At 41.2% G+C, this 72,089-nt stretch overlaps 2 protein-coding genes across 2 annotated transcripts; both read right to left on the reverse strand.

Moving 5' to 3' along the window:
- Positions 1 to 18,561: 18,561 nt before the first annotated feature.
- LOC147617388 (uncharacterized) lies at positions 18,562 to 19,341 on the reverse strand. Its single transcript, XM_086775383.1, has one exon. It carries the CDS (start codon positions 19,339 to 19,341, stop codon positions 18,562 to 18,564), a length of 780 nt encoding a protein of 259 aa, XP_086631509.1.
- A 1,079-nt stretch (positions 19,342 to 20,420) lies between these two features.
- On the reverse strand, positions 20,421 to 43,338 carry LOC147617389 (hypersensitive-induced response protein 4-like). Its single transcript, XM_086775644.1, has 5 exons — positions 43,077 to 43,338; positions 21,371 to 21,491; positions 21,195 to 21,286; positions 21,016 to 21,112; positions 20,421 to 20,939 (listed from the first exon to the last, which is right to left on the reverse strand). Exons 1-5 carry the CDS (start codon positions 43,263 to 43,265, stop codon positions 20,578 to 20,580), a joined length of 861 nt encoding a protein of 286 aa, XP_086631770.1. The 5' UTR covers positions 43,266 to 43,338; the 3' UTR covers positions 20,421 to 20,577.
- Between the last annotated feature and the right edge of the window lie 28,751 nt (positions 43,339 to 72,089).

The following is a 72,089-nucleotide window of genomic DNA, read 5'->3' on the forward strand; positions in this document are numbered from 1 at the left end:
ATAACTGAAATTCCCGTGGAGGAATGTTCAGATGGAATTTTTGGTCTGATGGACCATTATTTTAAGGTGTAAAGCTGTAAGAACCTTCCCTTATGTAAGGTGTAAAGCTGTAAGAACCTCCCCTTATGTTCTTGTAATTTTTCCCCTCTCTGAAATAAAAGAACGATCTTGTTTTACCTTGTTTTCGCTTAGAGAGAGGTAATCTAAAATTGAGATATCTTTGGATATAAAAATTCTCCTAGTGTCTGAAATGGTTTTTCCTTAAACAAAAGTTTAAAATAAATTCTCCAAAGTGCATTTGGAATCAATTAAAAATGATTTAAAAGACCTTAGCCTAAGGGTCAAGATTTTTTGAAAATTTTGGATTATGGTCCAATTAAGGTTCCTATGGGCCAATAAGATTAATCCAAGTGTTTGGATGAGATAAATCCAAAGAATAAAAGAAAATATCCAAAAATGAGTAAATTCTCATATAAGATGACGAGTTGACTGAGTACAAGGTTTATTAGTTAAAAACTATGAGATATTACTAAAAAAATGAGATATTTTGGAATAATGTACATTTTTAACACCTTGGTAAGGAGGGGGGAGACTTTAAGGTAGGCACCTATTTCACACATGTGGATGAGTTTTTAAATAAAAAAAATATGATATTTTTATCTCTCCTCTTCCTAGATCAAACTGGATCAAAATGGGAGCTAAACTAGTCCAAATCTTCTCCAAATCCAGCCAAACTAAAGCTAGAAAATTCTAGAACTTAGTTAGACTCAGTTCGTGGCCTCCCTCACCTATAAATAGACCCTCATTCTTTCGTATTCTCATCTTTGAGCTATACCATGCCAATATTACATTAAAATAATGATATTTTCTATTATCCCTTTAAAATCCTCTACATTTTGGAGAGATTGGAGCTTCTCTCTCTCTTCAACCATCCTTGGAGCTTTCCTCTCAACACACTAACCAATTGATTGGTTGGGAGCTTCCTTCTAAGACAAAGAAGCAAGCAAGCAAAATCAAGAGGTAAGACATAATTTCATGGTTTTTCTTTAATATTCTCAATGTTTTCACTTCTCAACCCCTCTGAAGCTTGAGAAGTTTCAAATGGATTGTTTTTCAATGCAAATTAAGATTTCTAAAGAATTCTAATGATTAATCACAAAAAGTTTATATTTATGCTTAATTAGGATGTTTTTTAGGTATATCTCTCTCTCCCCAAAAGAATGGTTATTCCTATGACCAATTCTCTATTCAAATGATGCTTCTCATTGATTAATTCTCAATTCAAAAATCAAACTCTATGCTAGTCAAGCTAGAGGTTAAAGAAATGGCTTTTTAATGCTTATATGCTAATAGAATAAATTGATATTCAAAATAAAAACTCATAAATTGGTAATTGGGTCTTTAGATGAAAGTACCGCAATTGTATGGAATTCCTCACTTGCTTGAGGCCTAGATATGATGGTATTTATCTTATAACTCCAAGGACCGTGACTACCTGTACATACCATGGGTATAATTGTAGCTCTTTACTGATAATATATATGAGTTGATCTAAGACCTTGAAATTATAAGCAAAAATGCTATCAAATTTTTATGCATAATGAGAAAAGAGGGCTTCCTATCATATTCCTGGAATAGTCATCCTATGCTAAAAGAATAATTTTCATTACATTCATGGAATACTAATTTTGAGTGTTTATGCATAAATAAGTAATTAAGAAAAGAGGTAATTTTTTAATTTTATTTTTATGCAAAAAGAGGAATTTCCATGATAATGGAGATCCATGTAATTAAATGGAAAAAGAGAAAATTTGATATATTAAAATAATAAATATTTTTAGAAGAATTTAGATAAATTTATTTTATGCATAAAAAAATTTAGATAATAAAAGAGGAATTTCCATGACATTTGGAATTCAATCATTTAAATACTAAAAGTGGAATTCTTGGCATATTTGAATTAATGGATTTTTTTAATTTTAAGAGAAATTTTAGATAAATTTAATTTATGCATGAGAAAATTTCAAATGATAAAAGAGGAATTCCCATGACATTTAGAATTCAATCATTTAAAAGATAAAAGTGGAATTTGTGGTAAAATTAAAATAATGGATATCTTATTAAAGAAAATAAGAATTTTAGATAAATTTATTTTATGATAAAAGAGAAATTTCCATGACATTTGGAATTCAATCATTTAAATGTAAAAAGAGGAATTCCCATGATAATTGAGATCCAAGAAATTAAATGAAAAAAAGATAAATTTTTAGCAAAATTCAAATTATGAGTAGTTATCAAAAGTGAAATTTTGAGCATTATTGGAAAATATGGGTAGAATTAATTTTTGTAAATCTCATGAATCTTTTACTCAAAAAGAAGAATATTGAATATATTTCACTTGAGAAAATTGAGAAAGAATATGAAAAATATCCGTTGAGAAAAAGAACATTTACCTAGGCCAAGCAATTGACAGAAATTTAGAAAAGTCCCATCGGTATCAAAAATAGAAAATGTTACTAAATGTGAATAAGATATGAATGCGATGTGATAAGATGTGAGTGGATGTGATAAAGATGCGGTATGATGTAAATGAATGTGGATGGGATGTGAGGTGATGTAAATGGAGGTGGATGGGATGTGAGGTGATGTAAATGGATGTGGATGTGAATGAAGAGATGACAATGAGATGTGAGGATATGTGAAAGAATGTGATGTGATGTGATGTGAATCGGGATAGATGTGAATGAATGAGATGTGATGCGAATCGAGATAGATGTGAATGAATGAGATGTGATGTGATGTGAATCAGGATAGATGTGAATGTGATGCAATGTGATGTGAATCAGGATAGATGTGAATGAATGAGATGTGAATGTGATGCGATGTGATGTGAATCAGGATAGATGTGAATGAATGAGATGTGATGTGAATCGAGATAGATGTGAATGAATGAGATGCGAATGTGATGTGATGTGATGTGAATATATGTGGATGTGAATGTGAATGAATGGATGGATGTGGATGAATGAGATGGAATGTGTATGGATGTGATGAGATATGGATGGATGTGGATGTGATGTAATGTGGATAGAATGTATATAATGGGATGGGGATACAATGAATGTGATGTATGTGAATGAATGAGAAGATGTGATGCGAATGGATGAGATGTGATGTGAATCGAGATAGATGTAATGTGAATGGATGTGATGTGATGTGATGTGATGTGATGTGAATCGAGATAGATGTAATGTGAATGGATAGATTGATGTGAATGAATGAGATGGAATGTGTATGGATGTGATGAGATATGGATGGATGTGGATGTGATGTAATGTGGATAGAATGTATATAATGGGATGGGGATACAATGAATGTGATGTATGTGAATGAATGAGATGTGATGCGAATGGATGAGATGTGATGTGAATCGAGATAGATGTAATGTGAATGGATGTGATGTGATGTGAATCGAGATAGATGTAATGTGAATGGATGTGATGTGATGTGATGTGGATCAGGGTAGTTGTGAATGGATGAGATGTGATGTGAATGGATGTGATGTGAATGGATGTGATGTGAATGGATGTGATGTGATGTGATGTGGATATGGGTAGATGAGAATGGATGAGATGTGATAGATGTGATGGGATGTAATATAATGTGATTGGATGAGAATGGATGAAGGACGATGGGAATACATATGATTAGATGTGGACTAAGCAATGTGAATTGATGTAGAAGAAAGTGGAGTAACGAGAAATTGTGGAATAATGTGGAAAGATGAGAGTTCATTAGAAACTATATTTATAACATATTTTTAAATGACTGTTTTATGTCAAGAATGCTAGGGAAGCATTTTGACCATCTTATGAATGAGGTCGTGGTGGAGACTTTAGTGATAAAGTTGTAACAACTGACGGAGAGTCAACAGAGGACGTCTCGCGTAGCAAGGTCAGCCGAGGTCTTGACCAGCCTCGGTTCGATTTAAATGGTGAGCTTCCAGTACGGTGGATGAGGGACCAAGGAAGCGGCCTATGAGTGAAGTGCTAGGTGACCTGTGATGAGAAGGATCCTAGAGGGTGCTGACCATATGGTGCTCGGGCTCTGGGTCGCCGAAGATACCCACACGTGCGTCAAGGAAGAAAATGGAACAAGGTGTTAGAGTTATTTTCTGAACTTGGGCATGGATCTGGTTGATTGACCTTGCTGGTCCTCAACGGATGAGTCCATGGCTCTTTTATATGGATCTGTTGGTTGATCTTGCTGATCTTCAACAGAGAGTCCATCTGGATTTTTATAAGTGAATATATTTCCGGGTACTATGAGCTAGGAACTATTAAAAAGGCCCTTGAGTGGACAGGTGGTGAGCGTTCTGGTTGCCAATGATGCCATAGGTACACCAATGAAGGAATGATTGGAAATTAGAATTCAACCGGATATTTTGGAAGATTATGATCAGTGATATTATGGTTTCATTAAAAGATTGTTTTTAAAGACAGCCGAATCTGTGAAAAAGGCAATTTCATATTGGGTGTGTAAGTGGTGTGACTATCTTGAAGTTTGCATAAAGCGCCAGCTAGGGGGCTTGGAAACGCTTTTCTGTAGTACCCAAGACAAAACATAACCAAATTCCTAAATGGATCCTATCACTACAGTGGTTGGGCAGTTGGCTAACCCATGGGATTGGAATGGGTTAGGCTGGACTGATGGATCCCTAAAACGAGACTCAATTCTGTTATGGTACAATAGATGAAGTAAATCCCGGATAGTCTTTATTCTATGGAAAAGAATCAATGGCTGTGCCTCTCGATGAGGAAAAAAGCGTTGATCTCTATGATCCAAGGGAAAGTCTTTTCCTTGATCTGACCATGTGACTTACTAGTTCGGTCGAATCAGTTTGTTTAGTTAAGGCTCTTGACTATGTTAGAATAAAAATATCCTAGAGAATTCGCCCGTTCTTTTTGGGCGAGGGAAGTTTTTCGGGTTCGATTTTGGAAGAACTGACGGATTAGTCTCTTGTCCGGATATCCGTGTGGGCAAGGCCTCGAGTGAGAGGCTCTGCCCTATGCAAGAAGTGCTACTTCCGCTGCTAGTACCCCCAAATTCGTTGCGCGAAGGGGGCAGGGATCTTTCAAAAATGAACTACAACTAAGATATAAAAGTATAAACTGAAATGTAATACTATGGCTATTTCCTAAGCTAGCATGTGGCACACGTGATGGGATACAGACAGGACCCACATAATCGTGCGATACACTGTCATTGGTGATTGTTGATACACCTGGAGGGGTAATAGTATTTTGTTTGAACAACCCAGTCTAGTTATGGATCTGCACAATAATGACATGCATCTGAATGGGCATTAGCATACATTTGAAATTTTCGATGAAGATAAATGGAGAATGAATTCTCCCATTTGATTGATTTTTGCTATTCTCCCATGAATTGTGTTAGTTAATCAGGATCCCTCTAGCCATGTAGTCATTTGATCTGACTACAACAACTTTTTGCAAGATAAGTGCATATGTTCCTCATTCTTGATTCATTGTAGCTTAATATTAGTTAAACTTTTCCACCACCACGTTTGATTCCTTAGAAGATTTATATATGTTCTTAATAGCAGCCAATTCTTCCTTTAGTGTCCCAAGCCTTTGTTCATCCATAGTTCTGAATGTCTGAAAGAGTATGATCTATATGCACAATTTCTTCTTTTTTATCTATCTTTTCAAATAAGAGTTTTTCCCTAATATTCTTGTGATGTATCTGTCTCAATAATTTTAGGACCATTACGAGGGATTCATAAAGGAGGTAATTTTTTTCTTTCCACTTAAGAATTTTTAATTCTCCTCAAAGGATGAGAAATAGGAGGAACTACAGTATTAACATAGCTATATGGCACAAAATTGGGATACCTTACCATAGGTTCCAAAGATAAAGTCAAGCATTATGTAGTCATGTGAGGAGGCAAAGGTACAATTGTTGGTGGTGCACCACTGAGTTACCTTACCATAGTTCCAAAGATAAAGTCAAGCATTATGTAGTCATGTGAGGAGGCAAAGGTATAGTTGTTGGTGGTGCACCACTGAGTTACTTTAGAAAGTAAATTCTACATCGTCACGAGGAGGTAAAGGTGCAATTGGAGGTGCACCACTGGGTTATTGTAGAAAGTAAGTTCAAGAAACCCTCTTGAGGCTTCTATTTCCCAGGTTCCTCTAGAAATTTCTTCATCATCCCCTATCTTCGCATTTGCATTTACAGAGGTTGAGCCAAAGCTAGATGAATATTGTTTTGGGTAGGGAAATAGAGGTGATTCTATCTTCCTTGCCTAATCTCTTTCATCATGAGTTGATCTACTTTGGAATCATCACATAGAACATGTCTACTATCATATACACCCTGTAGAAATAGAACCTAATTTGGGTCTATCTACTTGTTTCTCAGTATGGACTCGAACCTGTTTCTTGGTTGGGAATCACAATGATGACTCTATTTTTTGATTTCATGCTGCCAATGGTCTATAGGTTGTGTGACACTTTGGTTTATTAGAGTTAAGGCATAGTTATAGCGTGATCTCATGTAGTTGGGTTCACATTGTGGACTGACCTTTATATGTTCTAGAAGCAGAGTACTTTCCCTTATGATATGTATTCTTATATTTATGTTAAGGTTGTAGAGAAGAGAAGAGAATAGAAAAAATTTCACCCATCTCTCTCTTATGTGTCTACTCTCTCTCATGTGTCTACTCTTATGTGTGTATGTTTCCTTGTTTGCAATGAGCTCAAAATCATCCTTTCCTCCACATTCTTCTCACTAGCTTATTCATGGGCGCTCCTTTGGTTTTGGGTATGGAGGGAGAATACTCAATGTGGCATGGTTCATCCTCCTCCTCTATAGGGTTGAGTTGTGTGTCAGATAAGTCTCTCTAAAGAATTTCCTTACAAAAGAGAACTTATTAAGGCTCAAACTTCCAAAGAAAAATGTGACGCCTACTACTATGTTGAGCAAGGTATATTTTCACTCACTTGGTTCTCAATCACTCAGAGGTGGTGGCAACAAGTAAGGAATGTACAGTGAATCTTCCCTAGGAGGTGGTGCCTCAAAAGGGGATGATTTACAAAAGAGAACTTATTGAGACTCAAACTTTTGAAAGAAAGATGTAAGGCCTACTATTATGTTCCGTGGGCAAGATGATATGAAATCATTGCCAATCACTTATCTCACCAACCATGCCAATGGTACTGTGGAGCTGTCATCTTAGCATGCCACCCATATCCACACCAGTTGAGCTTGATGTCTTAGCACTTCCCATCTAGCTCACCTCCATACCGTGCACTCTAAGTAGGCTTCTAAACTTGTAGAGCTTCTCTGTACCCAATATCTTTATAAAGATGTGAGCTGTTTAATCCTATGTGCTGGCATTCACTAAATTACTTGCTGTCTAGAACCTTCTTCCTATGATAAGACACCTCAATATGCTTTGTCCTAGCATGATATGTTGGGTTACTCATAGCCAATTGTATGATGCTCACGTAGCCCTATCCACGGGCTCTCCCATATCTGTAAAGTAACTTCTATAACCAAGCTACCTCACATGCTGCGTAGCAGCCCCCCAATACTCAACCTCTCTACTTAACAAAGCAACTGATGGGGTTGCTTCTTGCTAATCTAGTTAACAATAATACTTCCAAAAGAAAACATAAAGCCACTAAGAGATCTCATGTCCAAGACACTAGTCCAATGAGAGTCCAATATCCATTTATATATCCATGTATATGTATCTGAGCCTCATAGAAAATTCCATAGTAAACTATGGAATTTATGTATCTAAGTGTCCTCCTAGCTGCATCCAAGTGTGGCTTCCTTGAGGCCTACATGAATCGACTCACCAATCCAAGAGTATAGCTCAAATCTAGCCTGATGCGATAGTCATGTAAATCAAATTCCTTACAATGTACTTGTACATAGTAAGGTCCTCTAAACATATATGTATATGCTTAGATAAATATACATATCCATTTATATGTATATAAGCCTCATAGAAAGTTCCAAAGTAAAATTTGGACTTTATGTATCTAAGTATCCTCCTAGCCACATCCAAGTGTGGCTTCGTTGGCCTACATGAACTGACTCACCAATCCAAGAGGATAGCTCAAATCTAGCCTGGTGTGATAATCATGTAAATTAAATGCCTTACAATGTACTTGTACATAGTCAAGTCCTCTAAACATGTATCTTATAACCAACTTTGTGTTCTTTATGAATGGCATTGAGATTGGCTTACAACCTATCAACCCCCAATAGCTGAATCTCATCAAGTGATCTAATCACCTCTATACCTAGGAAGTATTGCAGTTCACCCAAATCTTTTATCTAAAACTTCTTCTTGAGGCTCATGAATGTCAATAACACTATCCCTTGTGACAATTAAGTCATCAACATAGATAACTACTAGAACAATGCCTCAGTCAGTCTTTTTCACATAAAGTGAAAAAATTGTTAAGATATATAAAATCTAATAGTGATAAGAATATACTCTCCTATCTTATTTGACCATGCTATAGGTTCCCATTTCAAGCTATACAAGCCTTTACGCAACTCTTGTAAATCACCATGTAAAAAATGCATTCTTTACATCCAACTATTTGTAAAGACTATTTCTTAACTTGCAACCATATCAATGGCTGTTCTCATAGTTGCTATCCTATTAAGCAGACCAATTCACCTAAATACATGGACTTATCCCTACCTTATAAGCTTATGCCTCATTTCAAAAAACCCCCTCTTGTACACTCACGTGATATCATAAGTTTTTTAAGAGTGAATCCCCTAGGAAGCTTCCATTTTGCTCCTTTGCCACTCTTTGTGGTAGAAGGTGGGGTACCTTGTTTTGCAAATACATCTTTAGAGCTACTAGAGTGTCTTTCTTCTTCCTTCCCTTATTTCTAGCCATTTCAAACAAAGTGCAATCCTCATCAATATCATTAGTTTCTGTTATGTGATTCACCAATAACTTCACCAACGTTTTTCTCATTGCTACCCCCTATAAAAATCAGTAATACAGCATTCAACATTAATAGCAAAAAGAAATAACTTCAAATTTTATGGCAATTCACAAAGTATTAGTACTTATACTAGTACTAGTAATATCAGTAGCACTAGTACTGGTAGTACCACTAGTAATAGTACTAGTACCACAAGTAGTACTAGTAGTACTAGTACTAGTGCTGGTAGTACTATAACCACTAGTACTAGCACTAGTGGTACTAGTACTAGTGGTACTAGTACTAGTGGTACTAGTGCTTGTGCTAGTGGTACTTAGTGCTGTGCTAGTAGTACTAGAACCACTAGTACTAATACTAGTGGTTCTAATACTAATACTAGAACCAATACTAGTACTACCAGTAATACTACTACTACTACTGGTAGTACTAGCAGTACTAGTACTAATACCAGTGGAATACTAGTATACTACTACTAGTATTAGCACTACTAATACTAGTGATTCTAATACTAATACTAGAACCAATACTAGTAGTACCAGTAATACTACTACTACTGGTAGTACTAGTATTATCAGTAATACTACTACTACTGGTAGTACTAGTACTAGTAGTACTAGTACTAATACCAGTGGAATACTTCTACTAGTATTAGCACTACTGGCAGTAGTACTACCACTAGTGATAGTAGTTGTTACTACTACTACTATCACTAGTCCCTACTACATCACTAGTCCCTACTACATCACTAGTACTACTATCACTAGTCCCTACTACATCACTAGTACTACTATCACTAGTCCCTACTACATCACTAGTCCCTACTACATCACTAGTACTACTATCACTAGTCCCTACTACATCACTAGTACTACTATCACTAGGACTAGTAGTACTACTACAAGTAGTACAACTACTATCACTAGTACTAGTAAAACTACTACTGGTTCTATTATTGGTAGTAGTACGGCTAGTACTAGTGGTACTACTACTAGTACTACCATGGTACTAGTAGTAGGTCTACTACCACTGTACTAGTAATAGTACTCCCAATAGCAGTACCAGTACTGGCACTTGTAGTACTAGTACTACCAATATCAGTATAGGTAGTACTAATACTAGTATTAATACTGCCATTATTAGTACTGATAGTAGTAGTAGTACCACTTACTAGTAGTAGTACTAGTATTAGTAGTAGTAGTAGTACTACTACTACTACTACTACTACTACTACTACTACTACTACTACTACTAAGTGATAGTAGTAGTAGTACCACTACCACTAGTAATAGAAGTACTACTACCACTTACTAGTAGTAGACTCTAGTACTATCACTACTAGTAAGTGATAGTAGTAGTACTACTACTACCACTTAATAGTAGTAGTACTACTACTACCACTTAATAGTATTAGACTACTACTACCAGTACTAGTACTACTAGTAGTAGTACTAGTACTACTAGTAGTAGTAGTAAGTGGTAATAGTACTACTACTACTTACTGTAGTAACTACTACTATCAGTACTAGTGCTACTACTACTAGTAAGTGTTAACAGTACTAATAATACTACTAGTACTACTACTACTACCAATACTAGTACTACTACTATTGTAGTAACTACTACTATCAGTACTAGTGCTACTACTATTACCTATACTAGTGCTACTATTACTACTATCAATACTAGTCACTAGCACCAGTTGTACTAGTATTACTAGTATCACTAAGACTAGTATTGTACTACTACTACTACTACTACTACCACCAGTAGTAATACTACTACTGGTAGTAGTATTACTGGTACTACCACTACTACTAGTAGCAGTACTACTGGTAGTAGTATTACTGGTACTACCACTACTACTAGTAGCAGTACTAGTAGTAGTACTAATAGTAGTACTATTAGTACTACTATTGGTAGTATAGTACTAATCATTATCAAGGGAGCTCACTTGATATATTAACTTTGTTTTCTTGACACCCTCACATGATGCAAACATCTTTGAAAAGGCACTAAATGGTATAAACCAACTCAGATGGATGTTCTTAGAACCTGTTTTGATGGTTTCATTGCTGTATGCACATATGTTCTTATCTTATTCTTATATGCTGTAATGATGTTTGTACAAGAACAAACCCATTCTTGGCTAATGGATATAAAGCTACAAGAACAAATCCATTCTTGGCTAATGGATATAAAGCTGCAAATTTTAATGCTTAGCTGTAGAACACAAAATAATTAGGTATTGAATGCACTAGCACCAATACAATTGTTAGTGGTACTATAATAGTATTACTAGTACTAGAACTAGCACTAATACTACTAACAGTGCTAGTACTAGCACTACCAGTAGTAGCACTAGTACTACTATTAGTGATACTATAATAGCATTATTAGTACTAACACTAGTACAACTATTAGTGGCACCGTTGTGGTGCTGTACTAGCACTAGTACTGGTAGTGGGTACTAGCACTAGTACAACTATTAGTGGCACCATTGTGGTGCTGTACTAGCACTAGTACTAGTAGTGGGTACTAGCACTAGCACTAGTAGTGCTAGTGCTAGTGCTAGTGCTAGTACTACTACAGTACCACTCCTAGTAGTACTAGTGCTAGGATTACTAGCACTAGTTCTAACACGAGCACAAGTACTAGTACTACTACTACTCTAGTAGTACTAGTACTAGTGCTACTACTAGTACTGCAAGAGTAGTGCTAATACTGAAATAGTAGTGCTAATCCTTTGTTAGTACTCTAGTAGTACTAGTACTAGTGCTACTATTAGTAGTACTAGCTAGTGCTAGTACTAGTACTAGTATTAGTAGTACTAGCACTAACTAGTTAGTGCTAGTACTAGTAGTACTACTATGAATGGTACTATACTAGTACTAGTACTGGTACTACTAGTACTATAGTAGTACTAGTAGAGTGCTCATACTACTAGTACTACCACTACTAACATTAGCACTACTAGTAGTGGTACTGTACTAGTAGGCTACTAGTGGTGGTACTAGTAGTATTAACTAGTACCACTAATGTTACTAATGTTAGGACTAGCACTAAACTACTAGTACTCCTCCTCCTAGTAGTAGTGGTACTAGTACTAGTACTCCTACTAGAAGTAGTGGTACTAGTACTACTAGTATCACTACTACTAGTAGTAGTGGTACGAGTGTAGTGCTAGCACTAAACTACTAGTAATGCTAGTACTAGCACTAAACTACTAGTAGTGCTAGTACTAGCACTACACTCGTACCACTACTACTAGTAGTAGTGATACTAGTAGTACTAGTACCACTACTTCTAGTAGGAGTACTAGTACTAGTACCACTACTACTAGGAGGAGGAGTACTAGTACCACTACTAGTGTTAGTAGTAGTGCTAGTAGTTCTAAACTACTAGTACTAGTAGTGCTAGTAGTGCTTCTACTAACACTAGTAGTGCTAGTACTACTAGTAGTGCTACTAGTACTAGCACTACTAGTACTAGTAGTGCTTCTACTAACACTAGTAGTGCTAGTATTACTAGCACTAGTAGTGCTAGTACTACCACTACTAAAACTAGCACTACTAGTACTAGTAGTGGTACTAATATAGTAACTAGTACCACTAATGCTAGTACTAGTAGTGCTAGCACTACTAGTGTTAGTAGTGCTAACACTCTAGTGTTAGTAGTGCTAGCACACTAAACTAAACTACTAGTAGTACGAGTACTAAACTACTAGTAGTGCTAATACTAGCACTACACTACTACTAGTACCACTACTAGTAGTACTAGCACCACTAATGCTAGTATAGTAGTGCGAGTACTAAACTACTAGTAGTGCTAATACTAGCACTACACTACTACTAGTACCACTACTAGTAGTACTAGCACTACTAGTGCTAGTACTACACTACTAGTAGTGCTAATACTAGCACTACACTACTACTAGTACCACTACTAGTAGTACTAGCACTACTAGTGCTAGTAGTGCTATTATAGTAGTACTATAGTACTAGTGCTAGTAGTGCTATTATAGTAGTACTATAGTACTAGTGCTAGTGCTAGTACTACTAGTACTATTGCTAGCACTAGTTGTACTAGTAGTGGTACTAGCACTAGTACTAGTAGTATTGGTGCTAGCACAGTACCACTAATAGTAGTACTAGTAGTATAGTACCAGTAATAGCAGTACTAGTACTTCTAAACTACTACTAGTATAGTAGTACTAGTAGTAGTATAGTACCAGTAATAGCAGTACTAGCAATAGCATTAGCACTAGTGCTAGTGGTACCATTAGGAATACTACTAGTGGTGCCACTAACAGTACCTTGTACTAGTGCTCCTGGAATTGAAGCCATTTTATTCTTATTACACATATTGAAACTTCATTTTCCAGCTTTGCACCCTATCTGGATTGATGGCAGTCTCCCTTTTGTAGCTTTCAACTCAGATTCTAATGTTGCCTACTTTTCCTCGAGGTTGTTCATCACTGCACCCACAATTCCAAGTTTTTGTGTAGTGACTTCCTTGAGGTTGTTCATTGCACCCACAACTCCAAGTTTTTCATGTAGTGACTTCTTTGCTTGCATTTTTCAAGTTGCTTGTTGTGGTTTCCATATGTACAACATCTAGGCTTAGCTTCTCTTGTGTAAATTTCAGCACACTCTTTAGCATATCAGTATACTCAATGGGCAATACATGATGCATAGAGGCAAGATCATGTAAATTTATGCCCAAATCTATAATATTGTAATCTTCTCTCATAGGACTGGGGGTAGCCACATTGGTAGATGGCCTACACACTTCTTTTCGGCCCTTGGAAGCAATCTGCATTTGTCTCCACCTCTCCATCTTCTTTTCCAACTTGCCCAATGCTCAAACATGTTGAATCACACTCACAACCCATGCAATTGTGTACTTTTATTTATTTTGGGCCTTGAATTGCTAATTTGGAATTTTCAAGGAAGATAACAGTAGGCCCAAAAGGTAGTAGCGGTACAAATATGATGAATCACATACACATGGGGCCTTGCCTTTGACATCAACCTCGGGCCCCCACTAACAAATTTGTGGGATGTTCGTACACATCCAATTTTAGGAAGCTTTCAAGATGCGAGCCTTTAAAGAGATATTTTCATCCGAGTTCATTCTTTCAAGTTACAGGTTTGTGATTGCAAAATGGTAACCTTTAATGTAGACATCCCATGGAACCTCTATGTCCTGGGTTATTTCAATCCAATCCGCACAAATTGGAATATGTGGATGGAAATCATTACATCTATGAGATTGTGTGACCTAAAGGGGTAGATCCAAAAAAGGTGATTGAGACTGAGATGGTTTTAGGATGTACACTGACACATTGAAAAATATTTACCACCCAAAAATCCTCATGGGGAAGACAGCAATAGTTGCACTTAGACGTATGTCTGTAAAGCTACGAATGTACGCTTATAGACATTGTCAAGTATCTTAACTGTGCCGAAACAGCATATCTTCTGACATCTACCTTCAAATATTTCCCTGACAGTTCATTTGTACTTCTTTTATACCCTTTTTAATGCACTTTATGCTCTCTTTAATACACATTACTCACATTGATGAGGTAGATGTAGAAATATTCTTCTAGAGGAAGTGAACGGGCGTGGCTTAAGAGCATACGGTCTTACCTCTGTGAAGTGAACGGCTGTTCACTTCTCTAAGAAGTAAACTTAGACTGAACTTCGCCCAAATTCTTCTCTGGTTTTTCATTGATTTCAGTCCCGCAATGATGATTTTTTATTTTTTTCTTGTTGTGGATGGCTTAGGCTGGTCCGAAGCTATCCAATGATGCATAGAATGCCTAGTTTAACCTAATTTTCTAGGATTAATTATGAGATTAAGCTAGTATTCAAGAGCATGATTGGGGCACTTATTTGTAGCTCCGGCTTTTGGAGTAGCTTCCCAACCTCTTCATGCTTCATTGAGCTCCGTTGTATGAGGGAAAACAAAATCGAACAAATCAAACATGCATCTCATAACCTACTCCTACCGGTGGATTTGCATTCCATCCGTGCGAATCAAGACTCTAGCTAAGGAATAGAATGTGAGAAGGACCTTGCAATCCCCGCCGGTTGTGGTGCCAAAGATGTTCACCACCAAAATGAGCATACTTTCTCGCATGAGAGAGAGAAAGAGAAGAGAAAAGAGACAATGCAAGGGTCGGTTTAGGGACTAGCACTTAGCCAACCATAATGAGGTTAACTCCTCGATGTGAAGTCGTTAGGGCTCACTCCACCACCACTTGTGTCACCCAAGTAGAGCTTTCCTCAAGCTAGGTGTGGGGAGCAATGAGAGAAGGAGTTATGGTGAGCTCAACTCCTAGTCAATGCGTTCATGTGTGCAAGAGTGAAGGAGAGAGAGAGAGAGAGAGCAGGAAGAAGAAGAGGCAAGCAAAGACAACATCACTTACATGCACACACACACAACCAAGCAACCATGCATGCATACACACAAGCCTACTAGCATACCTATGAGAGAGAGAGAGAGAGAGAGAGAGAGAGAGAGAGAGGAACTCAATTGTGATATGGGATTGTCCCTTTTTATATTTCATAAGTCACTTATATACATGAGCTCTCTTTTTATGATGGCCGACAGCCCATTTAGGAATAAGGGAGGCCAAAATTGGTTCTTCTAGCTCTATGTACACTCTCATGGCCGGCATTACACAAGTCGTAAGCTCGGTCATCCCATATATCTTTTATATGAAGCGCTTAGCTTAGTTTACACAAAAATGAGTTACATGAAACGTAACCATGCTTTAAAATAATGTTAACCAATGTGGTTAACATAGCTCAAGGCTACTATGAAGGAGGCAATTCAATTTGGCTACACCACCAACCCAAGCAACACTCACAACAATGCTCACAATGCAAACAAAAGCTTGAACGATTAAAAAAGAACCTAATCATAGGCTCCTCTCTTGGGCAAAAAAGAACTAGAATCTTTAATTTCGTTAGATTTGTGTGTTAATTTGGTGCATTAATGCATTAACATACACTCTATACACTCCTAATCTATTTTTCTAAGCTCAAATTAACTCAATAACCACTAAAACCTCTAATTTTTTGGATTTTTCAATATTTATCTTCACTAAGCACTTTCCTAATGTTAAAAAAAACAATTAGTGAAATTAGTGAAAAAGATAAAAGCTTTTTTGGATTTTTTAAACCCCCTAGTTTTCACGCTTGAATATTTAAGAGAGTCACGACCATCAAAAACTCCAATTTTCACTTTCCTATGTTGTCTTTAACAAAGCATTGTAATGAAGGTATGCAAAGGCAACGTGAGGAGAGTGGTGATGAATGTGTAAAAAGCAACCCCATTATAACACTTCACCTTGAAGAAAGCATTGTAGTGCAGATATGCAAAGGCAACATTAGTAGAGCAGCGATGGATGTCTAAAAAGCATTATAACACTTCACCTTATGCCAACTAATGTTTTATCATGTATGGTGCCCTCAACCTAGATACTCATGCAGATCTTGAGGTGTTGAGATAGTGTCAATAGACTTTCTTAGTGATGTTATCATAGGACAAGACCATTGAAATGATACAAAGGTCATTTTTACATTCCATGATTACTAAGACACACCTCACAAAAGAATGTTGCCTCACCCTACCCCTCCCCCAACACACTTTTTTTTTTAGTAATGACCCCAACACACACATAAGAAGCTCTCAAGACCAAGAAGAGATTGCATGATAGAGAACCCAAAAGATCATAGAGGAAAAAGCTCTTGGAGTTTGGCTACAGCTTGAGAAGGGGAAAGGTGCTCGAGACCAGAGGAGAAAGTCCCTTAGACCACTTAGACCACAAGGTAAAGGCCAAGACTTCACAAATAAGGTGGTATCACTATAATGGGTGTCAGTACCTATTACCTATTCAATCATGGATCCTTACTAGTTGTGTGGGTGATAGGAACATGTAAATCAATGACCAGAAGTTGCCTTAGCAAGGTTTTCCATTCTTGGCCGTGGAAGCATTAAACTCTCTTTTTCCGCATTAAATACGCATGATGTGGAGGCCAAGATTTGAAAGCAACAGTGGATATCCTAACTGAACTTCCTTCCACACTAATCCATAGTTGCCAAACGTTTCATGAAACGCATTTCATAAACATTTCATTCATTTTCCAGAAGTTTCAAAAATGTTTCATACAAAAAGGGGAGGTTCAGGCCTCAAAATTTATATATAGGTTTATAATATGTTAAAAATATGTTGCCTTCCCTGCAAAACAATATTAAACATGCATCATTTACACATTAAAACATGTTTACAAGCTAAAAGTAAAGAACCTGGGTGACCCAGTTACAGTGGGCACCCAATTGAGTCACTGACCAATTGGCATAAATAAATCGACGACATCAAGAATCAAGATCTCGATTTCATCATCAATAATGGCAACTACTCAATAATGGCACTCAAAGTGATCACAAAAAGTTTGAATCCTGAGCTGATACAAAAAAAGTAAACTGAAGTCTGAAATACACAAAGTAAAGCACGCTGAAGCCTGAAAGATGCAATCATGCATGAATGATGACAAATAGTAAACTAGAGGAGCTTGATAGTCCCAAAGACTAGAGTCCTCAATATGGAGTGTGGGCACTGCCAACTGGGCACTCAATCCTCAACATCCTCGATGTCCTCATCAATACTCTCCTTGGTAGGCTCAATGTCACCCTCAGAAGAGGATGATGCTGGCTCAATTGCCGCACTCGTCTCAGCTGCTACACTAGTACTAGCACCTCCTAATAATGCTACTGTAGATGCTCGTGTGCCATGAGCAGGTGCCATCAACTCCTCATACAACATAGCATATATGTCGCGCTTCTCGTGAGGAATCTCTGGGACATATTTCATCTTCTCAATGTCGTAAAATCGACATTGACCTGACGAGGCTCTATCGGATCGCCCGACTGCTCAATTAGGTGGAGATTGAAATGGCAATACACCAACCGCTCCAACTGTGCAATAGACAACCTGTTTCTCTTCTTTGTATGGAAGAGGGCCCATGTGCTCCAGTTCCTCTCAGCAGAACCCAAACTGTAATCCTGTGAGAGGACTCGAATGGGGAGGCGTTTCTGCCATTAAAGTACAAGCCCCAGGGTACTAAAGTCTAAGTATAATCATCATTGATCAATGTATTATGTAAATAACAGACTTGTCTTTTAGAGTTGTACTCACCAAGTAAAAGGGCTACTGATCCCATACTTCTCCCACCATGAGACTGGCTAAAGCTATGTCTCTCGCATGCATGCAGTCTGTCTAACAAATGCGTGGCTAGCATTCCGATACACTAGCCGCTCATCCTCCAAGCGTCTCATGAGCTCCACGTCTCCTCCTGTCCCCTTTCTGAATGTAATCTTGCCATTCAGCTCCCAACTCTTCATTAATATACTGAGCCTCACTACGCTAGAGAGGGTGCAATATGTGGACAACCGCATGGATTGGTCTATGCCATCAGTCATTCCAAACCCGTCGAGAAGGCAACTAGTTGGAAGTTCAGTCCCTCTCATCTGTCAAGAGAGTGCATCAGCTAAGAGCCTCTCCAATCCGGTCCATGAACTCGTACAAGAGTCCAAGAGTGCTGCCCTCCATGTCAGTGATGCGAAGAACACTATAGAATGGTTGAAGAGCTCTCAATAAAGCCTCGGCCTCCTTCAACCATTCTTCTTGCATCACTCTGCGTGCAAAAGCAACTGCCTTCGGGTGCTCATGGTCCTCCCAACTCATCCACTCTCGACTAACCACTGTGCGCATGAGTCCCTGTCGGATTCTCACTACCCAGTCAACCACAATGGATATATATGCAAACCTAGTTTGTGAGGGCTTCAAAAGCTCAAGGTCACTATTGGCACAAAACATTGCCAAGACCTTGGGCCTCTTGGTAACAAACTTCACCAAGCTACGCGCAATGTCAAAGATGTCAGCAATCCACCTAATCTTGGCAAGATCTTCAATGCGCAAGTCTAGGATATGGGATGCACATGGAATCCATACAATCTGTGGAAACTCATCCTCTAGCATCCGTCCCATAGAGACACAGTTGCTACCATTATCCACTTGCACTATGTTTTGTGGGCCTATCTCCATGATAGTCTTGCAGAGGTGTGACCATATAAATGCTCCTGTCACCACTGTCCCAGGCATAGATGCATCAATGGCACGCAAAAACGCAAAAACATAGTGCCCTTGCAAGAGGACACCAAAATATTGTACACATTCCTCGTGTATATCTGACCACCCGTCACATAACAATGTGCAACCATACTTGCTCCAAGTGGCTTTTAATGGCTCCATCTCCACCTCCATTGCTTGTTGCTCTCTTCTGAGCTCTTTAGTCACAAGGTCTCATAGGAGGGTCCCTCCCACTCACATCCAATGCGGCTGATTGCCCTCATGGCCTTTTTCTATCGTGGTGTGCGCACAATGTGAAAAGACAGCACATTGGATGAAAAGCCTAGTGAGTTCCCTAGTTGCATCTTTAATTGCCTACTTTTGCATACTTGCTCTCTTTAGAGAGGCTTTGGGTGCTGCGGGCAAAGGGGTTCGTATTGCCGTGGGAGTGGAACTACCAGCACCCCCATATCTTGCTTGGCTCTGTGCATCTTCCTCTGAACCCAACCGTGTTCTCTTTGATGCCTCACATGTATCCTCACTAACCCCAATATCCTCAAGCACAGGCCCAGTTGTTGTCTTTTCCATTCTTGTAGCTCAGCTTTGATGTTTGCAATCCCCGGTTAAACCTGTGAAATGGGCCTTAACACGGATTATGGACCCTCCTCAGAAAATCCCGCAAAAATTGCATTTCCACTTTTGTGTGCCTGAACCACCATATTTAGATAGGGGAGTGACATGGACCCACATGGCATCCTTACTACGAGGCATCTTGACAAAAGCACAGCTGGATTGGCACCCTGGCATGAAAATCCCCAAATTTCAAAATCTATGTGTTTTTTACAAAATCGAAGAAAAAAAGCACAAATCAGCACAACCAATCTAAGAGTTGGCGGGCACGGAACCTCGGAAGTGTGGGAGGAGCTGGTAGGAGCTGGTAGGAGCTGATTTGTGCAAGGCAGGAGCTCCTTCAATCAATTTCCCAGTCGCATGTAGACGTTTTTTTCAAAGAACGTGCTCTCTGGAATACCGTGAAAAAACATAGGTTTCCCAGGCATCATGAATTCCTATGAAACGTTTCGTTTCATTCACATGGAATGAAACGTGTTTCATTGCAACACTGCACTGCTCTTGTTTACTTTGGGCCTTCGCTCGGATTCAGGCTTTGCTTATATGCTTTTGACACTAGTTGGCACTTGCTTTGATGTGATTAGAACACTCTTCCCAAGTACTCACAAGTTACCAACAATGACTGATCTCAAATGAAGTAATGCAATAAAAAACAGCTGACGACACGCAATAGTATAAAACTGTACACAACCTTGGGCAAACCAAAATGTAGCAAGAGCTCACACTAGGAAGCCAAACAGCTTTGTACATCTGCTTCAGTACAAGTTGCCTATGGCCATTTATTTATTGGCTAGAGATCAACTACTCAATTGCACTAGTTGCATGTAACAGTCCATTTCGAACTTGCTCAGCAACATCATTGACATGACCAGGTCCATGGGGTAAGAAAAGGGTGGTATTCTTTGAAGAGCTTCCAATGTCCTTCATAGTATCAAAATATTGTGTAAGCATCACCAGATCCATTATATCTTTTGAAGTTGCACCACTAACACCATTAGCAAATGTAACAACACTTTCTCTCAGTCCATCTGTTATAGCTTGACGTTGTCGGGCAACTCCAACACCAGCTAGATACTTTGACTCTGCCTCTGCTTCTGCACGTTTGACCTGAAGGATCTTCTCTGAATCTCCTTTGAACTCAGATGCCACTCTTAACCTTTGAGCTGGAAAGCGTCAGTCGCATAAATCAGTTCTGACCACAACAATCACACCTGCATACAGGTAGAGAGAAAGTCATACCAGCATTGATTTCATTCATAGCCCTCCGAACTGCAGCATCTGGTATGATATCAACTATCAAAGTCTGTTCAATGCTGTAGCCGTAAGCACCCATTACCTGTAATTAGACAAGGACATGTCACATTCCAAAAGTGCATGAGCGTGAGAGAGAGAGGGGAGGGGGGGGGGGTTACAAAGACCTTCTCAAGCTCTTCTGACACCGCTTTTGCGACTTCGCCTTTTTGTTCAAACAAATCATCCAGATTTAACTTTGGTACGCAGGCTCTAACAACTGCACACACCACACTTAAATTACACATCTGAGTCGTCTTCACCATAAGAATTTCTAGAACTAGTCCGTCACAGCTCACCATACCATCAAAGACATATGCCTGAATTTGTTCTTTTGGATTCTGAAGCTCATAGAAAGCATCATCAGCATTTTCACGCAAGATGCGATACTGTATGGAGCATAGCAGTTGCACAAAAACATTGTCCTGCAATAGCCAGCCATTGCATTAGAAGGTTAGCTAGTCAAAAACTGGAAAAACATGGAAGAAGAGAAACATGGGAGAATAGTGGAAACATGTAAACAAACAAAGCTTTTCTCTTACAAGAAAACTAAACAAAAAACTATCTTGACCTATTTAGTAGTGAAACACTTGAAGAAGCAGAACTATTTATAGGAGGTGAAGTCAACTTCATGGACCAAATCAAGGAAGTTCAACACATTCCCTGGTGCTAAGCAAACAACTTTTTAGATAAGCTGTGAACATTGCTTTTAACTCTGGTGGGAAGCACTGTCTCACAGCAGGCCACACACAGCAATGCGGAAAGATCCATCCAGAACACAGCCTTCTGGGAACCATGGCAGGTTTTGCATATCTGTTACAAGCCAGCTTCTGCCCCAGGTGACCGACTCTCGCGTCCTTGTTCCAGGTAGGGCACAATGGGTGGTTTTTTTGGTTGAGGAGAGCCAGATCAACCTCTGTCCCTAACAGGGTTAAAGAGTGGACAGGCTTTTGGATCCACGTGAGGCAAGGGCTACACCTTCTGGTCTCCTGACACGGGCCCTCTGAGATCCATGGCGGGTTCATATCCAATATAAGCCAGCTTCTACCCCAGGTGACCCACTCTGGCGTTTGTCACCAGCCTGGACATTTCCCAGTATGAAAGGGGTCTGGTGGACTCCAAGATGTCGAAATATTTGGAAAGTACAAGCTTTGGGAATGGGGGATTATCCTAGAATACAAAGGACCACACTCCTAAAATTTAGGAGAGTTGCTATTTTTGGCCTAACTCCGGTGGAAATTCTATTCGCGTCATTACATCTGGAATTGAGCAAATACCAAGAGTTGGCAAAGTGCCTATGACAGAATGTCTACTAGTTAGGATATTTTTAGAGGTAAGGTTTATGGAAAGACCCATCTCTTAGATTGGGACATGTGGCAAGAAAGTGGACCAAAGTGAGACAAGTGGCCTTGTTAAAAAGTGGATCAAAGTGAGACAAGTGGCTTCACATTTGTCACTTCAGCTTTTGTGTCGCTCCACTTGTCATCATAGCCTTCTCTTTCCATTTTCACTCATGGGAGCCTCAAATCTATAAATTGGAGTCCTCTCTCGTCGTTTGGAGGAGGCTCTCTTGCTGCACACTAGCCTCTACCACCGTTACAGGCTACCCTACTAATGGCTACTCTCTTTCTTTCTCTCTTGAAGGCTGCCCATGCAGAATACCGGGGACTGTTTTTGGAGGCTTTCAAAGGAAAGGGTATTTAATCATTTATTATGATTTCTAGCCATTGCACTTGTTGTACCAGCCCTTGTACCTACTGTACCAGCCACTGTATGAGCTGTACCAATCCTTGTACTTGCTGCACCTACATGTAATAGGCATTGTACCTACTATACCAGCTTTTGTACTTGCTGTACCAACCAATGTAACGAGCCACTGTACTTACTGTACCAACCACTGTACCTGCTGAGCTATTGTACCGGGTGTACCAATCATTGTACTTGTTGTACCGACTGAACGGAGAGTTGTACTTGTTGTACCAGCTCTATTGCATGAAGAACTGTGGTTTTTGGAGAAGAATCAGTACCCACACGGAGGTATATGGATTATATTGTTGGCCCGGCATTTCTACAGCCTGTGTTCTGGCTTGGTAGCCTCGTGTTGGGCTGTGTTATGGCATTTGTATATGGATTATCCGGCATCTCCCGTGGGGAGAGTAAGGCCCTCAAAGCTTGTACATGATATTATTCTCCTTGGGTAATAAAATACTCCAAGGGGGGGGGGGGGGGGGGGGGTCGGCCCATTCCGGCCTCTATGTGGTGTCACGTGTGCAAGCTCCATTTTCAGCATTTGTGGATGTTTTGTCCATTTTTTAAGTTTTATGTTTTATGCAAAGTAATGATGGATATGTGTTAAGGCTGTGGCCATGTTTAAATGTTTTAATATGCATTGATGGTATCAACAAGTGTGTCAAAGGCCCTAGTCCCCCAGGCACCCGCGAGTTACAGCGTCCTTGTTCCAGGTAGGGCACAATGGGTGTCTTTTCTCGTTGGAAAGAGTCACATTATTTATGCTCCTAACAGGGCTCAGGAGCGGACAGGCTTTTGGATCCACAACATGAGGCAACGACTATCACAAGCAAATGGTTGGTGCATCAGTGGACATTTCTACATGTCCCCTGAGGATCACCATGGAGGCAGCATCGACTCCACCATCTTGGGGAGAGAGCATGCAGCTTGGGAGGTACTACTCTTCTCCATCAAGGGCCTTGCATCTCTGCCGATCCCAATATTGTCAGGCTCAAACACTTCTACCTGGATGTAACATGTAGCGGAAGTATTCGTAATTGAGGATCCTATCACACAAATGCTCACACCGTCTTTTGTATCCTAAGTTTTGCGAGTTTAGCAATCCACTTTAAGACTTCAAACTTTAAGAGATTTGAGAGAGAGAGAGAGAGAGATGGAAACTATACACCATATGGGGTCCCGAATCACCCACTTAAGGGTCCCCTATCCCGTTACCAGAATAGTATTTGCTTTATAACTTTGAAGAGACTGACGGTGGACTGACGATAAGCCAAACGCAAGATCTCTGAAGACCAAGAGTCGGGCTGAACGTACACAGCTGTAGAAACACCAATGATGTCCAATCTCGAGCCTATGCACTCTTCCCAATAGAATGAGGAAGGGCTGCAAATCTGAGGCTGAGATAGGGGCTGTTTGGGACTGTTCTAGGCTATGTATGAATGCTGTAAATGAATATGAATGCTGAGTTTTACCTTCACCAAGTGGCTGTAGCAAAACCAAAAGCTGAAAACTGTATGTATGCTGAAAACACATAGGGGACTGAAGGCTGAATGCTGTAGATGCTGTGTTTTACTGCATAGAGGCTGAATTGCTCAAGCGTTGATGCCCCTAGATACTGATGAGGAAAACGCTGAGGTATAAGGGGCTGAATTCTGCAATCGCTTTATGCTCCTTGTGCTGAAGGCTCCAAGCGTTGATTACTTCAAGGCTGAATGAGATATGAATGAATAAATGGATGATATGCTGGGCTATTTATATGGGTAAGCGGTGCTGGTCGGCTGGCTACAAGGCTGGCCGACTACACTTGTCCAAATAATATATATAAATGATGTAAAAAATGCCCAATAAATGCTGTAAAATATGGGAATAATACTGGATAAATTCTGATGGCTGCTAGGTGATATCTGAAGGCTTCTGCAATGGTCTAGCTGGCCTACATGCATATGGAATGAATGTTATGCATAAATGCACACATGTCCTGACGCAAACTCTAAGGCTTCTACTGACTCTACTACATGCATGAATGCATCTCTTCAAGTGGGTTAAGGGACTTGGACTGACTGACTGACTGTCTAAGGCTGAGAATGACCTACGTAGCTCATGCCTGACTTATCCTGGATAGAGGATGACAAATATCATCCTAAAAGGAACTAATACTATACAATGTTGCATTGATGATGATGAGCCAGCTTGTCACCATGCACTACAATAGAAAGTGCATGTGACATTCCCTCCTGCTTAGCTTGGCGGCAGGTTCATGGCTTCCAAGTAGTCCGCCAACAACTGGGGGTACTCCTGAAAGAACTCCTCATCTAGCCAAACGGCTTCGTGGGTACCTCGATCTCGGAACTTCGTATAGAACTGACGTATCCGTCGACCGGAACCATGCTTCAAACGATGAAGAAGGATCTGCTCGGGCTCAATGACTTCGGCTTCATCTACCACGTCTGGCTGTTGTTCATCTGAAACATCAAACACTTCTGGTCCAACATATGGTTTTAGCCAAGAAACATGGAAACATCAAGCATCATCCAACTGTTAGGCAATTTTAACTTCATGGAGACATCACTTAACTTTTTAACTATTGGGAAAGGTCCAAAACTCCAGAATGAAAGCTTGGGACAACATTTGCCCACTTGTTTCAATCTTTGTTTCATGATGCGCAAATAGACCCAATCCCCTTCCTTGAAGTGGACATCTCGTCTTGACTTATTTGCATGTCTGCTATAAGCTTCTTGTGCTTTGGTCAAGCGGTCCTTGACTGACTCAATGATTTCGGAAAATGCTTCCGTGGTTTTATTAGCCTCTAGAGATGGAGACACCAATCTCGTCAAAAGAGAGGAGAAACGGCGACCAAAGGCTGCTTCATATGGAGTCCGTCCGACACTAGATGAATGAGTATCGTTCAAGATGGCTTGGACCAATGGAAGATAATGTTCCCATTTGGACTGCTGGTCATGACAATATGACTTGAGAACATCAAAGGCCAACTGGGTGTAAATTTCTGTTTGTGGATGGAATACACTAGACAACTATAACTTAGTTCCAAAGTTTTCGAATAATGCCCTCCAGAAATGCAAGGTAAACTTGGTCCTTCGAATCTCTATCTAAGGTGATGGTGCTAGGCAAAACCACAAATTGGGTATACCATTGTTTGAGAAAAAGACGGGCTACGTCCTCAGCTGTGGCCGTATGCTTGCATGGAATGAGCATGCAGAATTTACTGAAGCGATCCACAATGGTGAAACACTGAGTGTTACGGGATCCGGTGGATGCTGATAGAGGCCCTACAAAGTCCATAGATATGTCGATGAAAGGTCCGTCAAGGATAGGCAAAGATTGAAGTAAAACAGCCTTCTTTGTATGTGAAACTTTCACTTTTTGACAGATCTTACAGGCTTGAACATGTGAATATACATCACGCCTCATTTTTGGCCAATAAAAGGACCGTTCTAATTTCTGGAGGGTATTGTTGATACCTCTATGTCCTCCAACTAAGGAGTCATGGGCATCATGGAGAAGAGCTGATCGCTTTTCCCGAATGACACAGAGGTGGTTCTTGAAGAACAACCAACCGTTCTATACTAAATAATGGCCAGGCTCAAAAGTGAGAGCCAAATTATACTGAGTACCAAACTCAGGGGAGTGGTGTCCTGGACTGCCTCGATGCTGGCCTTTCGACTAAGAGCATCTGCTACTACTGTGTTATACTTACCAGGGATGTACTCCATCATTCCTCCAAACTGTTGGAAGAGTTGATTCCACCTGGCCTGCCGATCACTCCACTGGGCAACTGGCATGGTTTGACTGTGCTTGGTGGTCTGTTTTTACTGTGAAGACTTGTCCATAAAGAAAAGGCTTCCAATGTTTGAGCGTTGTGATCACACCCAAAAGCTCTTTGTCATAAACTGAATAATTCTTTTCGGCGACATCCAACTTTCTACTCTAGTATGCCACGGGTCTCTCTCTCTCTATCTATCTATACATACATACATACATACATACATACATACATACATACATATATATATATATATATATATATATATATATGTATGTATGTATGTATGTATGTATGTATGTATGTATGTATATATATGTATATGTATATATGTAGATATATATATATATATATGTATATGTATATATGTATATATATATATATATACATATATACATATACATATATATATATATATATATCTACATATACATATATATATATATATATCTATATCTACATATATACATATGTCTATATAGTATACGTACATACATGTACGTATATACATATATATATATGTATATACGTACATATATATATGTATGTACATATATACATATACGTATATGTATGTACGTATATATATATATATGTATATACGTACATGTATGTACGTATATATATATATATATATATATATATATATATATATATAGGCGTTCTCAGAACTGCCCATGTCGAATAGGACTACAAACTGTCAGCCCTTGGCAGAGCCATAAGCTCGAATGAGGCTTTTCGGTGTCGCATCGCTCTCACCCTCCTACTTAGCATCAAATACCATGGATGGCATAGGATGCATAGAAGGTAAAAGCTGAACCACATTGGTGGTAGTAGGCGGTGCTGGAGAAGCTGGAGATGCTATGGCAGATGTGGCAGAAGGGGCTTTGGCGGCTTGTTCCGCTTGCCATTTGTGGCAATCCTTCTTACCATGCCCTATGATGTGACAAAAAAAACATATGTTTTTTGATTTGTATTTCTTTTGCTCCTCTAGAGGAAGATAACCTCCAGTAATGCCTGCCTTAGCCTTTTCATCGAGGGTTTTCTTAGGCTGAGATTCTTTATCCTTCTTAACCCCTGAACTGGAGCTATTACTACCGTCCTTCTTAGCATCTTAAGAAGATGCATTACCTTTCCCTGGCTACGCAACAGATTGCTGTTGCTGGGGTTTGGTACTGGACTGTGATGATTGCTTGGGCTTGCCTCCGTTCATCTTCATTTCTTTGTTTTCAACGACAGTCAAAGCCCGATCATATGAACTATGAATCGGATGTTGGGATCCAATCCACGAATGAATTGCTCCATCTTGGCCTACGCAGATAGCCCTAACTGCTGTGCTAAAGTAATAACCTTTCCGAAAAACTGAAGCATTGGAGACCCGTTCTGTCGAGTCCATAGAACTCATCTACCAGACCGGTCGTATACTGGGACGGGAGAAATCTGGTCTTTAGGTCATGAACAAACGTATCCCAGCTAAAAGCTGTGACACCTGTGGTCTAGTCTGTATGAAGACTAGACCAATGCTGCCACCAAGTGACTGCCTCACATGTAAGGTGGGGAGCCACTATGTAGACTCTATCCTGAGGATCTGTGATCCTAGCTAATAGAAAATGAGCAGTAAATTGATGAATAAACTGATTAACTGCTAAATGATCACACTTACCATCATACTTACTAAAATTTGGTTGACTTCGAATGACGATAGTCGATGCTACGGACTGTTGGCCGGTGGCACCTGAGGCTAGGAAAGCTGAAGAGAGGTGCTGGTATCTAAGATGCATGGCCTCCTTTTCCAGTTGGTGCTCGAGTAACATACATTCTCGATCGAGCTCTCGTTGGTGCTCCCGAGCGGCAAGTTCAACCTTACGTCGGTCTTCTTCGATCCTATGTTGGGCTTCCTCATAGTCCCATCTATCAGCTTTTTCTTGTTGTTTTCTTGCTTTTGCTTTTGCTTCTGCTTTTTCTTCTCTCCATCTGACCTCGTCTTCTCTTCTTTGTTGTTCCATCTAAAAAAAGAGGGAGATGTAGTTGAGGGTTGCTGGAGACGGAGGAGGACGTGCTGTTGTTGCCTCCAAGAGTTGGAGATGCTCCATGAGAAGCTGGTTCTGAGCTCTGAGTAGAGCTATGGTGTCTGCTATAGTCAGAAGAGCAAGGTCTCCTTCGGGGGAGACTTCTTCCGGCTGATGGGTACTCTCCTCTGTAGACATGATGCTGAAGTCGATGGTCGTGCCGGAATGCAATCTAACCATCCAAGGATGCTCTCACGCTAGGTATGGTGTGTGTGGACAAGCTGAATCTGATACCAATGTAACATGCAGCGGAAGTATTCGTAATTGAAGATCTTGTCACACAAATGCTCACACCCTCTTCTGTATCCTGAGTTTCACAAGTTTAGGAATCCACTTTAAGACTTCAAACTTTTAAGAGATTTGAGAGAGAGAGAGAGAGAGAGAGAGAGAGAGAGAGACTGTACACCGTATGGGGTCCCAAATTACACACTGAAGGGCCCCCTATCCCGTTACCGGAATAGTATTTGCTTTATTACTTTGAAGAGATTGACAGTGGACTGACGATAAGCCAAATGCATGATCTCTGAAGACCAAGAGTCGGGCTGAACTGTACACAGCTGTAGAAACACCAATGATGTCCAATCTCAAGCCTATGCAATCTTCCCAATGGAATGAGGAAGGGCTGCAAATCTGAGGCTGAGATAGGGGCTGTTTGGGACTGTTCTAGGCTATGCATGAATGCTGTAAATGAATATCAATGCTGAGTTTTACCTTCACCAAGTGGCTGTAGCAAAACGATGAAGATATGAATGCTGAAAACTGTATGTATGCTGAAAACGCAAAGGGGACTGAAAGCTGAATGCTGTAGATGCTGCGTTTTACTGCATAGAGGCTGAATTGCTCAAGCGTTGATGCCCCTAGATGCTGATGGAAAACGCTGAGGTATGAGGGGCTGAATTCTGCAATCGCTTTATGCTCCTTGTGCTGAAGGCTCCAAGCGTTGATTGCTTCAAGGTTGAATGAGATATGAATGAACAAATGGATGATATGCTGGGCTATTTATATGGGTAAGGGGTGCTGGTTAGCTGGCTACAAGGCTGGCCGACTGCACTTGTCCAAATAAAATATATAAATGATGTAAAAAATGCCCAATAAATGCTCTAAAATATGCCCAATAAATGCCGTAAAATATGCGAATAATATTGGATAAATTCTGATGGCTGCTAGATGATATTTGAAGGCTTCTGCAATGGTCTAGCTGGCCTACATGCATATGGAATGAATGCTATGCATAAATGCACACACGTCCTGATACAAACTCTAAGGCTTCTACTAACTCTACATGCATGAATGCATCTCTTCAAGTGGGTTAAGGGACTTGGATTGACTAAATGTCTAAGGCTGAGAATGACCTACGTAGCTCGTGCCTGACTTATTATGGACTGAGGATTACAATGGGGTCACGACATACGACAAATATCATCCTAAAGGGAACTAATACTGAACAATGTTGCACTGATGATGATGAGCCAGCTTGTCACCATGCACTATAGTGTAGAGTGCATGTGACTGGACAAGTGGACTTGCAATCAGTCGGCATCCTTGCAGGCACCACTTTCTCTGACCATACCCCATGTTTCTTGACCTTGGGTACCCGTGGCAGTAAGACCGTCAACAAACGCCCAATCTCTTGCACTGGCTCATCCAGAACTGTGAGGTGAGACGGCACAAAGTAGACATGATCTCTTATACTTTCTCCTTCCTCCCTAGCTTCACCACTACAACACTGGACAAGGCCGTTGAACAAATCAGCTTTTTTCTCGAGTCAACAATGTAGGACAGTTTTTAGACTTCGGAGAGAGAAGAAGAGTTTCCATTGCATCCTAGCCTCATTTTAGCACCTTCAAGAGCAGATCACAAAAAGCCCTTGGATTGGCCAGATGGAGACTGCCCACGTGCTATTGCTCACATCTATCACCAACCTGGACATTTCCCAGTATGAGAGGGATGTGGTGGACTCCAGGACACCTAAATATTTCGAAAGTACAAGCTTTGAAAATGGGGGATTATCCAATACCAAAGATCATGCACTTGAAGGTTGCTCTACGTGCTTGAGCCTTGAGATGGTTTCTTGGGCACAAAAATGGACATTGGAGCTTAAGTGTCAAGTGGAAAGCATGTATGCTAAGCTCCCAAGGATTTGGGAGAGATAAAGCATTGAAACATATTTCTACATGGTGCTCATATACATTTCTAATAAGGTGGAATACAAAGGAATAGATGTCATGTGCATCCCGCACTTGGATGTCACATAGACATATCTGAACAAGAAGGTGCAGGAACTGGAGTGGAAACTCGTCCCATGTGAGCCCAATCCGGGAGACGAGTCAACCAGGGTTCCACTCTACATGTCCGAGGTCACGTGTGCATTGTCCTGCACACGACTGCTGAAAATGGTCCCACGACTGCATAAATGCAGTCGGCCAGCAGATAAGTGCCCACGACTGAGAAAGTGCAGTCGGCCAACAGTCCAGTAGCCCACGACTCATCTGTATATGCAGTCGGCCAGCACTGGAGTGCTCCTGGTACCCTCTGGCAACCTTCCCACCACTAGGAAAAATGGAAAAAAATAGGGAAAAATACAGGGAGTGTGGAAAAATGATAAAACATCTTATACAGGGCGGGCACACCCACAACAGAGGCCCTGGTGTATAAATATAGACAGGAGATGACTTCTAACACCCCCTCTCAGCTCCTGGCTATGAAAGCAACCCAAGGGAGCTGGAGTGCCGCCTGAGCGTAGCCTGAGGTAGAGACTTCGTGAAGAGGTCCGCCGCATTGTCCTCCGTTGAACAATAAAGTAGCAAGATGTCACCAGCCAAGATCTTCTCACGTACAAAGTGATATTGTATCTCTATATGCTTGGTCCGAGCATGGAAAACCGGGTTCCGAGCAATAGCTATACACCTCTGGTTATCGCACTGGATGACTGTGGGCTCCCTCTGTGGAAACCCAATCTCGCCTAGCAGCCTCCGCAACCATACAACCTCACAAGCAGCACCACAAGCAGCCCGATACTCTGCCTCTGTCGAAGAAAGGGCAATAGTTGGCTGCCTCTTGCTGCTCCAAGAAACTGCTCCTGAGCCAAGGGTAAAACTGTATCCTGAAGTAGATCTCCTCGTGTCTGGATCTCCTCCCCAATCTGAGTCACTCCAACCTTGGAGCTTGACTCCATTCCCTCCTGTGTAAAGAGTCCCAGATCCTTCGTACTCTGCAGATACCGCAAGATCCGCAATCCTGCGTCCCAATGAGACTTCAATGGCGTCTGCATAAAAGAGCTCAACAGCCCCACAGAGAAGCTCAAGTCCAATCTGGTGTTCAACAACCAGATCAATGAACCAACCAACTTCCGGTACTGCGAGGCATCAACTGGCTCACAAGGATCTGTAACGGTTAACTTTGTGTTCGGGTCCATCGGCGAAGTAATAGGCTTGCAGTTCTCCATCCCAAAGGCCTCAAGCAACTCATGAACATACCGTTGCTGAGAGACGAAAACCCCCTCTCGGTCTGCCAGATCTCCAATCCCAAGAAGAAGTGGAGTAAGCCTAAATCGGTCATCTCAAACTCCTTTGACAAGGCAGCCTTCGTCACACCAATGTGCTCCACATGACCGCCGGTGAGAATGAGATCATCCACATAAAGGATGATAAGCGTGACCATGCCGCGTTCCCGAAAGAGATACAGGTTCGGATCTGCAACCGATCTCTGAAATCCAGTCCGAATAAAGAAGGAATCAATCTTCTGATTCCAAGCCCTGGGAGCCTGCTTAAGACCATACAAGGCCTTACGTAGCCTGTAAACCATCCCTTCCGATCCTGGAACAATAAAGCCTGGAGGCTGCTCAACATACACCTCCTCCTGCAGGTCACCATTAAGGAATGCAGATTTTACATCCATTTGATACACGGGCCACCTCTGAGAAGAAGCAAGGGCAAGAACGGTCCGAATCGTGGACATCCGCGCTGTTGGTGCAAAGGTATCCTCGTAGTCGATGCCTGGCCGCTGAGCATAACCTTTATGCCACAAGTCTGGCTTTGTGTTTGTCCACCGACCCATCAGACGTATATTTGATCTTAAAGACCCATTTGACACCAATGACAGACCGCTTCGACTGCCTCGGTACCAACTCCCAAGTGTTGTTCTTCTCGATGGCATCAAGTTCCACCTGCATGGCTTTCCTCCAAGTATCCTGTGAAAGGGCTTCCTTTACGGAAGTGGGCTCTTTATCCCGCATGATACGAGACATCAAAGCATAGTTCACCTGAAGAAGCTCCGCTGTGTTGCTTTTATCTCGGACTCGATGTGATCTTCGAGGGCCGTCCTCTGTGGTCCACTCGGAGGGTAGCTCCGTGACACCCGACTCCCGAAGGGTGTCTAACAACCACCTAGGTACTCGAACAGATCGTGGAGCCTCCTGTGGTCGCGGGGGCTCTACTCCAGCTGCGGGCTCAATCTCCTGTGATGACTGAGGTGGATCAACTGGAATGATAGACTGGGAATCATCATCAGACTCCTCTGGATCTCCAAGAAGTGGCGGCTCCTCGACAGTGGATGCTGGAACATGCTCATCAAAGACCACATCCCGGCTGACAACAATCTCATTCCTTTCTGGATCATACAACCTGTATCCCTTGGAAAGAGAGTTATACCCCACAAATACCAGCTTGCGGGACTTGGAGTCAAGCTTCCCCCTCTGCTTCTTTGGAATATGTACATACGCGTCACTCCCAAAGACACGGAAGTGCGAGACATCGGGTTTCCTGCCAAAATATACCTCAAATGGAGTCATATGGGGTACTGAAGTCGTCGGAGATCGGTTAATGGTATGGACAGCCGTTGCCACAGCCTCACCCCAAAGTGGACGAGAAAGATCACGATGCTCCAGCATGGTCCTCGCCATCTCCACCACAGTCCTTACGTTCAACAACTCCATTCTCCGAAGGCGATCCGGTATTGGCCAATTCCCTTTTGATGCCATGATCTGCACAAAATCTGAAAATACAGTCGAGGAGAATTCACCTCCTTTGTCAGCCCTGAGAGTCTTGACCTGAAATCCAGACTCTTTCTCCACCATCACGTGCCAATCCTTGAACCAAGCAAAAGCCTGGTCCTTCTAGTAGACCCACGTGAATCTGGTACAATCATCAACAAGCAGCATAAAGTAGAGAGATCCTCCCAAAGATGGTATCTGCTGAGGTCCACACAAGTCTGTGTGAATCAACTCCAATGGTTTCGAAGCCCGCCTGGAAGCTTGCTTCGGAAAGGATTCCCTGTGCTGCTTACCACGTATGCAAGAGCTGCAACGCCCTTGCCTACTACCAACATCTGGCAAGCCAACCACCATCTAGTCCCGGAAGGCGCGCCTCAAAGCATCCACATTTAAGTGGCCAAAACGAAAGTGCCACAAATCTCCGACCTAAGAACCTGTCAATGAGGAGAGTGCAAAGAGCTTGTAGATGCCATTCTCCACACCGCCTTCCCAAACAACTTTGCCAGTCTCACGGTCCCTTAGAGCAACTGAATGCTCCTCAAATTCCACCCGAAAGCCAGTCTTGCATACCTCATGCACTGACAGAAGATGAAAACCCACAGCAGGGACATAAAGAACACGGGAAGCATGCTTGCCTCCCTTGCCATCGAGAATAATCTCCATCCGGCCCTCACTATGTATCGGAATAGTGGAGTTATCGCCAATAAAGATACGACCTGACTGCCGTTTCAGATCCAGAAAGAAGACACGGGATGGAGTCATGTGCCTGGAAGCACCACTGTCGAGAATCCATTCTCGGATATCCTTCGCGGTGAAGCCAACTGCCTCCTCGCTCGAAGATGACGAAGCATCGGAGTCCACCATCTCTAAGTGCACAAATGCCGGAGTCTTTGCAGCTGAGGCTGAGGAATCAGCACTCTTCCCTGTCCGCTTAGGGCACTTCCTCCAGTAGTAGCCTTTCTCGCCACAATCATTACAAGATCTTTCGGCCTTCAGCTTCTCTCGTTCTGGATCAGGCTTCTTCTCAAAAGACTTCTCCGGTGAAGCCTTCCCTTTGCCCTTGTTGTTATTCCGGCCTTTCCAGCGTTGGCCAATTAAGGCCTCCGAACCTCCGCCGTGAGGAGGGTTCGTGAAACATTCCTCCTGGTCCAAGACCATTGTCACAAGCTCCTCCCAAGTAATGGTGCTGAGCTTGCCACTCGTGATCAACGAGGAATAGAAAGCAGAATACTGACCAGGCAAGTGGGAAAGCAAAGTGATGGCCATATCTTCAGATGATATCTCTTTCCCAGCTTGTAGGACTTCCTGCTGAAGGGCCTGCAGCTTGTTGATGTGTTCCCGCATCGTCGAAGACTTTGCAGGGTTCATAACCCGCATCTGCACTTCCAAGGAGATCCGTTTCATGGGGGATACCTTGTTATACAAAGAAGCCAAGTGCTCCCATATGCCTCTCACCAGCGTCATGTGCTTCACATGATTGATCACTTGTGGTGTGCAATTGAGGAAAATAAACGACCGGACCCTAGCGTTGACACGATCCCACATGTGTGCCTGTGCCTCACGGTCCTTCCTCGTCGATAGTAACTCCCCTTCCTCAGCTTCCGGCCGTGGAACCCCGATGATGATAAAATCAGCAAGGTCATATGACTCCAGCACCGACTCCATCATGACCTTCCGGATGCCGTAATTGGACCCGTCCAACTGACGATCCACTGGGAACGTGGGGAGAGTCGGAATCTTCACGTGCTTCTCAGCCATCTCTAGTAAATCTGCCATCGCGGGGAGTAACCTGAAAGGGTGGGTGGGTGGGAAAAAAAATCTGTAAACCTACAAGTGGCTGTCCAGCACCTAAGCCCGCCTTCCTCTTGCACCTTCTCTTCCCATTCAGCCCAAAACAGTCCACCAATCAGCAGCCTAACGCTCCCCCTCTTGCTCAAAAAAACTCCCAAGATCTATCTCGAGCCTAGGGCTCTAATACCATGTCAGAATATGCAGCGGAAATGATAACCAAACTTGGGTAGACAAGAGCAAGTAGACTGCAGAAAATAAACAGCACAAGAAACACAGAGAGATAGGTGTGTAAACTCTTCTCTATACACAAGATCCCGAGAAAACTGAATGAATAAGTGGTGGGAGCAAGGGGCCTATATATACACCCCTGGGAGAGCAGTCGGCCAGCATAAAAGGTGCCCACAATTGCTGAAAATGGTCCCACGACTTCAGTCGGCCAGCAGATAAGTGCCCACGACTAAGAAAGTGCAGTCCGCCAGCAATCCAGTAGCCCACGACTCATCTGTATGCAGTCGGCCAGCACTGGAGTGCTCTTGGTACCCTCTGGCAACCTTCCCACCACTAGGAAAAATGGAAAAAAATAGGAAAAAATACGGGGAGTGTGGAAAAATGATAAAACACCTTATACAGGGCGGGCACACCCACAACAGAGGCCCTGGTGTATAAATATAGACAGGAGATGACTTCTAACACTCCAATCCCAAGAAGAAGTGTAGTAAGCCTAAGTCGGTCATCTCAAACTCCTTTGACAAGGCGCTCCATATGACCGCCAGTGAGAATGAGGTCATCCACATAAAGGATGATCAACGTGACCAAACTGTGTTCCCGAAAGAGATATAAGTTAGGATCTGCAGCTAATCTCTGAAATCCAATCCGTAGAAAGAAGGAATCAATCTTCTAATTCCAAGCCCTGGGAGCCTGCCTTAAGACCATACAAGGCCTTCCGCAACCTGTAAACCATCCCCTTTGATCCTAGAACCTCAAAGCTTGGAAGCTACTCAACATACACCTCCTCCTGCAAGTCACCAATAAGGAACGCGGATTTCACATCCATCTTGATATATGGGCCACCGCTGAGAAGAAGCAAGGGCAAGAACGGTCTAAATCGTGGTCATCCTCGCTGTCGGTGCAAAGGTATCTTCATAGTCAATGCCAGGCCACTAAGCATAACCCTTAGCCACAAGTCTGGCTTTGTGTTTATCCACCAGCCCATCTAACGTATACTTGGTCTTAAAGACCCACTTGATACCAATGACTGACCATTTTGACGGCCTCGAAACCAACTCCCAAGTTTTATTCTTCTCTATGGCATCCAGTTCCACCTGCATGGCTTTCCCCCAAGTATCCTGTGAAAGGGCTTCCTTTACGAAAGTGGGCTCTTTGTCCCGCATGATACGAGACATCAAAGCATAGTTTACCTGTAAGAGCTCCGCTGAATGACTTTTGTTACAAACTCTAAGAGATCTTCGAGGTCCGTTCTCTATGGTCCACTCGAAGGGAAGCTCCGTAACACCCGACTCCCAAAGGGTGTCTAACAACCACCTAGGTACTCGACCAAAACACGGAGCCTCCTGCTGCTGCGGGGGCTCAACCTCCTCAACTGACTTGAGGCTGTACAACTCGAACAATCGATTGGGAATCATCATCAGACTCGTATGGGTCTCCAAGAAGTGGCGGCTCATCAACAACAATGGAAGCTGGAACATGCTCATCAAAAACAACATCTCTGCTGACAACAATCTCGTTCCGCTCCGGGTCATACAACCTACAATCATCAAGCAGCAGCATAAAATACAAAGAACCTCCCAAGGATGGGGTCTGCATAGGTCCACACAAGTCAGTGTGTACCAACTCCAAAGGTTTCAAAGCTTGCCTGGAAGCCTACTTCGGAAAAGATTCCTTGTGTTGCTTACCCCCACGAATGCAAGAACTACAACATCCTTGCCTACTACCAACATCTGGCAAGCCAACCATCATCTGGTCCGGAAAGCTCGCCACAACGCATCCACATTCAAGTGGCCAAACCGAAAGTGCCACAAGTCACCGATCTAAGTGCTTGTAAGAGAGGAAAGTACTGAGAGTGCCACAAGTCACCGATCTAAGTGCTTGTAAGAGAGGAAAGTACTGAGAGTTTGTAGATATCGTTCTCCACTCCACCTTCCCAAACAACCTGGCTTGTTTCTCTATCCCGTAGAGCAACAGAATGCTCCTTAAACTCCACCCGGAAGCCAATCTTGCAAACCTCATGCACTGACAATAGATGAAAACCAAGTGCGGGGACGTAAAGAACACGAGCGCATTCTGACATGGTATCTGTCAAATCCCCACGGATCCCCTCGTGATCGATCTTGGTTCGAAACTCGAATCCTGCAAACAAACGAACAACAAACAAGCAAGGGGGTGCAGGCCTGACTCACCTCCCAACCATGACAGCCGTGGGCAAGCCCACAGTCTTGGCTGTCCCCACCGAGCCACGAGCTGAGCTAACTAGGTTGACATACCGACCAATCTCCTCCTCGCGACGTCCCATACCGCCACGAAGCTGCCCTCGCGGGCCTCAAGACTGCTGCCGGCCTCGGCTGCATAAAGCAGGTGCACGTCTACACTAGATCTAGGCTCCAAGACCATAGAGCTCTCACAAACTCGCGAGACTCTCTATATATCAATAACTAACCTTGGCCACCCTTTTATAGGCTCTTGGCCGGTCATCGGGCGTCCACACTTGGCCGCCCGCCCGCCCGCCCGCCCGTCCATACTTGGGTGCCCGCCCGTTAGTATATCCCTAACTCAGCTCGTCAATCAGCCTGCCTAGTTCCAAGCTTCCCCAAGCCTCGAAACTAGTCTTGCATGCGTATAGCACACGGTAGATACCCACTGTGCACCACTATCAAATCCCCATGGATCCCCTCGTGATCGATCTTGGTTCGAAACTCGAATCCTGCAAACAAACGAACAACAAACAAGCAAGGGGGTGCAGGCCTGACTCACCTCCCAACCATGACAGCCGTGGGCAAGCCCACAGTCTTGGCTGTCCCCACCGAGCCACGAGCTGAGCTAACTAGGTTGACGTACCAACCAATCTCCTCCTCGCGACGTCCCATACCGCCACGAAGCTGCCCTCGCGGGCCTCGAGACTGCTGCCGGCCTCGGCTGCATAAAGCAGGTGCACGTCTGCACTAGATCCAGGCTCCAAGACCATAGAGCTCTCACAAACTCGCGAGACTCTCTATATATCAATAACTAACCTTGGCCACCCTTTTATAGGCTCTTGGCCGGTCATCGAGCGTCCACACTTGGCCGCCCGCCCGTCCATACTTGGGTGCCCGCCCGGTAGTGTATCCCTAACTCAGCTCGTCAATCAGCCTGCCTAGTTCCAAGCTTCCCCAAGCCTCGAAACTAGTCTTACATGCGTATAGCACACGGTAGATACCCACTGTGCACATGACAGTATCAGAGCCCAGGCATGTGTGGTCCTGGACGCCTCAGGCGTGTGTGGTCCTGGGCGACCCCCTCGCGCCTCGGTGGCTTGCGGAGCTCAAATCGAGGGAGGGTGTTGGAAGGTTGGCAATTTCGAGCGTGTGATCTATGGCTAGAAGGTGCCTTGGATTATCCCATAAGTGGAAGCATGGGAAGTTGAAGAGCTACATATAGGCTAGAGTGGCACCTTGTCATAATCATCTCCTCCGGCCGGTGTTTTGGGAGACAGCTCACCGGGAGATGGGAACCCGGTGGAGGGATGCTGCAGTGCCCGTTGGGGGTGTTCGTGGAGCTCGATGGTGATGCGTCTCCTACGTGCGTTAGTCTTCCGCTGCGCATTCTGACAGAGGAATGCTTCCCCCCTCTGCCATCGAGAATGATCTCCATCCTGCCCTCACTATCAATCGATATAGTAGAATTGTCACCAATGAAAATGCGACCTGACTCCGTTTAAGATCCTGTAAGAACTTGCGGGAAGAAGTCATGTACTTGGAAGCACCACTATCAAGAATCCACTCTCGAGTATTCCTGGCGGTGAAGCCAACTGCCTCCTCACTCGAAGAAGATAAAGCATCTGTATCCAAAATCTCGAAGTGCACAAAAGCTGGAGTCTTTACGGCTGAAGCTGAATCAGCACTCTTTCCGGTATTCCACTTGGGACACTTCCTTCAATAGTGGCCTTTCTCGCCACAATCGTTACAGGTCCGCTTGGCCTTCAGTTTCTCACGATCTAAATCAGGCTTCTTCTCAGAAGACTTCTCCGACGAAGACTTCCCTTTGTCCTTGTTGTTGTTACGGCCTTTCGACCGTTGGCCAGTCAAGGCCTCAGAATCTCCGCCCTGTGGAGGGTTCATAAAACGCTCTTCCTGGTCCAAGACCATTGGCATAAGTTCCTCGATGGTACTGAGCCTGCCACTAGTGATCAAAGAGGAGTAGAATGCTGAGTACTCAGAGGGCAAATGAGACAACAACGTTATGGCCATATCCTCTAAAGATATCTCTTTCCCTGCCTGAAGAACCTCCTACCGAAGAGCTTGCAACTTGTTGATGTGCTCCCGCATTGTCGACGACTTTGCAGGATTCATCACCCGCATCTGAACTTCCAAGGAGATCCTCTTCATGGGTGATACCCTGTTGTATAAAGAAGCCAAATGCTGCCAAATCCCTCTAGCCAGCGTCATATGCTTTATATGATTGATCACCTGTGGTGTGCAATTTAGAAAGATGAAAAAACGGACGCAGACATTAACACGATTCCATAACTGTGCCAGAGCCTCCCGTTCCCGCGAATGAGAGAGAGAGAGAGAGAGAGAGAGAGAGAGAGAGAGAGAGAAGCTATGTAACTCTGCTATATACGCATAAGAAAATCCTGGAATCTACAATGGAGAGTGTGGGGGGCAAGGGGCCATTTTATATGGCCCCAGGCTGCTGGTCGACCAGTCTAGAACAAGCCAACAGCAACCATATGCTCACGACTAGCAAAAGGAGTGCTCACGACCAGCAACACCCAGGTTAGCCAGGTCTGCAGAGGACCAGTCGGCCAGCAAAAGGAGACAGCCGACAGCCCTCCACACCCAAAAAATAAAAATAAAAAACACATGGAGAGTGAGGAAAAATGGGGGAACACCAAAACTAAGCAGACACCCACAACAGAGACCCTGGTGTAGTGTACAGACAAGAGATGACTGCTAACATGGTTGTTCCTAGTTCTCTGGATCCCAGTTCTTCGATTGGTGCAATCGTTAGCCGGGGGCTCCAAGATAAGCAAAAGGGCATCCAAGACTAGGAGTATGAGCGCAATGAATTGCTCAAGACCTCACTATGAATTTACAGTCATGTCTTTCAGCTTGAGACACATTTAACCACATGATGATGCGTGTTTTCAGGGACTTGATTAGATAGTTTGTGTTCATATTTTTGGATGACCTACTGGTATTTTCAGCTATTGTTGAGCAACATGATATTGATGTGGAGAAAGTCCTAAAGTTGTTGGAAAGCAACGAGCTCTACATCAATGAGAAGAAGTCGGAATTTTATTTGTTCAAGGTTCACTATCTTAGATATATAATCAATACTGAGAGCATCCGACTTGATCCGCCCGAGGTGGCCGAGGTTGTCAATTGCGAAATACCACAAATCGCATATGACATTAGATCCTTTGTGGGTATATGTCAGGCATACTCCACCCACATAGAAAGATTCTTTGACCTCTCAACGAATCTCACTAACCTGCTAAAGGATGTCAAGACTCTAAGGCAACGATCTGAATGACTCCACGAGCGTTGGAGGCATTCAAGAACCTCAAGGTGGCGCATCTTGTCTAACATTCAAGAACCTCAAGGTGGCGCGTCTTGCCTCGTAGGATGAGCCGTTTCAAGTAATCACCGATGCAAGCATTGGAGGTGTGTTACAACAGAATGGCCATCCAATAGCTTACATGTCTCGTAAGTTATTGTCCGTAGAAAAAAATTACTCGATCTACGATTAGAAATTCCTAGCAGTTATTCAGGTCTTGAGACATTGAAAGTATTTCCTTCATGGCCGTGAATTTGAGATTTAAACTGACCATCACACATTGCGCTGGATTCAAACAATGCCAAGTGCACAGTGGAGTGATCGTCAGCACCGTTGGAGCCAAATCTTTCAGCAATTTGGTGGTATAATCAAGTACCTTCTAGGAAAGGCCAATCCCATGGCCGATGCTTTGAGAAGGAAGAGAACATTGACATTGTTTCAGACCACTAGACTCGACCTTGTTAGTACGCGACTAAACGACATGAAACACACGTTCGTAAATTCCAAGGAATTCCATACATAATGGGAGCAAGCATTGGATGACACAAGACCATGCCACTTTTTAATACGAGATGGTTGGCTTTTCTACAAAGATTAACTTTGTGTCATGAAGTCGTTCAAGGCAGCTCTTTTCCATGACACCATAACCAAGTTCACCAGTCATTTCTAGAGGCATTGTTTGATAATTTTGATACTAGTACATTTCACCTACAGACTGATGGCTAGATAAAAATCTACAACCAGTTGATCTTTGATGTGCTAAAGTGTTATGTCCACTATCAATAAGATAAGTGAGAATCATATTTGCCTTTAGTTCAAGCAATTTTGAATGATTCATTTTCTTCAGCTATTGGCAAGACTCCATATAAAGCAGCATTTGGAAGACCATTCCAGTCACTATTGACCAAAACCTCATCTTCAATACCTAAAGCGAACAAAATGACGGAGTCTTACCAAGAGATTTTAGAATCTGTAAAAGACAAGTTGACTAAGATGCAGGAGACCTACACTCGACAGGCCAACAAATACCAAAGGGATGTGAAGTTCTCGAAAGGAGATTGGGTTTATCTTTGGATTATGAAGCAAAGACTGAAACAGGTGGACAAGCAATGTCCACCAAAGTTATCGTTCAAGAGCTTCGGACCTTTTCCTTTCCTGATAAAGATCAACAAGGTTTCAATGAAGTTGAAGCTACCTCGAAGCTAGACTATGCACGATGTGTTCCATGTCAGTTGGCTAAAAACATATGTAGGTCCAATCCCTTCATAAGTGAAAGACGAAGCGGAACCAAACATAGTGAATGAAGCTGAAGTGATGGTTCCAGAAGAGATTCCTTTGCAGCATGGCTCACGTCGAAGACCCAATTAGGGATGCAACAAGAAAGCATTAATCTAAACTAGTTGGCTGCAACTTGGACGAAGACTTCAAAAGAAATATGCTAATACAGTAGAATGATATACCAATGGAAAGTTCTAGTTTTTTCCCAAACTTCAAAAAATGATTACATCATATATTATTGAGCAGCAGACAAATGACATGTGGCGGTAGAGTAGAGTATTTGCCTGACCCAAGACTAGCCGTAGTCTGGTCACACCCTACCTTGAACCATGTCACCCCGATTTCGGGAGATACATGAATTGGGCATCTGAGAGATCGACCCACCCAGGAGGTGGATCAACATATGTGTATTGTATCCCACACGGCTTCTGAATTTCAAGCAATCACGTAAGGACTCTACTTACAGATGATGGAGCAGAACTTCCAAACCCTAACAACGCTTTTTCTTGTTAAAAACTGATAAAATCTGTCGCCTTGGTGATAGGGCAAACAGGATTTATTGCTGTGCAAGCACTCTCACCTTGGTTTTGGTCTCAGCCCGGACGTCGAGATACTGGACGCGGGTGGACAGGGTGCCTGCAAGCCATCGGCCGCAGAAGGGATTAACCAAGTGGAGGCCTGGTTGGGCCGTGTAGGCGTAGCGCCCCCACTCCTCCACCACCCCCACACTAGCCTGGTCGATGCAAAAAACGCAACACGCCTGCCCCATAGCTATGGTTGTTTGTCTGACTCTTGACTCGGCGGACGATAACTTAATTTGTATCGTTTATCTTAAATCGTTTCTCTATATATCTATATATAGGCGGGGGGAGCTGCCCACGTGACAGCCCTCAAGCGTGCCCCTCACGCTCCCCCAAAAGACCTGACTTTGTGTTGGAACTTGGACTGCTCGAAAAAATGGTTTTTTTCAACCCTTAAAAATTAATGGTAATGCTTGGGTTTAACTGGGATTTAATCACTAGAAATCATACAAATGCTAGGCTTTATAGCTAAAATGTACAAATTTCATCCCTTAAAGTTAAAGGTAACACGAGATTTCAACCAAGATTTCTGAATTTCAACCGAGAAAATTACACTACAAACCGGGCTATGTGAGTACTAAGCAGAAGAACCTGGTGGAAGAGAGAGCTCTTAGGGGGACAGAGAGAGAAGGAGTGTCAATAGAATCGAGAGATGGCAAAAATGTTTTTACAAGGAAAAAGAAACAAAGAGAGGAGGGTGTGAGTAGAATTAAGAGCTGAGGAGAGAGAGTGTGTGTGTGTGAGTGAGTAGAATTAGAGAGACATGGGAAGATTTCTTTTTGAAGAGAAGAGAGAGACACAGAGTTAGTGAGTAGAATTAGAGAGACATGGAAAGATTTCTTTTTGAAGAGAAGAGAGAGACACAGAGTTAGTGAGTAGAATTAGAGAGAGGGAAAAAATAAAAAAAGAACTCTTTTTACAGGGAAAAGAGAGAAAGAGAGGAGAGAGAGAGAGTGTGTGAGTGAGTAGAATTAGAGAGAGAGAGAGATAGATAGATAGATGGGGAAAATAAAAAAGATTTCTTTACGAGAAAAAGGAGAGAGAAAGAGAAGAGGAGGAGAGAGAGAGAGAGAGAGAGAGAGAGAGAGAGAGAGAGACAGATGGGAAAAATAAAAAAGATTCTTTTTACACAAAAAAGGAGAGAGAATGTGAGATCCTTGACCCCACTGCGCAACGAATTTTGGGGTGCTAGAGCAGACAACGGAAGAAGCACTTCTTGCGCGGGGTAGGGTCCTACACTCGCAGGGCCTCGCCCACGGATATCCAGACAAGAGACTAGACCATCGGTTCTTCCAAAACCGACTCGGAAAAACTTCCCTTGCCCGAAAAGCACGGGCAATTCCACCAGGATAACTTTTCTCTAATGCAGTCAAAGCCTTAACTAACTGAACTGATCTGACCGAACTCGTAAGTCCCATAATCAGATCAAGGGAAAGATTGCACTTGGATCAAAGAGACCAATGCTTTTTTCCTCATTGAGAGGCACAGCCCCGTCGATTCTTTTCCATACAACAATTTTTATCCAGGATTTACTTCATCTATCGTACTACCAACAAAAATTTGGTCTCATTTTTGGGATCTATCAGTCCAGCCTAACTCCATCCAGTCCCATGGGTTAGCCAACCACCCAACCACTGTAGTGATGGTATCCAATTAAGAATTTGGTTAGGTTGTCCCGGGTACCAGAGAAAAGAGTTCCCAGGCCCCTTAGCCGGATATTCATGCAAACTTAAAACTAGTCACACCACTTACACACCCAATATGAAATTGCCTTTTTCTCATATTCAACAGTCTTTAAAACAATCATTTAATGAAACCATAGTATCACTGATCATAATCCTCTTTAAAACAATCATTTAATGAAACCATAGTATCACTGATCATAATCAACAGTCTTTAAAACAATCATTTAATGAAACCATAGTATCACTAATCCTCTAATTATCTAGTTGAATCCTTATTTCCAAACATTCCTTCATCGGTGTACCTCGGTGTACCTATGGCATCATTGGCAACCAGAACGCTCACCACCTGTTCACTAAGGGGCCTTTTCAATAGTTCCTAGCTCATAGTACCCGACAATATAATCACATAAAAATATCTAGATGAAATCTCCGTTGAAGATCAGCAAGATCAACCAACAGATCCATATAAAAGAGCCATGGACTCATCCGTTGAGGACCAGCAAGGTCAATCAACCAGTTCCATGCCCGAATTTAGAAAACAACTCTTACTCCTTGTTCCAATATCTTTCCCGACGTACTTGTGGGTATTTTCGGCGACCCAGAGCCCGAGCACCGTACAGTCAGCACCCTCTAGGATCCTTCGCAGGTCACCTAGCGCTTCACTCATAGGCCGCTTCCTTGGTCCCTCATCCACTGTACCAGAAGCTCACCATTTAAATCAAACCGAGGCTGGTCAAGACCTCGGCCGATCTTGCTACGCGAGACGTCCTCCGATGACTCTCCGTCAACAGTTGCAACTTAACAGATAGGTCTCCACAACCTCATTCACTAGATGGTCAAAATGCTTTCCCAGCATTCTTGACATAAAACAGTCATTTAAAAACAGATTTCATATACAAATACAGCTCCAACGATATTTCTATCATTTCTCATTACTCCACATTCTTTCACATTAGTCTCCATCTTTTCTCATCTTCCCTATCACATCACACCATTCCCACATCAATTCACATCCAATCGCATTATCCACGCATCAGTCCATATCATCCATACATCCATCCACATCAACCACATCAATCCACATCATCCATACATCCATCCACATCAATCCACATTATCCACACATCCATTCACATCAATCCACATCATCCATACGTCCATCCACATCATCCACATTAAGCCACATCAATCCACACCATCCATACATCCATCTACATCAATCCACATTATCCACACATCAATCCACACCATCCATACATCCATCCACATCATCCACATCAATCCACATCATCCATACATCCACCTACATCAATCCACATTTTTCATACATCCATTCACATCAATGCACATTATCTACACATCAATCCACATCATTCATACATCAATCCACATTATCCACACATTAATCCACACCATCCATACATCCATCCACATCATCCATACATCCATCTATATCAATCCATATTTTTCATACATCCATCCACATCAATCCACATTATCCACACATCCATTCACATCAATCCACATCATCCATACATTCATCTACATCAATCCACATTTTTCATACATCCATCCACATCAATCCACACATCCATTCACATCATCCATACATCCATCTATATCAATCCACATTATCCACACATCAATCCACACCATCCATACATCCATCCACATCATCCACATCAATCCACATCATTCATACATCCATCTATATCAATCCACATCATTCATACATCCATCTATATCAATCCACATTTTTCATACATCCATCCACATCAATCCACATTATCCACACATCCATTCACATCAATCCACATCATCCATACATCCATCTACATCAATCCACATTATCCACACATCAATCCACACCATCCATACATTTGTCCACATCAATTTATAAGCATTACCATTCTCATTTAATCACATCTTTTCCTATTTCAACACTTATTTTCTCATTTATCCTCATCAGATCTCATCCACTTGTATCTACCCTTATATCTCATCACTTCTCATACATTAACATCTATCCAGTTTATATCGCATCTTATCACATTCATTTCACATCACATCTCATTCATTTACATCCCGATTCACAAGCTAACACATTCATTCACGTCCCTTATCGTTCATTCACATCCCGATTCTCATCACATCATATCTATTCACATCCTTTATCATTCATTCACATCCTGATGCACATGCTATCACATTCATTCACATCCTATATCATTCATTCACATCCCGATTCACATGCTATCACATTCATTCACATCCTATATCATTCATTCAGATCTCATCCACTTGTATCTACCCTTATATCTCATCACTTCTCATACATTAACATATATCCAGTTTATATCGCAGCTTATCACATTCATTTCACATCACATCTCATTCACATTCATTCACGTCCCTTATCGTTCATTCACATCCAGATTCTCATCACATCATATCTATTCACATCCTTTATCATACATCCCGATTCACATGCTATCACATTCATTCACATCCTATATCATTCATTCATATTTATCTGATTCACATCACATCTCATCACATCTATTTACCTCTCATTTTCATTACTTCTATTCTCATCACATCCATTTATAGAATGTAAGAGAATTCTTATTTTTGATATAAAGATTCTTTACACATCTATTTATGCATAAGAACAACTTCAGTGGGAAATAACACTTTTATAAAAATCTATTTATGCATAAATTCAATTTTAAGGAGAATAACACTTTCGAATTAAAATAAATCTTTTATGCATCTTTCTATGTATAAATTCAAAATTGACGAAAATAACTCTTTTGAAATAAAAATAAAAATTTTTATGCATCTTTCTATGCATAAAATCAAAATTGACGAGAATAACTCTTTTGAAATAAAAATAAATTTCTTTATGCATCTTTCTATGCATTAAGATAAAACTTATTTCACCAAATTTTCAAAAAATTTACCATAACCTTCTTTGTATGGCTGACCATTTTTCAATTTTTCCTAGCTTAAAATTACTTAAAAATATCCCCAAATGGTTTTAAACTCTCTAAACTAATCAAATTTCACTTGTAAAAGAGAAACAATATGAAAAGTTTAATTCCAACAATTAGATTACTTAACTAGGATAAAGAAGGGTACAATTTAAGAAAGAAGAGAGAGGGGTAAAGCCTTTCCATCAAGGCATAACATCTGTTTATCATTTTAAGATAACAAAAAATTAGAAAACCATTAAAAGAATAAAGAAAAAGTAAGATTTCTAACTTACATGAAATTCTGGGAGCTTTCCTTTGGCTTGATGGTTTGAGGGATCTACTCTTGTTTGCAACAAGAGTGGCCACCAATTCTTTAGAAGAGGGAATGGTCAAAACTTAATTATTAAAAAATTCATAGTTCTTGAATCTAGGGTGGAGTAGAGTAACAGTGCATAAACACTATTAACCATTTACAAAGGGGGAGGCTTCATTTATAGGAAAAAGTGAGCCTCTAACCAAGCAAACTGATTCTAGAATTTTCCAGATCAGTTTGGTCAATTTTTGACCATTTTTAGGTCAGTTTAGCTCACTTTTTGGATCTAGTTGAAGCAGGAGAGAGGAGAGATGAAAATATCTCATTATTTGTGAGTTTAAAACTCAACCACACATGTGAAATAGGCACCTCCTTCATGAGGGAAAATTCCTCACACTGAGGTGTCAAAAATGCATCATTTCTCTAAATATCTCTTCTTTTTTAACTAATAGTAGCTAAGGCATTTGTCGTTGACTATCACCCATTTGATGAAGATGCCGCCTTGTGAACTAGTCCCTTCTTGATGGTTCCTGCTGGCAAACTTTTCTCGAACCATTGTTAAGCCACCGGCAAGGTGCTCGGCAAGGTGCTCTCTAGTTTGGGCATTCGCAAGTCGATGTAATATCCACAGGAGGCTGACCAAGGTCTCTAATGGTACTTATCCTCCACCGACTTGGCTTTGATGCTACAACAACTAAGGATATATTGTGAGAATGCTCTCATGGATCCCTTTGTGAAGAGGTAGTCCTTGACACTAGCTCTTTACTCTTCCTCGGGTTCCATGTTCCTCGTCCATATGGAGAAGAATTGAAACCTGGTTGCATGGTAAAGGTGCTTCTTTAATGTGTTCCTATGGGGAGTGGGACTCCTTCCTTACGTTGTGTGCGCTTGTTTATTGCATGTACTATGGAACATGTGTCCCTGGTGGTACATAAAAAGATAAATGTCCCGTAAAACTGCGATTGTTGGTGGGTTACTTGTTTGGTCATGGTCTGCTTAGGATTGATACAAATGTTTGAAACATAATGACATCTGACATGGCTTGCCACTTCCTATGGGAGTGAACCTTGTGGTTTTTGGTCTTGCTCTCGCTCCTTCACTAGAGCTACACCCAAAGATAAGGCGGTTCTTCATAAAATTTAGGGTGTTGTTGACCAAACCAGTTCGTGAATCTAGAGATCTAAGCAAGTGAATGCCTTCTTCACTCTAGGACACTATTGGCAGAGTTAGTTGGTGACTCTAAAGACCAAAGGACCATGTAGTGGCTCTTGTTTCAAAGGATTTTTCTTTTCCTCCACTCGCGTATATGTTTTGTTGGCTCATTTCTTCCCAAATCTCCTCACTTGTGGATCCAAAGGAGTCTAGCCTTCTTAACATGGGAGCACTTTGCTAAGTGCTACTTGTTGTTGGGATCGAAGGCTTGGTAAGTTTGAGGAATTGTGGTTTGATGCACTATAGTTGACTATATTGTCATTTCCAATAATTAGTTTAGGTCGGGTTCACATATCAAAGGTCCCTGCTGGTGCTTTGCTTCTGATGCAAGCTTGAAAATGGATTTAGAGACACGATTTTTTCCCCCTTTTTTGTTACTAGGCTCACGTATACAAGTTCATGTCTCCAGGTTCACATATCCAGGTTTATATCTTTAGACCCACATCTGTAGGCTCACATCTATAGGCTCACATATGCAGGTTCACGTCTCTAGACTCACATCTACAAGGTTATGTGGTCATGTCTCTAGGTTCATGTCTATAGGTTCACATCTATAGGTTTATGCCTCTAGGGTCATGTCTCTAGGCTCACGTCTGCAAGCTCACGTCTACAGGCTCATGTATCCAGACTCACAGCTCACATGTCCCCGCGCATCCAGGTTCACAGCTCACATGTCCAGGTTCACGTGTCCAAGCTCACATTTATTGCTAAGTTATTCCTTGGCTTAAAGCAATGAAATCTAAGCCTCGGGCTCCAATTTCATGCAAATCACCAATGAACTAGGGTTTTCCCCTTCCAATAGATGAAAATAGAATTCCCTTATACAAGTAACCTTCAAATCAAAATCAAACACAACAAACAAATGCATACACTGACTCTAAAACCATATGTTTCTAAAAGTGCAACCTCTTAATCAACACCGCATGAATCCCAATAGCTTGGAATCATGCCCTAGTCTAGTCTGACAAGCACTAAATATGTTTGAGTCAAGAGCTTACCTTCAAATCAAAATCAAACACAACAAACAAATGCATACACTGACTCTAAAACCATATGTTTCTAAAAGTGCAACCTCTTAATCAACACCGCATGAATCCCAATAGCTTGGAATCATGCCCTAGTCTAGTCTGACAAGCACTAAATATGTTTGAGTCAAGAGCTTACCTTAGCCTTGCCAAAGCTTACCTTACCCTAGTCTATCTTAGAATGGAATCCCTAGTGTAGTATAAATATGTTTGAGTCAAGAGCTTACCTTGTTGGGTCTTTCCTTAGCCATAATCTATCACTTCCCTATGTGGGTGTGCTAACTTATCCATCACGTACTTGCTTCATTAGCACACGGGAATAATGCTCCTTTGCTAATGGGGTGAAGGTAGAGCTCTCAATGCCTAGATGGAGGCAAAAAGAGATGGTCTTTTGTAATATTTCTCTCTCACAAGAGGTGGGGAAAGAAGAAGCTAATGGAAGAGGTAAACCTACAAGAAAGCCTATTTAAGCAAGCATCTATCTAATGGAAGAAGATATTAATGGAACAAGAAAACCTACAAGAAAATTTATTCAAGCAAGCATCCATCTAGCATGCATGAATCTAGTAGCATACAACCAAGCAATAGCATGCATGAATCTAGTAGCATACAAGCAAGCAATATGTCAAAGTGTCCATCTAGGTGGCTTTGAAATTTACCATGGATTGTGAGATCCCGCATGACTGGTGGGTATGTGAGCTGTTGTTCATGGACATGCAAGGACACCCCTAGGTCCTTCCTGACATCTTCATTGGCTTCTTGCTTAGTAGTGATACTTGGTGCCTCATTGAGATCCGGAGTGATTTAAGAATGGGGGAGATCAGCTCATGGTTGGCAAAGTGTTAGCCTTCCATTGGGTATGCCCTTCCAAGGGGGTATTATCCAAGGCAAGGGTCTCCATTTTATGAATTTTGGCACATTTTGGTGAATGTATCAGTGGAAGATCCCACTTTCTAGGCTCCCTACAGAGGGGGGACGATGTGGATGGCATGATGTGTTTATAAAGGTTCCTTGTGCAATGGATTAAATTCTTAGTTTTCGGTAAGTGCATAGTCGTTATATGGGCAGTGTCATGCTAGCACCAATTGTGTGTGATACGGCATGGTCAGTTGGCATGTTTAAAAAGGGTTTTTTGGACTATCTGGGAGGGCACCCACAAAGAAACCAAGCTTACCTAGCTCTACCCTCCAAGGGGAGTGTTCTACCCACTCAACAAGGGAGCTATCATAAGTCATTAAAGGAGGGTGAGAAGTGTTTTACCTTCACTTACTGAGATTATCAAGAAGATCGTGATTGTCAACGTTATGTTGGTCATCGCTTTGCTATTGGAATGCCAGTAGCGCGATCGGATGTGGTGGTCTTCTTGTTGATGGCAATGTTGACGATGTTGTACAGGTTGGTTACTTGTAGTAGTGCTACCTTTAGGGTTGGTGTGCTGGCATCTCGATCTTCTTATCAAGAGGTTGGTAGCTTTTTCAAGTTGGGGGCGATGGATGTGGCGGGGCTTTGAAGTTGTCGGTGGGTATCATGGTGCTTGGTGTGGACTTTGCTAATGGCGTTGTTGGAATTAGGTTAGGGTTACAACAATTCACACACACAAGACACAAGATAGACAAGATAGAGAAGCTTAAGAACACACAAACTCACTATATAGAGATAAACAAATGTGTGCCAGATAAAAAAGATAAGTACACACCCCAAAATGAGTAGATAAGAGGGTGTACATACGCACGAGGGAAAAAACCTCCTAGTGAGGGAAAAAGTGCCCTGGCGGTCCTAAGTGTGTTCACACACATCACTACCATATAATGCTACAAATCCCCCCTGGAGTGATGATGTGAACATGTACAGGGTATGACTGATCAATCCTAAAAAGACAGTAAGCCCAAAGCTTTACAAAAAGTTTCAAACTTTTCACGAGGAAGAGCCTTCGTGAATGAATATGCTGAATAAATATGCCATGTTGTCATGTGTAGGCACATAGACCAAGCTGATTTGCTGTGGAGAGTCTTTCCCTGACATAGTGGTAATGCACCTCAATGTGCTTAGTGCAAGCATGAAACACTGGGTTCCTCTCGCAACTGCTAATGCGCTATGGCTATCAATGAAAATCGTAGTGCTAGACTGTCCAGCACCCAAATCAGCCATAAGACGTTTAAGCCACACACACTCAACTGTAGCTGTAAAAGTTGTCATGTGCTCAGCTTCACACAGCTGGAAGTGGCCACTGTAGGCTGCTTCTTGCTAAGCCATGATATACATGAATTACCAAGGTGAAAGCAAAACCCACTTCATGGGTCATAACATCTAGCCCAATTTGAATAACTGAAAGCATGCAACTGTGACTCACTGTTAAGGCTCACCCTAACCCTCCTTGAAACACATCCAAAAGAGATTATCTGGGTGAACCGCAATTGTCATGAGAATCTTTCCAATGGCCGAGCTCGTAACCCTTGAGGTCTCCAAGCTCTACAACTCCTTGAGAAGCAATTCCACCGCGCTTCCCAAGCATTGTCACACCGTCGCGTTGCACTACGACTACTCGTCCCTCCTCTCACCTCACTTCACTCACACACACTCACTAGCATGCATTAGGAGGGAGAGAGATTAGCAAGAGCAAGACTCAAATGCACAATGGGAGAGTATGTTGTATTATGAGAGAGATTCGCTAATATACATGGCCATAAGTGTTCACACTCACTTAAACTATGGCCGATCGGGCACTTTAGGCTCATAAGAGGCCTAATGCAATTACAATGACTACTCTCATAACATATCCCTGAAGTACATCACTTAGGACTTCATCCTTGCTTGCTACCACACGCTCTTGAAGCAGGAATCGCCATAAATATTCCGCCGCTACGGGTGCCCGTCCAAGTTGTAGCTTTGGACACTATTGCTTCATATCTTGAATGTATGACCCTTTTGTGTATCTATCGTGACTCCTTGATGTAAGATAATGGTGGTAACTCTTGTTAATCCTAGAATCGGGTTAACATCCCCCCTTCCTGATGGCGATTAGGTCCTCGTGATCGCGTTGAAGACTTTGTGTGGAGAGAATGAACAAGCTTGTTGATAACTTTGATGTTGAGTGACGTTCAATGGTCTTTGTTTCTCCGAAAGAAATCAAAAAAGCTAGTTAATGAATGAAGAGGTTAGTGGTGTATTGGGAATTCCTAATGGGGTGGGGGGTGTGGTTTTTTTTACGAATGATTGCAATTTTATATTTGTGTGAGCCCTTTTTTCTTGCTCAATTTATTTTTGGCAATCATTGATAAGGTTACATGTGATTTTTGTTAGTGGGGATACTAAGAGATGTTAATAATGGGAGAGAAAAGAGGGAAGGATCCAAAGGAACGTAGATGTAATCATCAGAACAAGATGGTGATTCTCAGTTCCTCATTTGATTTATTGAAGCGACATTCATCATTTGAAGAAATTGGCCTTTCGATGATGACTCTTTGTTTGGTAGGATTCTTGTCAAATGTTGTTGAGTAAGACCTGTTCCTGTCTTTTTTGCCCATGTGCTTTTTATGTGTTTATGTATATTTAAGTGCTCTTATGAAGCAAATTTACATGAAGTACAAGAATTGAGTCATATAGACTCTTATTGAACGACTTTGTGTTGAAGTAGCCATTTGTTGGTGAGGATTGAAAGAATTGCGTCGACTTGCAAGGCTAATATAGATATCTTCACTAAGGATTAAAGAGCATTGATTTGTGAAGATGGTGGCATCGTTTGGAGAGGTTGGTAATTTGAAGGGAAATTCCAAGCAATGGGTTGTACCATTGACCAAGCTTTCGCCCACCATGCCCTCCCATCGAGAGCGGTACTTGGAAGTTATCGATGGTGGTGAGGCTTTGGTGCAAATGTTCTCCAGTGCATGAGTATGGATATATACTCATGGAGCAGCTGCTATATTAATTTAGCCAAAAGAATAGTAAGCAATTAGCTTAATAGATATATAATGGCTATTGAAGATCATTGGGAAGGTGTTAATGCGTGATATGCCTAATCCGTGATGAGGCTTAAATCATGAAAGTGCAGGTTCTTAAGCCGTGAGACTATAATTCGTGAGAAACCTGAACTCGTGAGATTGCAGGTTTTTTGGCTGTGAAGGGTTATTCCATGAGATGGCCTGATTCGGTGAAGTTGCAAGTTTTGACTCCGATAGTTTTCATTTTATTTTATGGGTCAACTAGGTCATGACTTGTGAGCAACAGCATCTTATGCACTTATTTCTCACATCTAGAGGGGTGATAAGAGCATTGTTATTTTGCCCTTGATGCACTCATAAGTCTCCGTTTGCAGATGTGGGTATTGATTCTTGAATTTGTTGCTCAGATGTTGTCGGGAGGTAGTAGGGAAGACTGCTAATTGTTTGCTTGAACACACAAGCTCTCGTGTTGGTGCTGAATGCACGAGAGTTGTTGAGTGATTTGCTTGTCATTGCTTGGGCCTCCATTCTTGTCGAACTTTAGGTGTTGTTGGGGTTGAAGTCGGTGGTGAGGTTTTCTTCACATTGTTTAATTTTGGCAACCATATGATGGAATTACTATCATAGTATCCTTGTTGTTGAAGAACATGCACAGGCACCCATCTTTGATGAACATTGTAAACTGGTGGCCGATGTGCTTGGTGTTGAGGCTTCCTTCTATATGCAAGCTTAGGGGATTTTGTAATGCGCTTGGGGATGCAAGCGTTGGTATTTCTTTGGTAGTACCCTTTGTGCATGCAGCAATGTTTTTGGTACCCACACTTGATGACTTGGTGGAGATTTTTGAGGAACTCGCATAGGCTTTTGCATACTGTGTTGTGGAGGAGTACTTTTCTTTTTCCTTGGCCTTCGAGTGCTCCATTGAGGAAGAGGTTTTGACTGTCGAGGCACCCAAATTTGATTGGCACCTTCATAGTAGCCTTGAGCTACAAGTAGCTACTTCTCCACCCACATTTTGATACTATTAAGATATCGTGATTGTGGTAGTCTTGGTGGAGTTTTCTTTTGGGTTGATGTGGAAGGTTTGGGACCCTCCTTGACTTTGGTTGGCACTGAGGCTGCAGGTTTGATACTATTAAGATATCGTGATTGTGGTAGTCTTGGTGGAGTTTTCTTTTGGGTTGATGTCGAAGGTTTGGGGCCCTCCTTGACTTTGGTTGGCACTGAGGCTGCAGGTTTGGGACTCATGGGCATTGTTGATGATGATGATGTTACTCTTGTGGAGTGTTTGTCAAATGACGAGGCCTTTGAGCATGTGGTTGTCTCCTTTGGTGAGGTTTGTCGGTGAAAATACATAGGCTCCGGGGTCTTTTCTTTGAGTTCCTTGTTAGAGATAGATGGTTTGGCTATGGGAACTTCTTAAGGAATAGCTGTTGATTACAAGGTTTTAGCATCGAACTTCATAGGTAAGGATGGGGTTGAAGGAGTAGATGCTTTATCGGAGAGTCGATCGTTGACGCAAATGGTAGGTCATTGTGTAGAGGGGCTTTTGTGGAAGAGGCTTGTATCCTTTTACGTTCATTATCATAGATATCCATTAAAGTTGGGTCCTCTTCCTTGCAGTATGCTATTGTCTCGTCGGAGATTGTTTGCACTTCTTGCTGCTCTCTTTTGTATCTTCACATATGTCGAGAACCTGTAAAACTGATCTTTGTGCACATTTTAAATCTAAATGACAAGGGTTCCCTATATAAACATGGTATATGTGTCACATATCTGAGTGCACAACTTGGATATAGACTCCACCTTAAGTTCGAGCCTCCCCCCATTCGCCCCCTACATAGAACTTATGTGTTAATGCTCAACCTAGATTGACTCTTTGTTCTCCATGTTAGTGCACCCCGGTCTTAAGGCTCGAACTTGAGTTTGAGCCTTTGCTCTCCATGCTAGTGCACCCCGGCCTTAACGCTCGAACTTCATATTGAGCCTTCGTTCTCCATGCTAGTGCACCCCGGCCTTAAGGCTCAAACTTGAGTTTGAGCCTTTGCTCTCCATGCTAGTGCACCCCGGCTTAAGGCTCGAACTTGAGTTTGAGCCTTTGCTCTCCATGCTAGTGCACCCCGGTCTTAAGGCTCGAACTTGAGTTTGAGCCTTTGCTCTCCATGCTAGTGTACCCTGGCCTTAAGGCTCGAACTTCAGATTGAGCCTTCGTTCTCTATGCTAGTGTACCCCGGCCTTAAGGCTCGAACTTAAGTTGGAGCCTTTGCTCTCGATGCTAGTGTACACCAGCCTTAAGGCTCGAACTTCAAATTGAACCTCCCCTACATGGAACTTATGTGTTAAGGCTCATTCTCCATGCTTAACTTTACATGGAACTTGGCCTTAAGGCTCCAACTTGAGTTGGAGCCTTGCCTATCTATGCTAGCGTATCCCTAGCATATGAGTGCACAACTTGGATCTAGGCTCCATCTTAAGTTCGAGCCTCTCCTACATAAAACTTGGCATAAAGGCTCGAACTTGAGCTTGAGCCTTGTCTCTATATGCTGGTGTACCCCTATCATATGAGTGCACAACTTGGATCTAGGCTCTAGCTTAAGTTCGACAGATTTCCCCTATATGGAACTTGGCCTTAAGGCTCCAATATACTAATGTACCCCTGGCATATGAGTGCACAACTTGGATCTAGACTCCAGCTTAAGTTCAAGCCTCCCATACATGGAACTTCGCCTTAAGGCTCAAACTTGAGTTTGAGCCTTGCCTCTCTATGCTAGCGTACCCCTAGCATATGCTAGCGTACCCCTAGCATATGAGTGCACAACTTAGATCTAGGCTCCAGCTCGAGCTTTTGTATGGATTAAGTAAATGCAAGTGAGGCCCCCGCTATTCAAAAAAACTAAGTGAATCATCAATAATTGTAGCATGCATTAAGTTTCTTAAGTTTGATAGGTTTTGATTTGATATGTAGCATTTAAATCCATTTTTTCTAATGTTTTGGAACTTTTTTTGTGCTTCATAGGAATGGAAGCTAGCAAAGCGCCCGCTACCTCGCAACCACATGGTGCACCAATCTTTACTCTGGATACTCTCGAAACAACAACTCAAGCTAAAAGTGTCACTCCTAGAATTAAGGTGGATAAAACCTTCGAATTGAGTAACCAAGAAGGAGTAAAATGGTTTGTGGATAGCTACGATGCTAGTGCAAACTTCAAAGGAGTCCTCCATTTGATTCTGTCTCAAGGTGATACATCATATGGAGATATGGGGATTGGGTAGGCACTAAGGATGATGTGGATGCAAGAGCAAACCCATGCTTCACATGCAATGTATTGCCAGAAGGAGAAAATACAAAAGCAAATAAGTTTTGCTTATCATTGGTGGACACTTTTCACCCAGCAGACATGACTGGCAGTAAACTAGGAAAGGACAATTCTATTGTAAAGCTAGGATTAAAGATCATTGACTTTTCCAATCAAGAAGACTCAGTGGGGTGGATAATGTGGAGGACCTGGTGAAAGCGGTGAGGCATGCAAAGAAGGCTTTGGATTCACGAAAAAAGCCCATACCTGAAAAGGAGACAACAACAACTCAAGTTAGGAAAATTGTGGAGAAAAAAGGCAGGGCCATAGTGAACAGTGCACTTGAAGCATCTAGAAATGCTGGTGCAACTTCTTCAAAACATAAAAAGGAGGGTGACAAAACAAAAGTCCTTGATGTAAGCACAATAGCAGATGAAGACATGGCAGGCTCTCAGGTGCACTTGCGAAGAAGAGAAAGGCAAAGCACTCTACAAAGGTTCAAGAAATCTCTTCAAAGAGGCAAAGGACAAAACCAGCAAGTGGTTCAAAGGAGATAGATGCGTCCGATGGCGAGCTAATGGAGGTTGAGACTCCAAACAAGGGCAGCAAAGCAATGATCTCATTAGAAATAAAGAAGGGACATTATCCCTTTAGTCTAAATGAGGTCTTCAGCATTGATGTGATGAAATGTTATCTTGCTCCTTCAAACTATGTGTATAGAAGGTTAAATAAGGATTGGGTTCATATTTTGACCCAAGACTTTATTGAGGACCCAAAGCAAGAGGAGATACTTGCAATTTTGATGCCTTGTAATCGTGCTACGAAACAACCCCTTGATAAACTGGCAAAAGAAGATATTCATAAACTTGAATATTGGATTATCTCTGGTCAACACTCCATTAGTGTTGCAAAAAGCTTGCAGGCTCTAAATATGGCTAAAGTGACCCCTCAACTACGTCAGCAATTTAGATTCAGGAGATCAAAGATAATTGTAAATTGCCCGCCCAAGATTTCTCATGATATTTTCAAGGATGCAAATTTATCTGTTTTGCAAAGTCAATGCAAAAGGAGCCATTCCTCGATCAACTTCTACAAGCTCGAGCTCAATGGCATGCAAACGATCATCCTAGTAAACCTTTTCCTGGTGTCAATCAACCCAAGATGGATGAGTCTTGAAAGGTACTCTTTTGATTATTTGCTATATCTTGATAAATCATAGACATACATTACTTCTTCTTTACTTTTCATAATATCTTTTACGGATCTATAGTTTCAAGTGTAGAAGTAGCATAACTTAAGATGCATGTGAGGCTTCTTCTTAAACTGTATAAACTTAATAGTTTGGTTTGAAATTGAACTTCAAGCCTCACCTCTCTGTGATAATGTAGCACTTGCATATCTAATTGTGGCTCAAACTTAAGTTGGAGCCTCACTTGCAAGTGCTAGATTTGCATACGGAGGTGACGCTCAAACCTAAGATCGAGCATCACCATTATATAATAGTTTAGCACTGGCAAGTGAGGCTCAAACTCAAGTTTGAGCATAAGCTCCAAATGATTGAAAACCATGATTCCTCCTAATATTTTGTGATATCTATAGTAAGGGGGCTAACTTCTTACTTTGCAACTTTGCAGGCCTTTGTGGAGAGCACGGAGCACACACTACATAAGAATTTTGTCAAAAATGATTTACACTTGCTTTTATGTGATGATGATGCATGGCAGAATTGGGTTAAGATCATGAGGCTATATGCAAAAGGCTTGCTACCAAATACAAAGGGCGAAACTCAAACTAAAGGTCTTGATCAAAATCCCAAACTTCCAACTTTGAAGAGTGGGCAAATTCAGCAAGCACCAGAGGAACACCCACAATAGGCCCAACGTTGTTTAGGTGCATTTTAGGCCTTCAAAAGAGTGAAGTTTTGGACATTCAAACAGCACTTCTTGACAATAGAATATTGCTTAAGAAGGGAAATCAAACCCATCAAAGAATGGATATGGAGGAGATGGCTTGGAAGCAAAAAACAGATCGAGTGCTCAAAGATGCAATAACCGCCTTCTATTTTGATTTGACAAGGGAAAAGATGACTTGGGAACAGGTGTGTGAGACATATAGGCTAGGGGAGTATGAGTATAATCAATCGAGGAGCTACAGCCAGTCCTTTGTTAGGGACGCTCTCAATCGTTCAAAAAAATCCTTCACTTCCAAAAAGTGTAGTAACTTTACTGAATCACCTATATAGAGCATCTATGGGTATTTTATCTCAACAAGAGTATATTCCTTGGACAATTAGGGGGGTGGGTTTTGATATCAAAAAGATTATAGCCTTCTGTAGTAGTGAAGAGCATATACCATTTCAACTGGCAATCATGGACCTACATGGTACAAAGGAGCAGCTCTCGTCAGAGTTTTTCTCCAAGTTGGCACTTGCTTTGAACACACTAAACTCACAATATGAATATATTCTTGTGTGTTTTGTTAATTTCATCACCATTGGAATGCTTATCAAAGGGATTTCTAGCCAATCAACAAAGGTGCACTATGAATTTGGCGTGATCCACACACAAAAAGATGATGCCTGGACATTTGGAACAGTTGAGATTGCAACTGTTATTATTTTCATCAGCAAGGTTGACAAGTTTGAGGCCATTGATAAGGTTCTCACAAAAAATGTATTCATCTCAGGCTCTAGTGGCCAAAATAGAGAATTCATCGACAAAGGCTTTATTGACGGTCTCATCACAGGGTTTTGTCCTGAACACAGCTATGTTGTAGAGATATATTGTGGTGGAGTTGTGCTAGAGGAGAGCTTGCTAAAGAAGAGATGATGTATTGCTTTATGCAAAGATGATTTGGAAGCGATGGCATTAGAATCAAAGTGCTCTGCTCTTTTAGACGGTCACCCATCCTTGCAAGAGTGGTGTGGTGCAACAAGTGCAGCACAAAAAAGAAAACACTAGATGATGCAGAAAAAGAGAACCTTCAAAATCTTCACATTGACGACCCGCCAAGTACAGAGAAGGAAGACGAAGGTGATGATATTGACAACAAAAATGACACAGATGATGATAAAAAAGTTGGGGATACTATAGACTTTGAAGATGCAGGGCAAAGGAATGAAGAGGACCAAGGGAATGATGCTTTATTCAATGAGGATGCCGAAGACAATTTTGAAGATATTGGAAGGCATGAAAATGATGATGAAGGTGGAAATGGTGATGATATATTGGACCCATGGAAGCTTCAAATGTTGGGGTCGCTATGGCCGTTGAGAAAATTGGGGATACAGATGTCAACAAGGCTTTCCATGCTCATAGCCCATCAAGCTCTCAACCAAAGAAAGGTAGAAAAGTGCATTGATAGTGCTTATGAATGTATAATGAATGGGGATCATTGAAAGGAGCTTATCAACTACTAATATTAACATAGGTCTTGTTCAAAGTGTGGATTTGTTGAAATAATTATTAGTCTTTTGATTAATACATTGGCTTTTTTGGATTCACTTTTAATATTTTTCTATTAAAGTTAATATTTCTATTCTAATTATCCTTTATTTCATGCCAACGTCTGGTACAAATGATGATGCACACTTACTATTAAGAAATTACTCCATATCCTAGTGTAGCAGCGAGACTCAAAATTAAGTTTGAGCCTAATACAAATGATGATGCACACTTACTATTAAGAAATTACACTTACTCCATATCCTAGTGTAGCGGTGAGGCTTAAACTTAATAAGTTTGAGCCGTACCTCCACTTATGTCCAACCTTGGGGATGTCTTCTAACACAAGGCACAATCTCAAGTTGAGCAATCTTTACTTTGCCCTTGTAAGTGAGGCTTTGACCCTTATGTGAAAGTCTTGGCATGTAATATGGTTCCTAATTCATTATGGTACATCACTCAATGTTGAGTAATCTAAGTTTGGATACAAAGTATATGTGTAGATATAAAAATGACTAGTATTATCCTTGGTATATCATTTAAATCCTAAAAGTAATAGCATTTTATTTTAATCTTATAGATATATACAAAGAAGGGAAAGATGAAGATAACATTGCTCAACTAGAACATCATCATGAAAGCCCTACTAGAGAAATCATGATTCAAATGCTAGAAATAATGAAGACAACATGGTGGAGGTAGATCACATCGATCTCCAAACTTACTGTCATTTGATTATCTCTTTTGTTAATATTTACAATTCGATTGCAATGAAGATGTGTTTGTTTTTTATTGAAGATATTGCCTTGTCAAGGTGTAAGGCTATGAATATTATAATTTAATTTGGATAGACTCAATTATCTCAACAGTGAAAATCTTTTATACATCATATTCAATAAATTTGATGAAATTTAGCATTGATAATATACTCGCTCTTTTATTTTTTTGGTTGAACTTTTGAGGTATTGGAGCGTTTGTCTATGAAGGTTTAAGACCATCCATATCATGGATGAATTTATGTTGTTGTTGGCACATAATATATTTACTTAAAATTTTGAATGTCCATTAACCATACATTTTGTTTTCAACAAGATATGTTGAAGCATATAGCTTTGATTTCAAGTGTACAGAAAACTTACTATTGAGGTGGCACCAGTCTCATTGGTGACTCATGTACCTAGAAGCAAAAGAGTTCCACCACCCCCAGATATAATAAGGAAACAAAGAAGAGTATTGATACTTGAACACTCAATGGTGTTTTACTTAAGACCATTGAGATGCAACATGGTGATGTATGTCCAGGCTGGGCCAAACATATGCATCTTGTGGAAGAGAATACAAGTGTTTGGCATTTGATTTGCAAAGATGCATTCACTTTCCTTGATTTTTGTATGCAATGGTTTGAGGTATTGATCTGGGCTAGATGGAAATAACATGCTAATTTTTGATGATACCCTCTACAATGTAATGTGGAATATGCTTGGAACCTACTTGATTTTTCCAAAGATGTGGAGTCAAAATATAGAGGAGCTTCAAAGTTTTTTGGAGACAACAATCAACGCATGGTTGGTTGGATTTATGCAAAGAACAAACGGGAGTATACTTGCAACACTTTAGTAAATGAAGCAGCTTATGATAGAGAAACTTTGTATGTATTGGAGCAATACATGAGAAAACACTATGTTTGAGATACAATTTGTACTCAATTATTATCTTGACAAAGTGTCTACGAAGGGTTTTTGTCTTTGGATGAATAGTAAACTTGAATGTAACAATCTCATTGAAATTTGATTGCTTCTGGTGTTTCTAAACACCACACTCTTTGGATGAGTAGTAAACTTGAATGTAACAATCTCATTGAAATTTGATTGATTCCGGTGTTTCTAAACACCACACTCTTTGGAGATCCCTCAATTCTAAGGTTCCTTTTCCAAGTGTTCTTTGGCATTATTATCCCATGTTTTTACTTCAATGTCCCTCAAATTTGAGCATATATATCATGATTTATAATCTTGATATAGTGTCTAAGATGGGTTTTTATCTGTGGATCAATCGTAAACTTAGCACATTGTACTGTCATTGAGATTTACTTTTTGTTTTGTTGTTTACACCACACCCTTTAGAGATCTCTCATTTCTAAGGTTCCTTTTTAAGTGATATTTAAAATTCTTTTGGAAAATTAAATAAAGCCCATGTTTTTACTTCAATGTCTCAAAGTGGAGATAGTATTTAACATTATCTTCTTCATATGAAAGGTGTTGTATAATCTCAATTAAGTTTAGTGTCATGTTTCCCTTGTCCTTCCAATATTGTTGCATTGATGTATGTATCTATACAACTACAAACAAATACGCCAAATAGTTGTGTCAAAATATAATCTAATGGCACAAAGAGTGCACCAAACTACACAAAAATAGATGTTAGCTCAAACTACACAAAAATACCGAGTTTCCAACCAATCCTATAAGAAATGGGACTCGAATAATTCCCAAAATTCCTAAATTTGTCTTATACTACAATGACACCTATCCCATGCACAAACATGGATGCCTTCACCTCAAGCATGATAACATCCTATCTTTTTTGTTACCCTTTACAACCATGTGGCATTGACTTTTGAAGTATTCCACAAAGCACCCTTGAGGATTGAGCCTCACTTGCAGACCTTGCTCAACCATCTATCCAATAGAAAAAATAGGTTCTTTGTAATATTAGGACCATGAAGTACATCTTCTAAGTACTTCATTTTTCCATCCTTTATAGTCAATGACACTTTACCAACATGCACATTAGGGTGTGATGTAGTATCATCATCTCTTTCCACAAACCTTGGTTATTCTATTTTTTATATATCTCTAAACCACTCATCATGACTAGTCATGTGGTTAGAGACTCTAGAATCCACATACCAAATATCTCTTAATCTTGACACATCTCCTATCATGGAGCTGAGCATGTGCTACATCATAAAAAACTCTTCACTTCTATCATCACCTTGTTTACTTGATGATGCATAGTTACCTTGTTTATAACTTTTCACTTTTGATATCATTTTTCTTTTTATAGCAGTGCAATCCTTTATAATGTGCCCTAGTTTTCCACAGTAATAGCACTCCATGCTATTTGCATTTTGATTCCTTTGTTAACCACCTCGACCACTTTGGTTCCCCTGCCTCTAGAGTGGCCTCTTCCATTTATATGAGATTGATTTTCTTGTTGTTGTTGTTGCCTCTAGTTTTAATTTCCAAATTGACCACTACCGTATCCTCTAGATGACAATCTTCCTCTACCTCTACTTAATCTTAGTAAAGGCCATGCTCATGTGAATTTCTAGTGAATGAACCTCTCTCAAGATTCATCTCCTCACATAGATGATGAAAGCAATCAATTCCTAAAATTTTAGAAAGGTCTCTCACACTTTAAAGGAGGTCAAAAATTTATTGTATTCCTTACTAAGATCATTCATGGTGGTCAGTGATACCATATCATTGTTGTTATCTAGTGATCTAGTTGAAGCAAGGACATATGCAAGACATTTAACCTTCATCAAATAATTATTTATACTTAGCTTCCCACTCGTCACATATTATGTAGCTCTCCTCCTTTAGCTGCATCTTTTGAGCATGAGTGTTTGTACCATAAATCTTCACCAAGGGGTCTTAAGCCTCCTTAGGCATTTATGCATTTATACTCAACTTTCCCTTGGCCACATATTATGTAGCTCTCCTCCTTTAGCTTAAAGGACATCTGCAAGACCTTTAATCTTCATCGAATAATCATTTATACTCAGCTTCCCTCTGATCACATATTATATAGCTCTCCTCCTTTAGCTGCATCTTTTGAGCATAAGTGTTTGTACCATAAATCTTCACCAAGGGGTCTTAAGCCTCCTCAGGCACATTTATGCGTCCTATATATGCACCTTGTATATGCACAATCATACAATCTGTCACATTGACAGACAACTAATATATCACCTTTCAAGCTCTTTGTGCCATGCTTTATATGCCTACACCTACTATGGGGTAGGATTTTCTTAAGCAATCTTTGGTTTCTTTTCATCACCTGTGAGATAAACTCGTAATATCTTTTTCCCATAGGAAAGTTGATCTTGAACTTGTAATATCTTTTTCCCATAGGAAAGTTATCATCTTGAACCTCCATGCTTGGATGTTATTCTTGTCCTTACTTCTTGGTTACAATATGAGATAGACTGTGAGACATGATTACTTGTAGAGCAACTTACCAAATAGTGCTTGTATGCAGGTACTTTTACGCTTCCAACAAAGTTATAATCTTCAACACAATGGTACCATACACCTGTTATACTACAACTGTATATGGAACAATCACATAAACATACATCTATGAGCGGTTACTCCTTGCACCATGGGAAGGACATAGGATACTACTCTCGTCAGGCTTTGCCTCATCTCCCTCGAGAGAACGTGGAAGCTCAATTGAGAAACCAATATGCCATGTTCTAACACACAAAGCATAGTCAGGTTGTCGCACTCTCCTCGTTGGCGAATTCGTGCAGCTTGCTGATCCTCATAGGCAACATCACGACGAAGAAGCACTCAAGATCTTGACCTCCTTGTCTCATTTTCGCACACCAATGGAAGCTCAACCCTTCTCACACACTCACTCTCTTGCATACATGCAATCAAGCACACAAGAGCTCAAACAAGCAAGAGGCAAGCAAAAAAAGCAATAGCTTAGGATAGTAGAGAAGAAGAGCACTCTATTGAGTTAGCATAAAAGAATAAAAAGAATGAGTGGTTAGCCTTCCTTTTGCCTTATCTCCTTCATTTCTAGGGTTTACACCATTTGGGTGGACAAACTTCAAAATAAGGTTCTCAGGCTCTCTAGCCAACCTAGGCTAGTGTTAATACTCATCCAAGGGTAGTAACCTAAACTCTTTGATCCCATGTATTCCTTGTAAAAAATAACCTGAAACATGGATTTACCTAGTTATCTAGCAATGAGCTTGAAATCGATTTCAAGCCTAAATTATGTTTTTTGTGTGAAAATAAAATATGAGTAAAAAATAAAAAATATAGAAATTGACCAAAATAGGAGATTTAGAAACTAAAAGACACGGTTTTAAGGGTAACATGAAAAACTAAACATAGATTTCTTAAGATAATAGGAAAATGCAATAGAAAATAAGAATAATGTAGTAAAATCACAGGTTTTTCGAGATTTTATTTATACTCCTTTCTTGAAAAAACTAGAAATATAACATAATTAAACCATTCTCAAGCATTCAAAATGCACCGTGGCTATGTGGTGGGGCTATTCCCCTGACAGTGGCACCATTTGTGGTAACTCCTTATGCTATGGGGGAAGGGTGTAGGAAACTACTCTTATCATGGGGCTTTGCCTCACCAAGCACGCAGAAGATCAATCGAGAAACCAATATGCCATGTTCTAACACACAAAGCACAGTCGAGCTGTGTCACTCACCTCGTTCACAACTTGCCAATCATCATAGTAGGTAGCATTGCAAAAAAAGCACTTAAGAGCTCAACCTCCTCATTGCTACTGCACACACCACTCACAACTCAATCTCACACACGCATTCTCTCACATACATGTAAGCAAGCACACAAGAGTTCTCTCACATACATGTAAGCAAGCACACAAGAGCTCAAAGCAAGAGGCAAGCAAGAAAGTAATAGTATAGGAGAGTAGAGAAGAAGAGCACTCTATTGAGTTAGCATAAGAGAATACAAGAGAATGAGAGGTTGGCTTTCCTTTTGCCTTATCTCCTTCGTTTCTAGGGTTTACACCATTTGAGGAGTCAAACTTAAAAATAAGGTTCTCGACCACCTAGGCTAGTGTAAACACTCATTTGTAACCTAAACTCCTTGATCTTGTGGTGTGCCTTTCATAGACAAGCAGCAAGCACACACACACAAAATATAGAGGATTACCAGAATTCAAGCGACTGCATTTAAGCAAGGTGGCAGTTCGAGTGAGGAGTTTTGTTGATTTTCACAACAAAGTGCAAGTTATTTATGTTTCAAATAGAGGCATCTCTCATTCATTTTCGGAGAAGAGCGTATGTACATGAATTTTTTGAATATGAAAAATCCACAGAAACATGGGATCGATGGCCTCAAAAACATATATCCAATATCAAAAGTATAATTTGTGGTTAGTAAGCTCTGATTGCATCTATATGTTATAAAAAATTACATTGTAGTTATTCCCTAATTAAAATTGATTTATTGAAAACAACTCTAAATATTACCCTCTCTACTTTATTTATGGTGGTTGATGTTTTGTCCGTGTTATTTTTAATGTCGAACTTCAAGGATTAAAATTTTAGCAATAACTTTTCCTTCATTCAACAACAATAGTCTCTTAAAGATTGAAAACCCAAAACCACTTGAGCATCTATATCATTGTCAATGTGTACAAATCAATTCATTATCCTCAAGTCATTTCTGTTCCAAATATAGTTTTTTTTCCCATTCATTAATGTAAAATCCAAAAGTCTACATGATTTGATTGAATACAAAGAAAGTCATACACATTTAGAAGCAAGGGTTCTTAGACCGTTACCCAACATCAAAATAGCGAAATTGTATAGCAAGGGTAGCATTGATGCTTCTATACATTCCCAAAATTACATTGAAGATTTATCAGAACATATATAAGCGTTTCTCAAATTCTTCTCCCAAAAAAAGCTAATGCATCCTCATACCTATTCCAAATACATAAGGCTGGTCGAAAATGATCCCATGCAGTCTTAAAATTTAACCAAGTGGCTGGCCAATACTTGGTTGGTTTCTACAAGAAGTTAGTGCTTGGAACAATTCCACCTTTGTAAGAGCTGATTGGTGCATAAACTCGTGCACTTTATCACTCAATATCCCAAAACACTAATGAAGATAAAGTAGACATGTTTGCATGGAATATACATCCCTTTCTTTGTATCTCGTTGCATGAAGTCCTCGTAGGAGCAGTGTGGAAACTTTGATATTGTCATTGTGTATATCAGACCCTTTGTAATATAACTTTCTGTACACACGTAGAAAAGATGGATTTCATTTGGACTTATTATCTTCTCTTGCACTACTTCAGCATTCAAACATTGAGCCTTTTGAATCCTCTCTTGAAAATCTTTACTTAGTTTTGATCTCCACTTCACGATCCTATTATCCCTTTGATGACCAGGCCGAACATGTCTCAATGTTGTTGCACTTCCTTGCATGTTTGCTCCTTGCATGTTTACTGTTGCACTTCCTTGCATGTTTGGTCCTTGCACATGCAAACTCTCATCTTCCTCAAGCACAAAACCTGCATGTTGCAATTGCTCCTTTTCATATTTTTTAATGGAAGTCCCAACAAAAACCTTCCAGACCCTAGGGGAATGGCTAGGCACACCAAGGATAGATTGGTTCAACACTCTATGTATGGGCTACAGAGGTGTTGCAAAACCACACAAACTGCTCTTTAATACCATTAGGATGTTGACTTCTCCCCTTGAAGCAAGGTGCAGGGACACCCTCAATTGCACTTCAACCTAATGTATTTATGAGTGCTCCACATCTAGCCTTTGTGGCAGCAATGAGCCTAAAGCATGTCACCACACTACGGGGCTTTGTTCTTTTGATGGCCCAATTAGTTTCATGAACAATACTCTCCTTGCATAGAATCTCCTCTTCATGTACATTTGAAGAGGTAGGTCTACTCCCACTAACTGGTCGCCTACTTTAAAGATGCTTGTAACATAAATGTAATCCGGCCTATGACTGTCATGCTCCATCATTGCAGTAGGAGTGGCAGAGCCTCTTCTCCTTGTAATTTGGGTTTGCTCCATTGATGGCCTTTGCATTTTAGGTGTCTGAAGCCTAGCCTCTTCTATAACACTGTGGGTAACATCAACTAGTCACTATGTTAACACATTGCTTGAATCTCCTGTCTCATAATCCTCTCCCTTAGTTTGTCCAGGGTAGGTCCTGTTCCCAAATGTTTGTCAGACATGTAGGCATTGTAGTTGCACTTTGAAGCACAGACATTGCCAGGTCTGAAGCAGTGGCATCATATAAGCTTATGTGTTTAGCATATCCATGAGCATCTCTCATACTTACAAATCTCTGCACTAGCATCTTATGTCGCTCTCTTCTAGTTTCTACACAGGTGCTTATACTCTTCTTGAAAGGAGGCCTAATGCATTTCCTTGTATGCCCTATCATGCTCATTTCCCAATGAAAACCACATGTTCTCTCTTTACCCTCCATCACATGATCAAGTCCACCATTATACACTGTTCTAATTGCAAGCCAATTTTCACCTGCTCCATCTGCCATAAAGCCTCTAAATTCTAGCAAAGGAAATCCATTTTTTAATATTTGATCATTAATGAGCTAGCTGCCATAACTTTATCTATGCACTAGTGTCTTTGAGCAATTCACATGTAGCTTAAATTCCCATGGTAGACCATCCCTTAACCCGGTGGACATTGTGAAAGTGCAACCATTGTTGCCCCAAGCTACCACCTAGCCTCATTCTATCAACCAAGGCAAGCCCTGAACCTGTTGGACCAATAGTAGACATCTTGAAGACATGAGGTTGCTGATCATCTGAGAGTTGTCCAGGAAAAAGGATACTTTATAGAAATGGATATCTACACTGCTGTTCAAATCCAGCAAATGAATCAAGCCCACAGTCCACTCCTTCTAATCCATATCTAGCTGATTGCACGGATCTTTGAATCCTCCTTCTTTGTGATAATGGTGTGATTGTCTCAAGAACCTGCTGAACACCAAGCTCATCCAACTCCTTAGTTGCTTCCTCTTTACCAACAATCAACATGTCCATGACAGTATCTTTGGCAACACCAACTTCAATATTTTTGCAGGACATGAAAGGGTTCTTTCCTTTCCATTCCATTTCATTTCATTGCATAGTTTTGTTCGATCAATGTAAGGATAATCTAAATTGCAACACCTCAAGGAGCCTGCACACCTACTTATTCGAACCATTCCATTGAAAGAGTCTTGCGAGCTTGTAGAGTATAGCGTCCAAACATGACCATCAGACTTTTGATCCATCCCAAACATTGCAGAACCCAAAGGAGATGGCGGAAGCTCAAACACAATATAGCCAGTGTCGAGGTAACTTTGAAACCTGCTCTATACTGGTGGCACTCAAGAAAGCAACATGTAATGAACTATTAAGTGGGAGCTTTTCAACAAGCAAGCTGATCACACTCACAATGTCCCTCGATTTGGTAGAAGGTGTAGCCTCTTGTGTCATTACTATAGTGAACACACCACCATACTTTGGCTCCACCTTAAATCTGAATTCTCTAGCTTCCAGCTCAAGTGGTCGATGAATGATCCCTACATATTGAAGTTCTATCTCCTCTTGGAGGACAATGTTACTACTTTGCAAACCAAAGAAATCAGTGAGTTGTAGTATTGAAACCTCACAAAAACAACAGTGTTGTATCTGATTTCCAAAGTCTAAACACCATGGTTGATAACAAGGAAGGACGACATTGTGAGCTGAGTAATGAGAAATCCAAAAAGATGAGGAAAGAGAGATGGAGTCTAGAAGTGCTGATATGGGGAATAGTCCTTATAAAGTTTTTAACAAGATGCTCATTGTAATGATCTTTCATGATATATCACTTTTTTGTAATGCGCATCGCATCATAAGCAAGTATAGTTCCAAACAAGATGCTCATCGTAATGATATTTTTTGATATCTCACTTTCTTGTAATGTGCATCGCAACATAAGCATGTAAACTTCCAAACAAGATGCTCATTGTAATGATCTTTTTTGATATCTCACTTTCTTGTAATGTGAATCTCATCATAAGCATGTATACTTTCAAACATGAGCTTAATTGAGAATGGGGAAGTCAATTGACTTCATTTGTAACATTACAAATGAGCTAGGGTAGACAACCAAGGACTATTTTTAAGTCTTGGCCAAGTAATTGTGAACAACTCCATGTATATATGTCAATTTTACAAAGTGATGAAACACTCTCCCCATTCTTATTCAAGCTACCTTCTCTCCTCTACTCTCGTCTTCTCTACTTTTTACTCTCTTGTTTGCTTGGATAAATGTATGCTTATGCTTCGTGGGAAGTGCGCATGCATGTGTGGATGGGAGGCTACTAGAGTCCTCTTGGAACCTTCTCTTTCCTCCCTTGAGTAGCTTGTGTATCATAAATTAGAGAAATCTCTTTCAACCACCGTGTGTGTAGAGCTCTCTCTTTCTCCTTCCTTTGGGAACTTGGAGCCTATGGAAAGTGTGACAATGGAGATGAAGCAACACAAGAGACTCGCTCCCCGCAATATGGTTGTTTTACAAACAATGAGGCCTTTCAATAAAATCCCCCAACACATTCAACTTCTTGGCAAGGCAAGGTAAGAAATTCAATTAAGATCTTTGGTGCCATTGCCGAGGCTCAATCTTGTGGCTTAGTCTTTCTTTAGTTACTATTTCAAGTTCTCAAAGATTATCCAAATGGCTACTAATGTAGAGGAGTAGCTTGCCATAAAATCCTTTGTTTGAAAATTTGTGTTTGTGTTCATGTATTTTTATTAAGAAATCACTAGATAAGACAAGAATAGGGCTGTGAATCCAAGGTTTTGATAGTCTTCTATTGGAGCACTGTGTTAATTTGGTAGTGTGTTAGTTGGTAGCCTGTGGCTATAATATTCCATAAGTGAGCAATGGGTTCTAATAGACAAGGGCAGAGAGCATTGCAATTATTCAAGATAAGAAGTGCACGACAATATTGAGGAAAGCCACTCAAAATGGTGTATCTGTTGGTGGTGGCCACTGATTGCTCATTCCTACAAGGGCACCACTTTCACCTTTGTTTGTGCACTTCCATCTTTGTTTGTGGGCACAAGTTGAAATTACAATTGGGGAGAAACAAACACAATGCAACAGGGATTGAACCCGATACCTCCACAATCCCAAGATGCGACAACTCACGGAGGGGCGACTCTAGCAGCTAGAATGTGCTTGTCAATTGCTTCAAATACACACTTGGAACAAACCCTCTTATTGCTACTAAATTCATGTTTACACAAAATTTAAGTCAAGAAGAAACGCACCCATTCCCCTGGGTTTAGAGCTTCTGTG

Source organism: Cibotium barometz, chromosome 36 (genome assembly GCF_041138505.1).
Source record: "Cibotium barometz isolate CiBa-2024 chromosome 36, ASM4113850v1, whole genome shotgun sequence".
Taxonomy (NCBI): domain Eukaryota; kingdom Viridiplantae; phylum Streptophyta; class Polypodiopsida; order Cyatheales; family Cibotiaceae; genus Cibotium; species Cibotium barometz.

Coding starts and splice junctions, on each gene's coding strand:
- LOC147617388 (XM_086775383.1), bottom strand. CDS start 19,341: ATGGAGGTGGAGATGGAGCCATTAAAAGCCACTTGGAGCAAGTATGGT.
- LOC147617389 (XM_086775644.1), bottom strand. CDS start 43,265: ATGGGGCAGGCGTGTTGCGTTTTTTGCATCGACCAGGCTAGTGTGGGG. Junction 21,287..21,370: donor TCAGGCATATGTCTTTGATG/GTATGGTGAGCT, acceptor TGGTGTGTGCAG/TTGTTAGAGCCTGCGTACCA. Junction 20,940..21,015: donor TATGAATGAAATCAATGCTG/GTATGACTTTCT, acceptor GACGCTTTCCAG/CTCAAAGGTTAAGAGTGGCA.